Source organism: Medicago sativa, chromosome 7, assembly GCF_051527215.1.
Source record: "Medicago sativa cultivar Bolivia chromosome 7, Bolivia_mono, whole genome shotgun sequence".
Classification (NCBI taxonomy): Eukaryota; Viridiplantae; Streptophyta; class Magnoliopsida; order Fabales; family Fabaceae; genus Medicago; species Medicago sativa.
In genome coordinates this window covers 97855706-97919346 of record NC_140755.1, presented here as the reverse complement: position 1 = coordinate 97919346, position 63641 = coordinate 97855706, and the positions used below count along the sequence as shown (strand labels likewise).

Genomic DNA, 63641 nt, shown 5'->3' with positions numbered 1-63641 from the left:
TTATGGAAGTTGTAGTGTAAATTGAGTTGTTGTTAAAAGTTTTTGTGAAAAATGGGTTTGATTATGATTTTGGATGTGAACTTAATAGATTATGATTTTGAATGTGAACTTAATAATTTGAAGTGGTGTAACTGTTTATTACAAGTGTTATGACCATATACAATGTTTTTAATTAACTTGGGAGTGTTGTGTTTGAGTTTAGTGATGAACTCAATAATTTGAAGTGGTGTAATTGTTTATTACAAGTGTTATGACCATGGACAATGTTTTTAATTAATTTGGGAGTGTTGTGTTTGAGTTTAGTGATTTTGTGGATGTGAACTTAATAATTTGAAGTGGTGTAATTGTTTATTACAAGTGTTATGACCATAGACAATGTTTTTAATTAATTTGGGAGTGTTGTGTTTGAGTTTAGTGATTTTAGAGTGATTATCAAGTGAAAAACACATTGTTAAGCTGATTTTTGAACTGCTGTGAAGCTTAAAATCGGCCCCCGAACTGCCAAAATCGGCCACCGATTTCTGAGTTGTTTTTCCAGTTTTGGTTCGAAAAAAATCGGCCATCGATTGTTGCAATTCGGCCACCGATTTTCTGTCAGACAAATCTGGAAAACATTCGCATTTTTCGCCCTTTTCTGTTTTGAATTCGCTTTTGGTGTAACGTGAAAGTTTTAGATAATTGTGTTAGCTTTCCAGTGGTTTTGGTTTGACTTGAAAATGACTTTTAGATTTTGAGTTATGATGAAAACACTCCAAGGAGGTCTTGGTGAAATTTTATGAAAATTCCGCATAACTATTTCTAAGTCAACCCAAAACCCATGGTTTGTTTCCAAACCTCAAAACTAGAAGTACTAGGAGTTTAATTAAGAGGTTTAAAAGTATTTAACCTATGTCTTGTTGAATCTACTTGGTTTTGTTTCGAAAATAAATTGGTTTTGCAATATGGAAGAAATGATACGAACTTGTCGTAACTTTGTGATTTTGATGATTTTGTCGTAGTCGGCCGATGAAACGCACATGTATATTCAACTACACTCATATGTGATCTAAGTGTATACATAGTCGAGGCCCTAGAGTTTATTTACTTGGTTTTGGTTCAATTGTCTCGATTATTTTAAAGTTGTAAAATGAGAGACGAACATTGTCGAAAATAATCTTTAAGACCAAATACTTGGCAAATCTTTTGTGGATAGTTTGATATGATTATATGAAGATATGTGAATGATTGCCAGGTGTTGAACATGATGTTTATCACAGCGTGGTGTATTTTCTCCTCACTTGAATTGTGAGAAATAGTATGATGTTGTTGAATTATATGATAAAGTCGATGTTGGTGAATACTAATATGTTGATTGATTGTGATATTATTGGTGAATACATATATATTAATTGTTTGTGATATTGTCGGTGAATACATATGTGTTAATTGATTGTGATATTGTAGGTGAATGCACATATGTTAAGTGATGATGATTTTGTTGGTGATTGCATATATGCTAAATGAATGATGATGATGATGTGGTGATGACTCTTAATTGAATTATGACTTGATTGATTGTGTGGACGTAAATAATTGATAATGCAATTGTTGTTGAAGTTGATCAATATAAATAGAGGTTATCCTTTATATTGTTGTTGAATATATATGATTATATTGTTGTTGAATATATATGAGGTGATTTTGCATTGTCGAGTCTTTGCTTGTATATTAGTGGTGCGGGTAAGTTTTTTGTTGGAGTAACAAATTCCTGTCTTGCTTATGCCGTAGTCAATGGCCATCAATCGTCCACGATTAGACATTTTCTTCACAAAACCATAAAAATTGAAATGGTTCCTTATGAACTTCATGGTCCCTATTCAAAATAAAACAATAGATAAAAGAAGGAGAGAGCAATGAAAGAAGGAGAGAGGGTGAAAATAACAACCTGCGGCGAGGCGCGGCAAGGAGACAGGAAATGAGATGGAGTGAGGATGTGTAAAAAATTATCGCACTATATATATAGTATTACTTTTCCCACCCTATAGGTTTCTCGCGCGCCTTGTGTTTTTCCAAATGTGTTATGCATGAGATCCTTAAATGTTTATGATTGTTTATGTTTGATTATGATTGATGTGAAGCTAACCCCCAGTGATCTGTGGTGGACCGCCTACCTATTTGTATGAATGGGTAGACGACATACATGATTAGTTTGATTGCTTTTTTGGTGAGTTGTTTAAGGATGGCGGGAGCTTCCTCTGTTTATCCTTTAGAGTCTTAGATTAGGCTCTGATTAGGTGTCAGTCTTTATGATTCTCTGGATTTGTTTATGTTATGGAGATTTTGCCCATTTGTCGGGTTTTGGAGATTCTATGTATTGATATATATTTGGAGTTATGATATGCATACTTTGGTGATGTATGACTTATATCCGCTGCGTAGTTGTTTGAATATTTATGCATGTTATATTTGTGGAAGCCTTTTGGTGACGTGACGTCTATTTCTTGAATAAATGTTTTTATTCGCGTGTATCATCGCTTTAATAGAAATAGGGCGTTACAGTAACGATCCTCCCAGTTGTTACAAATTAGAGGGTACTATCAGGCCGTTACCAATATTGCAATCTCAGTTCAATAACGCCATGGTTAATTTGGGTAGAAGTGGTGTCTTCATATCTGAAGTGGAAGAATTAGGCCATGGTTTATTGAAGCCTGGTATACTTGGCGAGACTTTAACGAGGGAACTCGTTGTTACATTCACTTTTGAGAATGATCATATCAACAATTTTCTCACTCCAATGAAAATGGAATCTTTAGTTGAGAGAAGTCAGGTTGGCTTGGTATATGAGGTGATAAAGTCAATTGGTGCTGCAAATATACCGTGGGAGCCTATGTCAAATGCGTTGGTCATTCGCAGAGGCATCGAAGAAAATGGTATTTCGGATGTGCGAATCTATTCGGGAGGAAAGTTCGACTTGAAGTACGATATGCGCCTCCTCGATCGGACATTAACCTAGGAGATGACTGAGAATGAAGAGCCTTCTTTAACCATTACTTTTGACTGAAACATTATCTAGTCCTCTTGATCTATGGATAGGAACTTAAAACATTGGATTGAAATTTAGTATTTTTTGTCCCCTCTAAATTCTAAATAGACATGTTTACAGTGAGATTGCCTCATTTCAATCGTAAGTGGCGGTGTTTCTAGTGAATAGTGATGGAAAACTCTGGCATCTGTCGAAATTTACGTCACATATGACTTGTATATAACTTGCTTAGAAATCTACAGTATACTAAACTTAAAATGGAATTGATTTGTTCAAGGTATTATATTCGTTAAAAAAATGAGTTAAAATTTATAATGTAGCCGACCCCACTTAGTGGGATAAGGCGTTGTTGTTGTTGTTGTTGTATTTTTAACATATATAATATTCATTTTCACTTGACATGTATGACTCGAAGAGTCGTATTTAACACACAAAGAAGAAGAAACATATGTATTATTTGCAAGATGTATCAGTGGTTCGCACATGTTGTTTGATGTGTTGTTTTTGATTAAAATTCATGACTCCGAGAATGTTTAATTTATGAGAATGAGAGGAAATCAATTGTGTGTGATTCATTCGATATAGAAAATTATTTCAAATTTAAGATTAATGATATATTAATTATCTCTTCTTTAATTAATGAAACATGCATTCATTAATGTTTTGTTCATTTCTAAGTTAACTTTGTTAGTTAATTGATTCAAATAAACTGTGAATGAATTCACGACAGTGCAAACTACGGGCCTAAGCAAATAGACCCACAACTTGTCTATATTAATTGCATGTGAATGTTATATCAATCTGTCTATAGATCAATTCGTCTATTTTGTTTAAAAATTTAAAATGGTAAATTATTTTGAATTACTATTTATTTTTGTTCGAGCTTGACTATTTGTCTTCATGCTCCTCTTCAATGCAACTAAATCCCTAATGATTGGTATTCTAAAATAAGAAATGTGCAAAAAGAAAATGGTGAATAATGGTGAGTGTGGGTTACTCTGTTTGTGTAAAGTAGACAAACTAGTGTAAAAATAAGTAATTATTCAAGTTATGAAGTTAAACAAAGGTCATAATTTTATGATTTCAACACCATGTAGCTTGAAAAATAAAGGTTAACATCATAATTTGGAGTCTGATATTTAAACTCAAGCTGTAAGTCATCTATATCTTTATTTTTATCATACTGAATGTTAATTAGTGCTAATTTAACCTTAATAATGTCCTTTTAATCCTAGTTATGTCCTTTTCTGCTGCTTATTGAGAAACATATAAATGTGGAGCATGCACGACCTGAATTTAAAAAGCCCAACAATTTGCCATTATGTTGTCTGCTCCACTTGAGAGATTTTCGGCTTATAAGATACTCCCTCCACACCAAATTATGTGTTATTATGAGAATTTTACATATGTTAAGAAATGTAATTAATCTTGTATTAAAAATAGTAATTATAAGTTATTTTACAAAAATATCATTCTCACAATTCTCTTAATAAATTATTATAATTGTCATATGTTTATCATAATATATGTGAATGTAAACTCTTAAATATTTAAATAAGTTTACACTAACACAACATCATCACACATGTCAGTAAAAAATAAAGGAAATGTGCTTCTTTATTTGTAAATAAAAGACCTTAGCAAGATATCAAAGGCACCATTAAAACATAATCTTTGGATTGCTAAGAATTATGTTATCATCACACATGTCAGTAAAATATTAAGGAAATGTGCTTTTTTATTTGTAAATAAAAGACCTTAGCAAGATATCAAAAGCACATTAAAACACAACTCACATGGATAATTTCATATTACGTCTTTTGTAAGTTCAGTTGAATCAAATCTACGCAACAAAGGTAACTTTGGCAACATGTTGTTTCAACCAAAACAACCTTAATTACTAGACATTTCATAACAAATTAAATGGGAATGATCTTAAATTTACAAGGCACTACCGACATAATGTAGGCTGAATTAGTCTATTATGTTGCTAAGTAACCATAAGATCACTCGACAACCCTTAAGTGTGAAGACAAATTCACGAATTTGAAAGAATATGAAAGTCGCAAATCACACCAATGTGTATATGACAATACTTAAATGTGAAGACAAACTCACGAATTTAGAAGAAGATGCAAGTCACAAATCACACCAATGTGTGTATGACAATACATTTATATATATCGCATAAAAGCAACAACAAACATAGCATGAATTCAAAATGCATGATAAGACAAAATATTATTGTAGAAAACTTAATAACAATAAACTCTAACATCATAATCATACTATAAGAAAAATATTCAATTTCAAACCAAAAGAAAATTGAATCTTATATACACCAAAATATTAATGCCACAACTGATTCACATATACCAATTGATTCTTTAAATGAAATAATGAATAACTATAGACTCAATTATTTCCTAAATAAGGAAATATACTTTATGTTTATAAATAAACAAACAAAACTAGAATTATTATTTCTCAAACCTTAAAGAACAAAATTCTTACCTTATGTACCAAAAAATGTTCATAATATTTTGACATTCATTATTAAAAGGCAACAAATATATCACAAATATATTTTAATCTTTATGTGCCTACTTTTCAAAATAAACTTTATGTACAAAATATATGTGAATCAAAATTAATTTCAAATAGAAATTAAGCTGCAAGATATGATAACAATGTTTGAAAATTATTTTTTTACCAAAAGATTTGATTTAAAAATCAAATTACCAAAGTCAAAATAAAAATTGAAATCATTATCAAATCGAAATAGTATATGATAACCAAAATTGTTGCTTTCTAAACTAAATGAAAGATTGTGTCAAAAAAAAATGAAAGATTTTTACAGCTTTCATATTCCTAAGTGATCGAATATGTTGTTCCCACAATTCGATCTCAAATACAAAATATCAAGTATTTATTCATGTATATACAACATATTGGATCTCAAAAATACAAGTGACTTGAAAATGAATAATTTCCTTATAACACCTTCAAAGTCATGATAATGTCCAATATTAACAACAGCAAATAACTGAATCCAAACACTAAATATGAATCAAACTTTATTTTTTAATAGTTGTTATATGCTGGATCCAAATAAGCAATAGGAAAACTATGAAATTTCTCCTTAATTCACACAAATCGTATTCAAAGTAGTGTGACAGACCATAAAATCACATAGTTAATGAAAAATAAACTATTACCTGGATTCACAAGAAACTTTGAAAAACAAGTCTCCAAAATAAAAATAATAACAATTTAATATCACTTAATATCAATTAATCGATTTAACCTTCAAGTCAATTTAATAAGTAACAAATCTTGGCACATATATGATCAAGAAAACGCTTGGCACATATGATATACGTTGGCTGAATGAAGTAATAAAATTACCTTTACGTAGTTTCAGCATAAACAAATTTTCCAGCAATAAAAAAATTGCTTTAACCGAATACATAATATGACCATGAATGAATTGGAATAAACAAAATAAAATTACATGCTATGTACATCTTATATACGATTCTTAACGCATACAAACAAAAATTAGCATAGATCAATAGGCAAGTTCGTCCAATTAAAAATCAAGGACAAATTTAAAAAAAAAAAACTGATTTACGATTCACCTCATAAAAAAAAACTGATTTATGATCCATAAGAATCGAATAAAATCAAAAGCCCTAAATTTGATAACAGGGTTCGTTCAAAACAACAACTAATAAAGCCATAGATGATTCTTCATTGCAAATTTAAAATCAGTCTAATACACGTGAGTATAAAATCTCAATAGATCAAACATGAAGGTCACTCTAATACCACTTGTTGGAAATTTAGGTCTTAATAAAAACATATTTCATAAAACATGGTCAATAATTATGAATCAATAGCGGAAGCGAATAAAACATTGAACATGATTATGATCGGATCTACGACATGTTTGATTTATCAACGATATTAAAAATTAGGGTATTAGGAATACCTGAAAGAAGCTTTGATAACAATCTTCTCAACAACAACGATAAACAAAGAGAAGAGGTGATGATTTGAAACACACAAAATAGGGCTAGCGGCTGCTGATTTGGTTCTTCCTCAACCGGTATCATTATGCCTCAAGTTCTCTTCAGATGGGGAAAAGAGAGTTTGCCGTGCACGGTATATTGAGGACCATAACCTCTTATCCGAACATCCACTCATTGAGTCCATATCAATTAATTAAATATTATAAATCCAAAGCCTTATTACTTAATTTGATCACTAATCAATTAAGGCTCACAAATGATAAATAGCTAATATAATTATTATTACAATATTTGCCCGCATAATGATATTGGAATATAATTAAATAATAAAATATTCCAACATATTGCGGATAAGCTAACATAAATGTTTCGTAAAATTAGCGATTCAATTACCCGATAAACGTAAAATTACATACATTCTTAATTTGTAATGAAATTATACCACATTTTAAATTATATCACCCGATAAACGTAAAATTACATACATTCTTAATTTGTAATGAAATTATAGCACTTTTTAAATTATATCAATTAGTGTGTAATTATTTTTAAAAAATCAACTTAGTAAATAAATATTTAGAATTTAGCAATTTAAACGTATTTATTTAATATATCTTATATATTATTATTAAATTAGTTTTTAATTGCTAAAATTTATTTTATATCTAATTTTATTTTAGTGTTTATACTTTATAAAAAAGATTAATTTTTAAAAGTAAAATACAAAAGATAAAAAGAATTAAATGTAACAATTTTTCGAAACACTAGTAGCATATCATATATAATATACCTTGTCCTCGTAAACTTAACTCAGTTGGTAGGGACAATGCATAATATATGCAAGGTTCGGGGTTCAAACCCGGACTACCAAAAAAAATATATAATATACCTTAACACAAGTTATAAATAATTTTTGAATAATTAATTTTTTTACACAATTTTTCAATAATTAATTATTCCCTTCTAAAAACATGCACTTGAATTAATGTATTTGAATCATATCGATCTAGACATATTGAAATGGGCCAGTATCTTAGTATCACGTTATAATCTAACTATTTCGACTCCAATCACAAATGCAGAGTATGTACCTAAGCTAAGCTTAATATTTGAATCAGACACTAACATAAAAAGATGGAAGAGGACCTTAAGACACTGGATTGGAAGAACGATGATGAGGACGACAGTTGACAGCTTCTTGCATTAATCATCTTTCATCCTCAAATAGCTGTACAATTTGGAATGATGAAATTAATTAAACCAAACTCTAGTTAAGGTACATATATATACGACGGATATACTCAAGAAAAACGTACATTTTTGTTATATGCAAAATTCCAAAACCTCAACTTCTAATATTGCTTTAAGTCAATATAATTCAGCTTATGAATTCCCTATTGTGCAGGTAATATTGGATGAAAGCTGAACCACAAACTTGGACACATGCTGGCCCATCCTTACCCAACTCAACTATACTCTAGCTAAAAAACACCTCACTCTCAAATTACATGGCATTTGTCCCTATTAGGTGTACTCTTTGATTAGCACACACATCAACTATATGAATGAAACGAAGCGTGAATCAATTGATCCAAACCTTCATTAATACAAAAAGCTTTGCTACTTGACATGAGTCACGTCAAAACTCCAACCATTTGACAGACAACATACAAATATGGGACCGAGATTCCCTACCGTAAAAGAATCTTATAGATTGCACTCTTTGCCGTCAATGCAATGAAGGCCATTTGATTGAAATCGAATGGTCCAAATTTACAATTGATTAAACGAGTCAAAGACATTGTTATTAGAACAACAACTAGCAACATAAGAATAATAAAAACGATAAGTCACAAGACAATGAACACAATCGTTTATAATTAATTTGTGAATAATTGTAGTTCCATATTATTATTTGAGTGATTAGTTTACAGTGTTATAAGTCATATATATATATATATATATATATATATATATATATATAGTACAAAATTTCGGACTACAACAATAGTCTTGAACCGTACCGCATAGGACTAATGACAGAATAGGAGCAAATGTCACGACGCTCGCTCAACTCTCTCGCCTATGAGCCATACTCACCAATTGTGAACCCACCGATCAAAATCAGCTAATATAGTTTGATAGTGTGATTATTTGACCACAAAAATCTATTTCCCATACAATGTGTCCAAAGTCTTACAATTGCATGGAAAACGAAAAACACCATAAGTTCCTAACACGTGTACGGTAAATAATGGGCGGGTCAAGCATGCATTGATGAAAGGTCAATTATATCATACATGATATACATGTAATTACATCTTTCATGTCGCAAGTTCAGTACTTATCACAAAGACGTGCTCAATTATATGAGTAGACAAAACACAACATAACATAATTATATATAGGACCCAACTGAAAGGGTATTTTGGTAGTTGTAGTACCCATAAAGCTCTAATTTCTTAACTGGCCTTTATATAGAGTTTTGCTCCACATGATTGGTATAGATCCATTCCATTTTCATATAATCCCGCGATTTTCTTCTCAAGCAATCTTGTCTCCTGTTTCTGCTTTGGTCTTCATTTTCCTTTCTGAGGAAAACCGTAAGGTAAATCCAATCATTCACTTTTAGTTACACCAAGTTATAATCATTCTTTTTGCAACTATATTATAAGGAGAATATCAATCTAAGTTATCCTGTCATCTACTCCCTCCGTTTCAAAATGAGTGTCGTTTTAGGTGTTTACACACATATTAAGAAATGCAATGATTAAGAGAAAGAGAGTGGTTATTTTACCAAATTATCCTTACTAACTATTGGTTAGTTTTAAAAGTAATACTTTGGAAGTAGTGTACAAAGTATTAATTGGAGGGTACAATTGAAAAGAAAAAATTATTATTGCATTGGAAACTGAAAGCGACACTCATTTTGAAACAATTTTTTTTGGCTAAAGCGACACTCATTTTGAAACGGAGGGAGTATTATTTTTACAACATTCTTTTGCAGCCTAAAAATAATAATTAATTATACATCACATAAACATATATTTAATGATGTGAACGTAAAATAAAGATGGAAAAAAAATTGTTGCAAGTTAATTAGATATCAAATATGATTATTTTTATCATAATTTTTTTGGTTATAATTCAACTTTTACTTGTCATGATAATTTTTAAGTATCATGTTGATTTGTACATATTATTCAAGCATTATGGAATTCATTTTACAACTCTTCCTTATTTCTTTTATCAAGAAGTAACATAATATATACATGAAATGTTTATTTAATATTTTTGTTTTGTTTTTAGTGTGGTGGCATGGAGGATGGAAAAAGTGGGTTATGGAGAACGAAATCGGAACAACTGGAGTCAGTGGTAGAAGATTTGAAGTCACCACCGGGATCGAGTGAGTCAATCGGAGTGGTGGACGGTGGTAGTGGGAGTCTTACAAGAAAATCAAGGAGGGCATCCCCCGGTGGAAGAAATACACACATAAGGAAGGCAAGGAGTGCCCAAACTTCTTTGAAGGTTGATTTGGATGAGGTTAATAGTGGTGCTGCTCTTAGTAGAGCTTCAAGTTTGGGACTCTCATTTTCCTTTACTGGATTCTCTGTTCCTCTTGATGAAATCTCTAACTCCAAACCCTTCAGTGATGAAGATATCCGTAAGTTTTAATTAATTTTCTCTATATGCATATATTATCAACAATTAATCTTATGTTCCAATTATGTTATCACTTCAAATTTAAATTTTATTTTATTTCATTCCTTGTAATCTATTAACTATAGTAAATTAATAACTAAAGTGATGATTTCACACTCTTAAATGCACAGTTTTTTTTTTTTTTTTTTAAAAACTCGTAACTTAAATTTACACTTTGAAAGAGTAGAGAGCGCGAGAGAGAAAATAAAATATATGATAGGTGATGTATATCATAAAGAATTAAATCTATGTGTGATGGTTAATAATAATAGAAAATAAATGTAAAAGTTTGAGGCCAATATATGAAGGGAAATGATAGATACAGTGACAAAATTTATCAAGAAAATTTTAAGACAGTGTATTTGCTAACATCTTTCCTTAATTACACACCATTACATCCCTGGATTTCCGTCAAATAACAAATTTAATTAGTTGAAACATTTTCTTGATAAAAAATCTCTAGATAAATACACCCTCCGGTCACTATTATAAGCAAAACTTTGTATTTTAGATTCATTCATTAAATGATGTATGTGGTCCATAATAAAGACCACATACATTATTTAATGAATGAATCTAAAATACAAAGTTTTAAGATCATGTTCACGAGTTTGATACGTTTGAGATTTCAATCACTTTTAAGAACAAAATATTTCTCAACAAGAACACTCTTTTTGTGTGGCAATATGGCAACCACAACATATACTTTCGTATGCGGAACAAGATCAGCTACTATCTTGAGGTGATTGATTATGAGAAAGCAAATCATTTAGTATATGCTTTGACTAAGTCAATAAATATATTGGATAATATAATTATAAAGTACTAAATACAAAAATTAAACTTGTATTAATAATCATATAAAATGCTGTACTCCTTTGAAAAAAAAAATGTAACTAAATGTAAATATGTTTTTCTATGCTAAAAATATGTATAAATATAAAAGTTTAATATATAATTAAACAAAAATTTGATAACATGGTTCCCAAAAAGAAACACAAAAATTGGAACACTTAACTAGCATAATTTCTAATATTTTGGGTGTCCGTTAATAACACGTATGGAAGATGTGAAGCTAATTAATTAGTGAATTTGGTCTTTCTTGTTGATTCTCAAATGAACTTTTTCCGTTGGTAGGAAACCACTACACCCCCAACTCAAGAAACACATGATATTTGATTTATTAAACTTTAAAGCTCTTAATGAAAGATAAATTATAATTTTTTTTTGAGGGAAAAAGATAAATTATAATTAGAACGTTTAGAAATTCAACTAATTTTTAGCTCACATACATTCAACTATTTTTTTTTAATAAAAAAACTAGTTGCATGACATGGTAAATTGATTGTTTTTATTGGATAACAGTCTAAAACTATTTTACACGGTTGGTGAATGCTCAATAAACTCAATATTAAAATGTAATTGTTTCAAAAATTTGTATGTAACCCCTTTTTAGGGTAAAAATATGTAACTTTTTATCTTTTTTTTTTGGTTACATGTAACTTTTTATCTGATCATGATGCAAAAGTGTTAGAAAATGAAATATAAATAATTATTGATATTTTAAACATTAATTTCTTAGCTAGTGAGATAGAAGGTTTGATTTTTTTTCTTCTTCTAAAGATTATAACCACTAAATAGTGATTGTAAAAAAAACAAAAACTAGTAAATAGTGAAAAGTAGAAGACCACACTCAAAGATATCAAATCATTTGATTATCTAAATTTGTATTAACAAATACTTTTAGAATATCATTTAAGGAACTCAAAGATGCAACTTTTACATAAAAATTGATATAGTTACTTTCTCAAATATTTGACTTATATTTGTAACATAAAATTTTCTTTTAGTAATTCTTTAAGCAATGCCTTTAGCATATTTATTAGCATACTTTTATTTCTATAAGATTATACAGGAATTTAGCAAAAATTTAATTAATATACTTTTTCATTGTATAATTATTTTACACATACATTAAATGATGTGTTGCTACGTCACAACACACTAATTACTCCATTTTTCAACAAATACAGATAAAACATTCAACTTTGATTTCTCAATTTTTCGTTTCTTTCTAACATGTAGTAGTTGACAAGTTTCCATTTTAGTAGTTACATGGAGGTATCCTAGTCGGGTCCAATCCAACCAACCACCTCTAACTACAAACCCGTGATTAACGGTCCAGAATAAACTAGTGACTCACAGTGGTTCCTACAACCGAAAGGGCCAAAACAGTTGTAATGATATTGTGATACTGATACACTCTCTTAAGTGTGCTTTTCCTTACCAAACCACTTGTATGATATCTATTCTTATGGTCCCCACATCAACCCATACACATACACCACCGTAGAAACTCTTTGAATTAATACTCGCTAAATTAATAAACTCTCTAAAATAATAAATTTTTCCGGTACCGAATTGGGCCAATGTAAAAATTGAAAAACTCGATAAAATAATAAGATAATAGTTTTTCCGGAGATCCCTTTATAATTTTCGGTCCCAAAAAAATCATAAATTAATAATTCATAGAAACTGAAAAAAATATATTAAGAATACATTGAACACATTTGTTCCTCTTGTTTACATTTACTGTACTTCAAAAGTCATTATTGATTTTCAATGCATATGAACACAGTAGTTACTAATTTACGTTGAGTCTCAAGGTTCGCTGCAACGTAATTCTAAGAGGCCTAGACTAATTTGCCTTTTTGTTTGGTATGTACAATATATTTACTTAAAAACTCTTTAAATTAATAATTATTAATTTATCGATAAATTAATAACTCTCTAAATTAATAAATTTCTCCGGTCCTGACATTTTTTTTTGACAAAATAAAATATATTCATTCATTCAAATTGAAAGAGTACATCGATATAATGCAAATTCGCTAAAAACAAAAAGGATGAATCTGTGAACAGGCTCACAACATCCATGTTGATAGCATAAAACGGCAAAGTACAAATGCCTACACATATGACTATATTTAAATCTCCGGAATAATCATGTTTCCGGATCTGCAACGTGGATGACGCCAAAGTCATTGATTGGATCTGCACTGGATCGAAGTTGATCTAACAATCTGAATCGATCAAATACCTGAGAGAAACAAACAAACAAACAAACAAACAACGTCGCACAAAGACGACGAACAACAAACGTCGCACAAAGACGACGAAATCACAAAATAAAAAACGAAATAGATGTGAAAATCACTTATTTCAATAAAAGGGAAAGAGAAAAACGAGTTAGAGGGGTGATTTTGGGTCAAAAATTGACCCTAAATCACCCCTCTTTGGTGGATGAAGGGGAATAAACTAGGGTTTTGATGACGGTTCACAAGAGAGAAAGGAAAAATTCATTCTCCGATCCTGACATTATTAATTTATAGAGTTTTAACCGTATTTAGTAACGTCGGTCTAATTAATTAATTAATATTGCAATCATCACTTCATGCACGTTTCATGCATTTCCCCACTCACGTGCGAATCATGGGTAGATACTGTTTTATTTGCTTCGGGTGAAAATATGCTAAAACTTTGTTGTATTCTAGAGTTTATCACTCAACATTTGTTATGTATCAACCAGAAATGTACAAAATGCCTTCAAAACATAATACAAATGTATTTCTCTCATAGTTTCAAGTTTGATACCAATTTTGAAAGACTAACACAACTTCTTCAAAATAAAACAATTTATGTTTAGCAGAAGATATTAGTCTCTCGCATAATTAGAGACTAAAAGTTTGATTTGAGTTGAGAAAAGTGTTTATATATAATGCCAACTATGCTTCGGATATGCTTATTTCAATTGAGAAAACCTATATAAAGTAAAAAATAAAAGAAATAATTAATGCTTAATCGATGACAAAACTAATATATAAATTACGAATGGTCCAAAGATAAAGAAAAATAAAATATATTTTTAAAATTAATTAATATACTAAACTTAACAACTAAACCAAAACATTATGAGACTTTCTTATGAACAAACTAAACATTAGATTACATGATCCCTTTTCCGTTGGAACCGGAGGGTTTAAAAAAAAGGGTTAATTATGTTTCTAGTCCCTATAAAATAGCGACCTTGTAAGTTTAGTCCCTACTTAATTTTAATAGCATTTTTAGTCCCTAATTTTGTTTTTCTGCACTGAGTATTAGTCCCTACTCAATTCAAATTTGTTTAATTTATGCTTAAACTCTTAAATTTTTGAACAATTTTTTGCAGACATGTTTAGAACATTACTAAAAGTTCGTCCGCAAAAAATTATCGCAAAATTTGATTTCTACATCCAGATTTTATTACTTTTTATCTTTAACTTTTGTCGTTTTAAAAAATTCATATTTAATTCATTTCATGTCAGAAAATTCTAAATTTTAGTAAACGAACCTTTCATAGTGTTCTAATCTTGTCTCAAAAAAATCGTTCAAAAATTTAAGAGTTTAAGGATAATTAATCAAACTTTGTTTTAGCATGGACTAAAATTATAAGTAAATTTTTTTTTATAGGGACTAAAAATGCTATTAAAATTAAGTAGGGACTAAACTTACAAGGTCGCTATTTTATAGGGACTAGAAACATAATTAACCCTAAAAAAAAACACTAAACCTTTTCCTAAAAAATCTTTGAACCTTTGACTAGTTTTATATAAAAAGAATCTTCGAACCTTTTGGTTCTGTCCTGTTCCTATGTTTACAACTGATGCAGGGGACATGCATGGCTCATTTGTAGAAAACAATTTTTGGGGAATTAGCTTGATTTCCTATGCCCCATGAAATTATGAATTAAGGTCAATGCTTTATCACTTAGACTTATCACTGTGAAGCTTCTTCAAGCATCCATGTACTAGGTTCTCATGAGTTATCTTCTTTAGATCATGTATATATATTTGTCCTGCTATTTTGTTTGAGTACCATATACTCATCACGAACGTTGCATTTTCATTTTCAATAAAATTGCACTAATTGAAACTACTTATACTAATTGATGTTAGTTAAGTCTCTTCTACAAGTGATGACATATTTTACCATCTAGCGATTCACATAAAAATGGTTAATAATATGTATGTTGCAGCTGAGGATATTGAAGCTGGAATTCATAAGCCAAAGTTTCAAACTGAACCTACTCTGCCAATATATCTAAAGGTAACACATTTCATAGTGTAAAAAAAATGTGTCTTATATATAGTTCATTCCATGCTTACACAACCATATGCTAGCACTTCTGTTCAAACCTTAAATAGAGCTAGCATGAGTTTGATTTAGTGCTATTTATTTAACTTGGGCAGGCAATGTCGAAGCTTCATTTAACAATCATCGCTACAATATAATATAGCACGCGGTCAGGTTCAGTCTTGTACAACGTTTAATTTCACGCGGCCTCATTGTACAAGACTACCCCTTCTTTCCTGTTAACCGAAGAGAAATAAGTATAGCACAGTATAGTTTTAGGTATTAAAATATTTGTACTTGCTTTAATCCATGCTTTTTTATGCCTACTGCACAACAGGGATCATCACATTGAAACTACTATAATATGGTTTTGCTGAGAAAGAAGGGTATGGACTATGAACGTATTAATAGCTAATTAGATAGAATATTCAAATTAAAAAAATGGTTTAGTGCATTGAGCTTATATATATAACTTTTGTGCTTAATTTATTTTAACAATGTGACGGATGACACTAGATGAGTTAACATTGTTATTGTGGAATTGTGCAGTTCACGGATGTGACATACAAGATAGTGATTAAAGGCATGACAACAAATGTTGAAAAAGATATCTTGAAAGGGATCACTGGTTGTGTAAATCCAGGGGAAGTTTTAGCATTGATGGGTCCCTCAGGAAGTGGTAAAACTTCTTTGTTAAATCTACTTGGAGCTAGGTTAAGTCAACCAAATATTGGTGGCTCTATAACTTACAATGATAAACCATATTCCAAGTTCCTAAAAAGCAGGTAGGCACTGACTGTATATTTTTTCGATGATTTTCTCTACGTCTGTTGAACGGGTATACTTACAATTGAAGAATGAATTTGGCAGGATTGGATTTGTAACACAAGATGATGTTCTGTTTCCTCACCTTACTGTGAAAGAAACATTGACATATGCAGCTCGTTTAAGGTTGCCAAAAACATTAACAAGAGAGCAGAAGGAAAAAAGAGCTTTAGATGTTATCTGTGAGCTAGGATTGGAGAGGTAAATTAATGTTTCCACTACTAGAGTCTCAAATATTTTTATTATGAGCTTATAAAAGTTATAATCATGCATGGAAATAGCATAGTAGAGTTTGATATATAGACAGATATTATTTTTGTATGGGAAAACAGGTGCCAAGACACTATGATAGGAGGTTCCTTTGTCCGAGGAGTATCTGGTGGAGAGAGGAAAAGAGTTTGTATTGGAAATGAGATTATAATCAATCCTTCTCTTCTGTTTCTTGATGAACCAACATCTGGTTTGGATTCTACAACAGCCTTGAGAATAGTCCAGATGCTACATGATATAGCTGAGGTATTTGTTTTCACTCTTTCCATTGAGACATTTACATTCATTCAAGGTTTTAAATCGCAGTTGCAGTCCTTAGACCTCTTATAATGATAACTCCTTCGTCTAATATGAGCAGCTATATTATTTTCTCCATCGCTCACCTTTTAGTCTTATTATGTCAGGCAGGTAAAACTATAATAACAACAATCCATCAACCATCAAGCAGACTTTTTCACAAGTTTGATAAGTTGATCCTTTTGGGAAAAGGGAACTTACTTTACTTTGGAAAAGCATCAGAAGCAATGGACTACTTCAAACTTATAGGGTGCAGTCCTCTCATTACCATGAACCCAGCAGAGTTTTTATTAGACCTTGCAAATGGAAACATGATTGATATTTCTGTGCCATCAGAGTTAAATGATAAAGTGCATATGGGAAATGCTGAAACTGAAACTTCCAATGGGAAACCATCAGCTGCAGTTATACAAGAGGTAAATAAATTCTCAACTTCTCATTATCAGTTTTCTTATCATTTGATTAGAAAAGATACTCTGATATTATGTTTTTATATATTGAGCCTAACTCATCCTTACAAACCGGTTTGTAAGGGTCGAGTTAAGACCAATCCAAAATTCTAATATGGTATCAGAGCTTATCCATTTAGAGCCACCGACCATTTATATCCACGCATCAAGTCTAATAGTGGCAATTATAGATGAATTTTAACACTATCGAATTAGTTTGCGATGGTTATAGATAGTTACAAGTTGGTTTGTATTAATTGTAGGTTAGTTAAGGTTTGTTACTATCCTATATAAAGAGTTTCCTATACTCATTATAATAAACTTTTCTCATTCTATCAATTCCAACTGATCTTTCTTTCAATTTATTTGTTTCTTTGTTGGACTCTACCATATTTCTCAGTATCTAGTGGAGGCATATGAGACTCGAGTAGCAGAAACAGAGAAGAAAAAGCTAATGGTTCCAATTCCACTTGATGAAGAAGTGAAGTCTAAGGTTTGTTCACGTAAAAGACAGTGGGGAGCAAGTTGGGTTGAGCAATTTCTAATATTGTTTTCCAGAGGATTCAAAGAACGGAGACATGACTATTTTAGCTGGTTGAGAATCACACAAGTTCTTTCCACCGCTGTCATCCTTGGATTACTATGGTGGCAATCAGATGCTAGCAACCCAAAGGGTCTTCAAGATCAGGTAAGTGGCTAATGCATTTCAGCTAAGATCAAATTATTTCGATAATATCCAAATTTGATATTTAAATAAAATATTCATTGATCAGACTTTACTTGTCTCCTAAGTAAACTTACCTTGTATTAAATATGATCGTTTTCTCTAAAACTGAATGGCTTAAGACAAAAGAAAAAGACCTCGTTGGAAGTTACGACCTTGATTCTTGACCTTTTTTGATTGTAGGCAGGATTGCTTTTCTTTATTGCGGTGTTTTGGGGATTTTTTCCTGTGTTCACAGCAATATTCACATTTCCCCAAGAGAGAGCCATGTTGAATAAGTAAAGAGCATCAGATATGTACAGATTAAGTGCATACTTTGTGGCTAGAACTACAAGTGACCTTCCACTAGACCTTGTATTACCAGTGCTTTTCCTCCTAGTTGTTTATTTCATGGCTGGTCTGAGACTCAGTGCAGGGTCCTTTTTCCTTAGTATTCTTACAGTTTTTCTCTGCATTGTTGCAGCTCAGGTATGCTATGCACTCTAATGTAAATGTATAAATAACATAAACCAAATTAGTGCTTAATTAGGGCTAACTTGTAATTAATTACTTCTGACTATAGGGACTTGGACTTGCTATTGGAGCTACACTGATGGACTTGAAAAGGGCAACAACTTTGGCTTCAGTAACTGTCATGACTTTTATGTTGGCTGGGGGTTTCTTTGTAAAGGTAAATTTTATTAACTTAACCACTTTTTCTTGAAATGCAAAATCAAGTTTTCTAGAATTTTGACATTTTCCCATTCAATTTTTTTATTTTTTATAAGCAATACCGCTACTAGTACGGTACTTGGTTCTCGAAATTGTTAGTGTAGATCAAAATAGCTCAAAATTTTTACAAATTGATAAATATGTCATTGAAATTGTAAAATGTCTGTCAAAATCGGCCTTCCATTAGCTTATATCGTTAGAGACTACGAGATGACACAATTTTCCTATTCACTGCTTGATTTATTTAATGGACTAGTTAAAGGTTGAAAGTATCAAATCATACTACTTTGATATTAATCAAGTAATTGACACATTCTATTATACTAAATTTGACAGAAAGTCCCAATATTCATATCTTGGATTCGGTACCTATCTTTCAACTACCACACCTACAAACTTTTGCTCAAGGTACAATATGAACACATTACCCCAAGCATCAATGGGATGAGAATTGACAATGGTATGACTGAGGTTGTTGCTCTAATAGCCATGGTTTTTGGTTACCGTTTATTGGCATATTTTTCTCTGAGGTGGATGAAAATTCAACCTTAGCTGGGATACAAATTGAGAAGAAAGAAGGGTGATATTGAATGACGGCTCACATATATATAAGGAGGACTTCCAAATGAAGTGCCAAGCTTTGTTTGGCTACATCTAATTTTGTATATATTTGTGTATTTCATTTGGCACGTTCTAATAACAAAAGCACGTTCAATGTTATCAGTTATGAGAATCTAGAGAATAGATTCTTATTTTTCTTCTTTTGGAAAGCTAGTATGTTTGAATGGTTCAAAGGAGGAAGGTATGGAAAGGGAAAGAACGGATTTAGTTAGGTGACTTGTTTGGGAACGTATGCAAATCAAGAATAACTTTTATGCACGGTTGAGATCAATTTTTTTACCATGTAAACCAATTACAAATTATCCTTTGTATGACTTTTAAAATAAATTTGTTAAAAGTCAAACATTTTTAGTAATCCAACGGTCGTGACCATGCATATCAATTAAATTTAATATAATTTTGTCAATGTAATTAAAGTTTTATAAAATTATCTGCTATCCTCTACTCCAAATCCACCAATACCGAACAAAAACAAGGATTTATTTCACGTCCGTCTCTTTCAAAAATTAAATATGAAATATTTAAAAGGATTTAATTCTTTCATTTTCCTTCAACAAACACGGCGTTAAAAAAACTACGTCAAAGAAAAGGAATTACCTTTTTTGCTAGAAGTGCTTCATCTACTCAAGTAAAATTATTTACTTATTTAATTTTTTGGTTATTTATAATTTATAATATAAATTGAAGGTGTTTATGTCACATGGTTAAATAAATAATCTTTATACATATTAAAACAAAATTATGACAATTTAAAAAGATTACAAATAAATTTTGTTGTAGGTTATTTTCATGAAATTCTCTTTTCATAGAGTGAAAAATGAAAAATTGGGCCGAAGCCCACATATAGAAAACTTGCGTCCCAAGTCTAGATTAATCCCCATCCATCAGTAAAACTAAAAGAACGTTACAGCGTTAATAAGGGTTTCCGTTAAACAAAATCCCAACGGCTACTTCGATATAAACACTACACAACGACCATTACAATTTTACTTCTTACTTTTTACTCTCTCTCTCTCTCATAATCTTCTGATCAATCAAAATCTTCTTCTTCAAGTTTTCGATCACTCTGAACATTCTACTACGCAAATCAATCATCTCAATTCGCAACACGCTTCAATTCATTCCCTGATTATCATCTCCACCGTTTCTACATTTCTTTTTCGTTCTTTTACTGTTTAATTCTCTGAAATTTGTTTAATCTTTTGTAGGTGATTCCTTTGATCATCTTCAACAATGGATTCGGGTTCGTGGAGTTCTTCTTCAAAGACCAAAATCAGAACGCCTTTCCCAGAACGCTTTCTCCACCGAAAGAATTCTTCTCAGGATAACGTAAGCCCCTAATTTCTCATCTGTAGGGTTTTCTTTAATTTAGGCTTTCTCATTTTATTTTATCGATTCAGATATTCTCAATTTATGTTTTTTTTTGTCGAACAATTCAGGGTTTTCTTTAATTTCTCAATTTAGGTTTTTAGGGTTTCACAATTTCTTTTCCGTTCCATTTTTACTTTTTTATTCAGAATTTATTACTTTAGGGTTTTCTTGAAAACATTTCTCATTTTAGGTTTTCCATTTGATTTAATTTTACCGATTCAGAATTTCTCAATTCAGGATTTTTTTTAAACATCTCTGCCTCTTAGGTTTTTTTTTTTTTTTTTTTTTTTCGGGTACAAATTTTAGGGTGTTCTTTAATTGCTCAATTTTGGGTTTTCTCATAATTATTTTCCGTTTGATTTTATTGTATGGATTCAGAATTGCTCAATTCAGGGTTTTGTTTTTTTGAAACAGTTGGATAGGTTCATACCGAACCGATCAGCGATGGATTTTGATTACGCTCACTACATGATGATGGAGGGTTGTAGAAAGGGAAAAGAAAATCCAGCGTTGATGTCACCATCTCGTTCAACCTACCAGAAGCGACTCGCTGAAGCCTGCAACATGCATGACAGAACCAGAATCTTGGCCTTCAAGAACAAGCCTCCAACACCAGTCGAGCTCTTCCCTAAGGAACTTCTGTCCCCTCCACCTCTATCCAAATCCGCTAAGCCTAAACGATGCATTCCTCAGGTTATTTCTTTTCAAGTTCTTGTTTGTTCACGTAATCATCATGTAATCAATAATTTTACTTAGATGACTTTTTTTGTTTGTTCACGATGCTAAGCCTAAATGATTTTTTTGCAGACTTCTGAGAGGACCTTGGACGCACCTGACATCTTAGATGACTTTTACTTGAATTTGCTAGATTGGGGTAGCAGCAATGTTGTTAGTATTGCCCTTGAAAATACCGTTTATCTTTGGAATGCTTCAGATTCCTCCACTTCAGAGCTTGTCACTGTGGATGATGATGATGGTCCTGTCACAAGCGTTAGCTGGGCCCCCGATGGTCGCCATTTAGCCATTGGGTTGAACAACTCCCATGTCCAGCTCTGGGATACCACTGCTAGTAAACAGGTAAATATCATAATAATGTTCAGGCCTTGTTGTTTATGGTGCTGTATGTGTTGTTTATTTATCATACGAAAGATGCAAATTCACTCTGGATGCACATGGGGAATAATGTACTCGTCGTCTTTTATATTGCGTTTAATAGTATGTCCTACTATAGTAGAGCATAGGAGAACAGTACAAACAGTACCATAAGAAAAGTATACAAATATTGTCCTAATTTTTTAACCATTCTTTGTATTGTTTCATAATTCAAACTTGAAAATTTCCTCAATTCTCATGTTTTGTATGGTTTTATTTTGGTGACTGCAGCTAAGGGCAATGAAGGGTGGACACAGAGCAAGAGTGGGTTCACTGGCTTGGAACAATCATATTCTGACAACAGGAGGGATGGATGGTAAAGTTGTAAACAATGATGTTAGAGTGAGATCTCACATCGTTGAAACATACAGGGGACACAACCAGGAGGTTTGTGGGCTCAAGTGGTCACCCTCAGGACAACAATTGGCAAGTGGTGGAAATGATAATGTTGTTCACATATGGGATAGATCTGTGGTTTCTTCAAATTCACCTACCCGATGGCTTCACAGGTTTGAGGAACACATAGCTGCTGTGAAGGCACTGGCTTGGTGTCCCTTTCAGGGTAATCTACTGGCTTCTGGTGGAGGTGGAGGTGATCATTGCATTAAGCTGTGGAACACACATACTGGTGCGAGATTGAATTCTGTTGACACTGGATCGCAAGTATGTGCTCTGCTATGGAACCAGAATGAGCGTGAGCTACTTAGCTCACATGGTTTCACCGAGAACCAGCTTACCCTTTGGAAGTATCCTTCTATGGTGAAAATGGCAGATCTCAACGGTCACACTTCGAGGGTGCTGTATATGGCGCAGAGTCCAGATGGGTGTACAGTGGCATCTGCGGCTGCAGATGAAACTCTTAGATTTTGGAATGTCTTTGGGAGCCCAGCAGAAGCATGCAAAGCCACACCAAAGACATATAATGAGCCCTTTGCTAATTTCACCCGTATTCGTTGAAGATGATGACTTGTGTTACTCATGCAAACCTGAGCTGCAACATCTTAGTATTTTTTTTGAGGTTGCAATATCTTGAAGATAGTCCTATACTCTTAGTTCTGTACTAAAAAAGGATTGTTTGTTTAATTTTTTTATGGTATCCCCCGTTCTAGTTTTTGTAGGTGTATATAGATACAGTCCTATTGTTTTTTTACGGGAAGATACACATTTATACAGACCTATTTTTATAGAAAGCAAATGTATACCCACATAACTTCAAAATTAATGGACATGATAGGATTTTTTATTTTCACTTTGATTTTTATCTTTCTGTTTTTATTGTTTTGGGAAGAGCCCCAGGTTCGCAAGTCGGCTTGTTGTATGAGTCAAGTGCATGGATTTAGATTCTCTGCTTTTGAAGTCTACACATTTATCTGTCTTTAGGTTAGTTGTGATGCATTCATGATAATGTTCTCTTAGTGTCTTTTCACTGTAAAGGGAATCACAATTAGCAATGAATGGACGTTCAGGGACTTCTCACAAGTAGTAATGAGTTATGACAGATTTGTTTGGGTAAAAGTTGTGACTTTTTTATTCTTCTGTCATGTCAGGTGAGTAAAACTACGGGGACAACAAGTCAACAATCCATCAGCCATCTAGTGGACTCTTTCACAAATTTGATAAGTTGATCCTATTGAGAAAAGGGAACTTGCTTTACTTTGGGTGTAGTCCTCACATTACCATGAACCCACCAGAATTTTTATTAGACTTTGCAAATGGAAACATGATTGATATTTCTGTACCATCAGAGTTAGAGGATAAAGTGCTCATGGAAACCATCAGTACTTGTGCAAGAGGTAAAGAAACTCTCAAGTTCTTATTGTCAGTTTTATTATCATTTGCGTTAAAACAGAAAATAGTGGCTTTCTTAATTTCATTATGATACCAGTGTTTGGTTAAATTTTATGCAGAATAACAAAGCCAAAAGGATATGTGAGGGCATGATAGCTTCGGATGGTACTGATCTGAAGTTTGAAGAAGCTTTTTGCTTATTCCTTCTTGGACTGGTATGTGATTATGATTTGGACTCTAATTATTGGTGCTGCCACCATAAAGTATTTAGATATTTTGAATCTTGGTTTCCTGCGATTTTCCAATTTTCTACGAGAAAGTAGAAACAATTCAACAACACAGTTCTTCACTAATGTTGTCTTCAATCTAGGTCCACAGGGGTTGAGGCAATTGAAAAGCTGAAGCAGTTTGAGTTGAGCTCAAATCCGAAATATAATTCAGTCGTGGGGGAAGGCTATAATTGATGCTTCAGCTGCAATCCCCCCATCTCTTGTATTTCTCTTGTCATCATGTTCGTTCAGTTTCTCACTCTTGTTTTCCTTCACGATATGCATTGGAAATGCTTTCGGTGCCTTTGTATGTCGCACAAATTTCTTGACTGACATTTCATTCTAATTTAGTTGGGAGGACCCTAGCGGTTAAGCATGTTCTCACTACAGAAGTTAACTGGCATCTGATATGAGCTGTAGATTGTCAAAGAAAACATTTTTTAGAGCTGGAAGCATGGGAGCTAATGGGGCTAATAGCTGGTTTAGAAATCCGAGAAGTCAATGACATGATTCTCTTGAGCCACAAGTTATCCGTTTTGGAAGAGATCAAAGAGATTAGAATTGATCAGTTTTCAACAAATAGGTTTTCCTCACCTACATTTTTGTGGTTCTTAGTGCACGTGTTCTTGATTGTTTGTGGCTTTGTGTCTGATTTCATCTTGATTTTGGTGCTAGCTTAATGTCAAGGAGTCTTTACGACAAGTTTAATGTCAAACAAAGGATGGGGAGTATAGCAGTCAACCGGGTTCATTCGTTCACGTCGAGAAAGAGGCTGCTGGATCTCTCAATCAGGTGAATTAAGCGGCGCCAAGTCCGATAATGCACACAGGCTTTCCTTAACTTCACCATCGCCTTTGTCCGGTCTTCGTCGGTTCTCTTACCTTGGATGGGGACACTTGGTTTACATTGAGGGATCTAAAAATTGCAATAAACGAGTTTTCAAAAGACAGTATTATTGGTGAAGGAGAATATTTAGAAGCTACTAAATAATCATTGAGTATTGGAAATGTATTTAGGGTGCGTTTGTTTCAGCTTTAAAAAAAATAGATTTTGAGTTAAAAGAATCTAGAGATTTTTTTTTAGAGATTTTCAAAAAAAATCTAAAGCTATTTCTGTTTGTCTACTATCATAAAAATCATTTTTTTGAGATTTGAAACACTTACACTTGAGTTCCTTGCATTAAGAAAAAAATAGATTTTGGAAAAGCTACTTGAAATAGATTTTCATTTTGAGGCTAAAAATGATTTTTTTAGCAAAATGGATTTTTTAAAAATCTCAAACAAACACAACAAAAACTAAAAAAGTGATTTTTTACTCAAAAAAAATAGATTTTTTTCAAAAAAAATCCAAAACAAACAGGCCCTTAATTGCATTGCAGGATTTTTTTTTTTTTTTTATTCAGTTCTAAAGCTTTTCACTGTTCTAAACTGTGCATATCAGGACTCACCTTTGAAAATGGAAAAAAAATATATAGATTCTTAATGTAGAATTTATGAAATGTATAGAGGTACTTGCATGGAAATAAACTGACTAGCTTCATCCTTCTGGAGTTCGGGAATATGACAAAGCTCCACTATTTGTAAGATGCTTAAGCTATAGGTTACCCCTCAATTCTTAAATAGTTAATGACCATTTCAATTTGAATTTCATGAAAATTTGGCTAGATAGATAGAGATAGAGAGTCTTTTGAGTCACTCCAAATCACTACCCTCCATTCTATTTTAATCTAATGGTCCTTATTAATTCATCCAGCGTGTTTACTCTCATTCCCTTGTTGCAGCGCTTGGAAAAAAAAAATACAGTGTTAGCTCTTCTTTAATTATCGGTAAACATGAACAAATTGCACTACCACAGCCTTCAATTCTTCGTTTCACATGGTGCTATTTTATGTCATTGAATTCTACATTCTAAATGGTTTTGCCAAAAGCTTTAACTTCTTTTGACTTTTGACTTCTTTTCTCTGCAATTGTTTAGCATTTCTTTTAGAATTCAGTAATTTCATTCTGTAATTGAGTAGTATAGAATTCTCAGGTTTTATTTATTGTACCAAAATGTTGGTTGAAGAGGTGAGGTGATTGTGGAAGATCTGAAAATAACTGTTGGATACAACTGAAATTACTACTGAATTGAATTGCTTCACGCATTTTATTTTTGTAAGAAAAAAACCTTGTTCTTTAAATATGGTGTGGGAGGAAGAAGACCTATCACCAAGAACAAGGAAATGATAGAGCAGAAGAGCGCTCATGTGACATGAATTAGCAATTAATCAGGACATCAAATTAAAATAAAATGGAGGGTAGTTATTTGGAGTAACTCAAAAAGTTATTCTTGTTTAGAGGGACCAAAAGTTGAAGGAAAATTTTAGAGGGACTAAAACGAAAAGTTGACATATTTATAGGGACCAAAAACATATTTATATTAAATTCATATTAATTTAATATGAATTTTTAACCTTAAAAAATATATAAATTCATATTAAATTCATGTTTTGTTAAAAAATTCTAAATTTTTTTTGGAGTGATTCTTATAATATTTTGAATTTTCTGGAAAATTTTATTAAAAAATATGAATTTTATATATGAGTTTACTTTAAAAGAGGGACCAAAAGTGAAAATTGAAAATTTTATAGGGATTAAAAGTTGAAGGAAAATTTTAGAGGGACTAAAACGAAAAGTTGATATATTTATAGGGACCAAAAACATATTTAACCCTTTTCTTTTTACTAAACAATGTTCTACTTATGTAAAAAAACTAAACAATGTTCTACTCATGTAAAAAAAAAAAGACAATGTTCTTGTACTCCTCTCTATTACAAAGAAGTAGACAATCAAAACATGTAGCGAAATCAAAGGGCATTAGAAAGTTCCTGTTAACAGTGAAAAAGAACTCATCAAAGTTGTTGCAAATAAATATGCGTCAGTTTATGTCCCATTTCACCTATAAAATACCTAGTGTTGGGGAAGACAAACTCACATCACCTTTGAGTTCTTTCTTTCAAAAGAAGTCATCAATTAGGAGTTGACAAAATGGGTTCTCATGTTTCATATTTGTCATCACCTTTGATTGCTTTGAAAGAAGAAATCAATTAGGAGTTGACAAAATGGGTTCTCATGTTTCCAGCACAAGCTCACATAAACCCAATGCTGAAACTAGCAAAGCTTCTTCATTTCAAAGGTGGTTTTCATGTCACCTTTGTTAACACAAAATACAATCACAAACGTGAAACATAACCAACACTTGCTATTATTGTGGTTGGTTATGGTGTTGCACATGATAGTACCAAGTATTGTTGAGTAAAGAAGTCATGGGGTACCGAATGGGGTGAGACCCTTAAAGAAGCACAAGTGTCCCGAGCACACACACTTGTTAGCAAGATCTTTGTTATTTTAACTATCTTCGGTGGTGGTATCTTAAAAAGTTACACCAATTGATCGATTATGAGTCGATTTGATCGATAATTCCCAAGGAAGGTATAAAATTTATACTTGGTAGAATCAATTTGATTGATAATTATTGCTTTGAGGGTAGAGGGCCAAAGTTTTCAATGTCACCCACCGCAAGATGATCCATAAACTCCATAAGCATGTCTCCTAATCTCTTCACATGATGACAATAGCAATATCATGCCCATCCACTCCAATTCAATCAAAATAAAAAGGGGTTAATTATTTAAAAGGATAAAAGAATAACAAAAGATAACAAAATGAATATTGCGTAAAAGACAAATGGCGAAAAAAATATATTTTAGCCATTGATCTATGGTCTTAATTTACCCATTTTAGGCAGCTATGGGTAGATTCAAAATAGCAAAAACTATATAAGGTCTGTGTCACTATAAAAGGTTTGTTTTTTCCTTCTGATTTGGCATCAATTAGATTTTTCATGATTAAAATAGATAACAAACAATCAAAGAGATTCTTGTGTTGTGAATATCGTCCATTCCTCTTCCCATATAAATCACCAATTACCAACAATCACTAGATACTCGGTCATTCTTTTCCGTCTTATTCTCCTTTCATCATATCATTTTCTTGCATATGCAAAATGATTCTTCCTCTCTGAGTCTTCCAAACCTCACCTACCTATTCCTATGTTTTTTTCTTGGATGACACAATCCAAATTTTGATTGCCCATTTAACAAATTGAAAAAAATATGGAGAATTCAATAAGATTTGGGGTGATGGCTGTTTTTGCTGTATCCGGAAGCATGGTTTTATTGGCACATCAAGTTCATAAACGTATACTATCTAATTTCATGAAGAAATTTGAGTTTGAAATATATCCACACGGCCAAAAAAAATTACACGGTATTATTTTCATTCTATTATTTGTTCACTTGAATTATGAATTTCTTACATGATTGGTAAACATTATATGACATAGTGTTTTAATTTGTTTTTGCAAGGGAATGATAAACATCAAGCAAAGAAAAAGGTGCGGTTTTCAAAACAAGTGACGGAACCTCTAATGGAGAAGAACAAGAGTAACAATAATAATCATAGAAATAATGCGACAAAGGCACAAAGGGTGAAGGCTGAACAAGTTTTGGTTAAGAAGAATGCTGAGAAATGTGGGTGTGGGCCCAAATTAGAGGAAACTATGCCTCCTAATAGAGCAGTTTTATATAGGGGTATTATGAAATATCATAATAAGACTCCTCGTGGAAAATTTCGTTTTTGATTTCTTTTTTTAAGAAATAGAGACTATGGTTTATGTGAATATGTTTTCAAGATTTGTTGTATATTGTAAATAATGTAGTCAAAATTACTTTTGTACTTCCCATAAGGAGTTGTAAAGAGAATTAAGAAATCGCTTATCCTTCTTACCTCTAATGCACTTGTTTAGTATGTTGTGAGTTTGTTTGTTGTAATGTGTGTATTTTATTTTTGGGTATGTTATGTGTAATATGTTTGTGTTTATTGTGAAAATAATAAGTTGTGGCTATCTTCACAAATAAAGAAATTCAACTGTTATTAATAATTTAATATTACAATCACAAAGTTGAGCAATTTTTTTCTCCCTTTTTTGTTTGTTACAATGGAGAAGCAAAGGAAAAGGAGTTACCAACATCAAGTGTAAATTTAATAAATAATAGTGTGCAAGGAAATCAAAGAAAGAAGGGTCCTGCTACAAACTGAAAAGTTACATTTTATATGTACAAGATTGAAATAAAAGTAGAATCCAGTGAAGGACAATTAATTTTTTATTTTTTTTTAAAGGAGAAGGGCAATGTATTTTTCTTTGAAAGAAAGGAGAAGGACAATGTTGTTGTTGTTGTTTTATTACTCTTAAACAAACACACAATTAACTAAATTATTAACACTATTAAATCTCCCGGCTTTAGAAACACACATCTTAACCAAAAACAAATTAAAGCGGGGGAAATTATTGGAAATTAAATGGTTTCCAGAAGAATTTGATCCATATGGAGTGTGTATATTTTCATTTTATATATGATTATACTTTACTATCTATACAAAATGAATTATTCCTTCAAAAACAAAAACAAATAAAAATTATTCAAATTCAATGAGTTTTGTAGGAGGCAAGCTAATGCACAAATCCATGAGTCAGCTAGGTGGGTATATCGATGACTAATCCTTATGAGTTGGAGTTGATGCTAAATTGTATCTTTCATACAATTTTTTAGATAAGTATAAGTATGCTTTAGTAAAAAAATATATATCATACCTTAAAAAATAAAAGTAACAACACATTAAAATCATAGTTTTAAACTTTCCAATTTTTTAACCCAAATTTCCCATTTTTCAATCAACAACCGGGATTCAATTTCGACGTAATACAATTTTTAGTCAAACTTTATTTACCTTGAGTTTAAACTTCAAATTATTAAAAGAAATTCTTTTAAGAAGATCGAGGGTTAACACAAAAATCAACAAAATAGCTGCAACATAGTTTTATTTATTTAAAAAAAGTTGAATTGAATTAATCTAAAGCAGCCAAAATTTAGATTTCACCAACTTTCCCACCCACTTCTCCATCCCCCCCCCCCCCCCCCCCCCCCCTCTTCTTCTCATACAAATTCCCAATAACTCTTTGCATTGGGCTTTTTTCTCCCTTCATATATGCAATACGGTAAAAGTTAAAAAAAAAAAGAAGACAAATAATGTATTTATAATTTTGATAAATACTTGACTTGTACTTGTTTCATAAACACTAATTTAACTATTATGATTAAAGTTAAACATATTTTCGATCCTTACAAAATTGAGATCTTACAAGAAGATGAAATCATTGAGCAACATCTATAAGCAATGAAGTGTTTCTTGCTTCAAGGTTCGTTTCCTCTCACGCCGTTGCTACCGTGCAAAGCAACTAAGTATTAACTAGGGATTCAATTTCTCGTGATTTACGTTGGATCATCCAACGATATATATTAAGTGAGTACTGCCGTTTATTACAATTGAATAGACTAATCCATAGAACCGTTAGAATTGCAATGAATGATAAAACTCTCCCACAAAATATTTGATTGGTGTTAGATTTGAACCATGACTTCGGATTAAGTTGGAGGAGTTTTTGAGTCAATAAAAGGGTGCATGCAAGGTTTAAGATTTTCCACAACTCACTCTCTCGGTCTCTCCCACCCACTTCCCCACCAAACCCTCTTCCTCTTCTTCTTCTCATACAACTTAACTTACCATTAATTACCAACTCCATTGCATTGAGTTTTTTTTTCCTTCTTCTTGTCTTCATAGTCACAAGTCTCTGCAGTCCATATTCAAATTACCTTCAAACTCTTTCTAATATGGCCACCAACATGTTATATAACAACACCACATGTGGAATCTCTTTCCCTCACCAATCTCTCCCCGCAAAGTCTGCCTCTCTCCACGTCTCTTTCGGCTCAAACCTTTCCACGTTCCCCCACAGTACTGTAAAATATGTTGTTGGAGTGGAGCAGAACAGAAGAGGAAGAATAATTGTGAAGTCAAAAACCGTTTCTGATAATGATGATTTAGAAGTTGATATTTCATTGAGTCCACGAGTCAATGCTGTGAAACCTTCAAGGACTGTGTCTATAACTGATCAAGCCACCGCTCTTGTTCAAGCAGGCGTTCCTGTTATTCTCTTGGCGGCTGGTGAGCCTGATTTTGATACACCTGCTGTCATAGCTCAGGTCTGTTCTATTTACGTTCTCATTTTCAATTGTTCACGTTTTGTGTTTTTTTTCCTACCAAGCCCAAATACTCTAAAATGGAGACGTATTTGTATCGAATACATATTGGATATCCATACTTTGTGGATACTTACGGATATGCACCTTGGAAGTATCTTCAAAAAGTGTATTTTACTGGATACATATCAAATACTTCAAGATACTTATTACGTATCTATGATACATATGTGAGAAATTAGTGGCGATGCACACGGATGATGTTAATGAGAAAAGAGACTTAATTAGTTAACATTAGACAAGACTGGTTTTGAGTTCTTTTAATGATATTTGTGTTGATTCTAACATGTTATACCCTAATTTTGGACCTAAAAATACCAACTCAATTCTTCTTTTCTTGCATTTCAAGTCATTTGATATGTCTCTGATCAATTGCATCCTTCTCTGCATTTTATTTCAATATTATTTGCAAAATTCATGTAAAAGGGTATTTTAGTCATTTCCTGCATTTAACTCATTTTTATCCTTGAAAATTGTTTGAGTCTTTTAAATTGGTTTGTATAAGTCCTTGTTTCAACCTCATGTCAAAATTCATTTCAGAAAACATCAGTTGAGTCATTTTTTTAGTCAGTTTAGCCCCTAGGGGCATTTTAGTCATTTCATGTGATAAAATTTCTTTTCAGTCTTTTAAAAATTTGTTCGAGTCTTTTCATTTGGTGTGAATAAGTCTTCATTTCAATTCTATGTCAGAATCCATTTCAAAAATTGCATTTAAAGTCATTTCGAGTCAATTTTGCCCCTAGGGGCATTTTAGTCTTTTCACGTGTTAAAACCCTGTTTAAATTCTAAAAATTGTCTCTGAGTCTTTTAATTCAAATTGTCTCTGAGTCTTTTAATTCGCTTGTATAAACTCTTGCTTTAATCCCTTGTTAAAAATCATTTTTAAAATTTGCATTTGAGTCGTTTCGAGTCATTTTAGCCCCTAGGGGCGTTTTGGTCATTTCACATAATATTGCTGATTCGTTTTAATCTGCTTTGTTGTTTTTAGTCGTCTCGTTTTACGTTAATTTTCAATTTACTTTTTCAATTCAATTTTAGTTTTAATTTTCATTTTAGTCCGCGCACTTTTGTTATTTACGTTTTAATCCCTTTTAAGTTTGTTAGAATCCAAGTGCCATGTGTCCAAGTGTTATTGGTCCTTAAGAGTTTGTTACAAGTCTAGTGCCACATGTCTCTATCCTATTGGTCCAAGGTCAAAGACTTAGCCTATAAATTGGTCAAAGGGTCAATTCATTGATTCACCAATCATTTTTCCAAAATTCACAAAAAAGTCATAAAATTTTTTCTCTCTTTTCCCTCTTTTCTTTTCCCTCACGTGTTCATTTTCTTTCTCCACCCTAACCAACTTTTCCAACCACCACTCCACCACCATAACAACCTCTTTCTCCACCACTCCTCCTCCCTAACTAACTCTTCTCACCTTCAACCACCACCCTAACCAATCCAAACCACCACAAAACCACCACAACTCCACCAATATTCATCACTAACCACCTCCAACAACATCAAAATCTGCATTCAATCATCACCTTCATCCTCACGTATTCATCATCATCATCATCCATCAAACAACGCTGTTTCGGTTCTCACAAATTCATCAAATCCAAGCTTCAATCTCGCTACGAACAGCCATAGCAAGACATCAATCAGCTACGAACAACAACAACTTCCGGTAACGGCGAAACGGCGAAGAGCACAAACGGAGGAGGAAGAACGAACCTGAATCATAGAAGGAAAGACGAACCAGATTGGATTCAAAGGAAGAAGAACAAAACCGAAATCACATGAAGATGATGCAGGTTCGTTTTTGCGCGCAAGATCGAACTCCGTTGTGAAGCTTTCCGGTGCAAATCCCTTTCTTCTCCAATCTGATTCTAAGGTTCGCTTCCTTCAATCTTTTGATTTGAATTGCTTTGAATTTACCTATTACATGTTCATGCTGCTTCCATACATGAGCTATGCGATTGAATTTGCCTCCCATGTCTAGATCGATGCCATGTTTCTTTCCAATTGAGGTGTTTTCATTCTGAACTTTGAAGCTTCACCTGTATATTTTCATGTGGTTGTGAATCATTTTCATCCATGCTTTGTGTATCAAGATTCGTTTGTTTGGAGAGATAGATAGATATGCGAGAAAGAGAGAAGAGGGCACTGTGTGTTGTTGTTTGTTGGAAACGAGAAAGAAGAGAAGGAGAATGTTAGGTAGTTCTTTGACCCGTAGCCATAAGCCTTTGACCCGATCCAGACCCATGGATCCAGCCCGTTTTCAGTTTGGGCTTGGGCCTTAGTTGGCTGATTTCATTTTCTGCACTTTTTATTGCTATTTTAACACCGTTAAGTGCAGTTTACACCCCCTGTATATATGATCTTATGTTAAAAAACCTCCAAAACTCTATTCTATACTTTCTTGGTTTTTTTATGAGAATCTTGATGTTTTTTACATATTTTTCTTGATTGGGAGAATATGTAAAAAATATTTTGTTCTCAAAAAAAAATTCAATACTTGTTCTTTCAATTTTGTTTAAAATCTTGTTAAAAGTTTTCTAAAATTTTCGTGAATATCGTTGTGTTAAATCTTGACATTTGAGGCCTATTTTTGGGATGTAATCACATGTGCAAACCTACTTCAAAAATAATGGGTGCTTGTTTTGTCATTTTTGCCACTTTTTGTTAACATTTTTGTGAAGTTTTGATGTGATTTTGAACTTGAAGTTTTGTTACATAATTGTGGCTTTGAACATGTGATTTCTAAGGGTTGAATTTGCCTCTTAATGTGGTGTTTGCTTGCTGTTTTGGTTTAGTTCTTGAGGACCTTGTGTTTGGTAAATATTGTGAAACTCTTTTGTGAAATAAAAGTGCATAAAGAGCTTGAAAGTCCTATAATTTTTGACATGATAATTTCCCTTGGTTCTCATATTTGTTCTCTTGGAATGAATCACTTGAAATGTCTTAATATTGTGAGAATCTAGGGCTTGAGTTTGCTTTAGGATTATATTGAATTTCAAGTCCTTTTATCACTTTTTTTGCTAAGATTGCTAGTTTACTTTTCTTGCAAATTACAAATAGCTTTACCATGCTTTTTTATACTAGTTTCTATATCATTTGTGCTATTAACTCTTTCATTTCATGTTTCATTCATCCATGAGCATTTCATCTCCCTCTTATATTCTTAGTCCTTACTTTCTTGCAATTTAATTTGTACAAAGAGTTAGAATGTAAAACCTAGGAATTCTTGTAATATTTTACCTTCATGCTTTCAATTTTCTTGGCAAAGAGGCCATAGAATGTATCTAGGGTATGATGTAAAGGACAATGGATTCTAATGATGTACACCGACACAAGCACCGACACATGCACACACCTCACATTTAGATATAGCTAGAATATGCATGTTTAGATGTATGTTTAGGATTGTATGTTTAGATGAATGCTTAGGATTCATACTTAGAAAAAAATCAATTTTCCAAACAAATGTGAATAACATCACTCAAACATTTTTCATAATAAACCTTGGGATCAAAATCCCATTGAATTTTCCTTTTCTTTTTCTTAATCAAAATCTTAATGAAATTTAATCATACTTAGACCACACTTTGCAAATGACTAATTCAACCTCACAATTTTACAACCTTATGCCTTTGAGGCCTCTCAATCTCCATTCTTCAAAATTTCATTTTTGAACTTAAAATCAACCAACAAAAACAAAAACATTTTTGGAAGAGAACTACGGTGGATTTGATCCCTTAAACGGGTACGTAGGCAAGGAACAAAATTCCTTCAATTCAACTAAAATAAAAATCCAAAAACATTCTTCTCCCTCCAATTCTTCACTTAGAAACTTTTAGGTCTAACAACATCTTTCAAAATAGCATTTAAAAATAAAGCGCGCGCGTAGAAATTAAAGATGGTTCCTATAGGATACTATAGTCGTTATGGGTGCCTAACACCTTCCCGTAGCGAAAACAACTCCCGGACCTCGATTCTCAAGGGTTTTGCTTACTTTTTCCCTTCCCAAGAAAAAATAAGATATCACCGGTTTAAAAGGTTCAAACGTAATCAATGTTTGACACCCGAAAACCAAGATAAAACAGCTGGCGACTTCACTGGGGAGATTCGAGAGTTACGCCTAGTCTTTATTTCCACGCTTGCGCTTGTATTTTTACTTGCTTCTTTTACTTGCTTTCCTATGTGAATAAATGTTTAATTTCTTGCAAACGTGTGGGGTGAGAATATCAAAAGTCCTGCACCCGGGCTGAGTGAACTTAGGATTTAGGAGGGATATAATCGACAATTCATTCCGGGGGTTGCCTCGTGTTTTGGATTATGCGATCAATCCCACATAGCTGAGGCATTTTAGGGGTGATGTTGTCGGCGCGTGTTCTCGCGTTTAGGCACTTTACTTCTAATTGTTCTATGACGCTATGAACCGTAGATAACCAAACCCATCCATGGCCATTTTCTAGGACGTAGTGCGGAGGCTAAACCGAGTGTTGTCTCGAGTTTTAGTCGTTACGCGATACTACACTCAAGTTAGACCTTCCACGTATAATCATGGAGCAAGTGTTGTCTCGTGACACCGTGAGATACGTCGGAGAGGTTGCAACTTAGGAACCTTTTTAGAACCCGGTTACTATTATCCTAAAGCCCTAGATTCACCGGACACCGTGTCCACCCATGACTCCTCGACTTTGAACTTCAAACCCACCATGTTTTCTCCGAACTTGAACATAATCATGCATTCATGCATACATGCATACATGCATAAACTTTTTCCACGCATTGTTATCGAAGGGCTTAGACAAGTTGAATTTGTAAACATTGTAGGGATGAAGATGACTAAGTCCTACAAGTTCAAGGAAGTGGATTTGGCTAATTTGAGAGATTTGGCACTCAAGATTGAGGATCCGACTGGTTTCCGACGTCGTTACGGGGCTTTACTTCCTATTCTTCATACTAATGTGGATGAGAAGCTTGTGCACACTCTAGTGCAATTCTATGACCCGAAGTATCGGTGCTTTACTTTTCCAGACTTTCAGTTGGTGCCTACTCTAGAGGCTTACTCTCACTTGATGGGTCTATCTATTGCTAAGGGGGTACCCTTTGCGGGACTTGAGAATCCTCTTACTCCATTGGTCATTGCTAAGGATCTCTATCTCAAGACCACCGATGTCTCCAAGAATCTTGGCACTAAGGCACTTATCCGAGGGTTCACTTCAGAGTATCTTCTTGGGAAAGCCAACCTCAATACCACTTGTCAGGACACTCTCGAGGCTATTCTTGCACTTCTCATCTATGGGCTTATTCTCTTTCCGAATCTTGATGACTTCGTGGACATGAATGCTATTATGATCTTCCACTCCAAGAATCCGGTTCCTACTTTGCTAGCTGACACATACCATGCTATTCATGATCGTTCCGGCAAGGGTCGTGGTTATATTCTTTGTTGTGTGCCTCTCCTCTATAGGTGGTTTATTTCGCACCTTCCGGAGTCTTTCCATGACAATCCGGAGAATTGGTCTATTTCACAGAGGATTATGGCTCTCACTCCTAATGAAGTGGTTTGGCTCACTCCCGCTTCTAGGGTTAAGGAAATTATCTTTGGTGGTGGTAAGTTTCTTAATGTACCTCTTCTTGGTACCCGGGGTGGAATCAACTATAACCCGGAGCTTGCTTTGCGACAATTTGGTTTCCCAATGAAAGATAAGCCCATCAATCTTGCTACGGCCCCTTACTTCTTTCACTACTCCAATGCTCCCACCGGAATTAGAGAGGATTTCATAGGAGCTTGGTCCAAGCTTCGGAAGAAGGAGGTGAAGCACATGGGTGTAAGGTCCGGTGTTGCTCATGAAGCCTATACACAGTGGGTGATAAACCAAGCTGTGGAGATTGGTATGCCTTACCCCCCCTATGAGATATGTGTCTGCATCAGTTCCTACCATACCTTTGCCTCTACTCCCACCTACCCAGGAGATGTATCAGGAGCATCTAGCTATGGAGAGTCGGGAGAAACATCAGTGGAGGGCTAGATACTATGAGGCTGAGAACTTGATCATGACTTTGGATGGAAAGGATGAGCAGAAGACCCATGAGGTCTTGACACTGAAGAAAGAGTTAGCTAAGGCTAAGAGAGAGATTGAAGAGAAAGATAGGATGCTTATGAGGGACTCCAAGAGGGCTAGGGGTGCCCGTGACTTCTATGCACAATACTGCAGCTATGAGTCTGAGTCTGAGGATGATGCTTCCACTTCCTATGCTTGAGGATCTCCATTTCCTGTTGTTATGTCCTTTTTGTGTTGATTTACATTTTAAAGTCTATCCCTTGGCTTAGCATTTCAAAGGGAATCATCTTGTAAAAACTATATGTTGGTTATTTGTTTCCCGTTCATGTTAATCGTTGTTTAGTAATGTTTACAAGTTTCTAATTTGTCTAAAAACCCTTCGATAACACATAAAAAGAATCTTTTTGCATATGCATTTACACATTTCATGCATCATATGCATTCATTGGTCACAAAAAGCTTCTCTCGTGCTTATTGCCTCCTGGTTTTGTCCGCCGCAGTCTGAAAAGTGGCTCGTGCTCGCAAAGTGTATCAACCAGATAGAATTCACCAAACAAGATTTCACAAGAGAAGGATCATGGCTAACTTTGAAGAAGAAAATGCTCGGCTCCGTGCCGAATTGGCTGCTATGAAAGAAGACTTGGCTAAGGCTCATGACACTATGTCTGCTTTGCTGGCTGCACAAGAACAACCAGCCACATCTGTCCCAGTTTCTACTGAAGCAATTCCGTCTATCCCACTATCTACTGTGGCTACTGATGCTCGTTTTGTTATGCCCAATGGGCGTCCTTATGGTCTCTCAGCTTACTATTCTCCTAATACTGCTGCTGGTATCTCTGGTTTTGCTGGACAAGGACAGATTCCTGTGTCCACTGCTATGCCTCAGGTGACTACCGTTGTTACCGATCCTATTGTACACACTGTGCAACAGGTAATTGATGTCGATACTCCGCGTGGACAAGATCCCGCAATGGAAACTATGAGAAGACAGTTGATGGAGTTGGCTGGGGAACTCCGTGAGGTCAAGGCTAGCCGAGGAAACAATGGTGCTCCTGCTAAAGCTCGTGATCTATGCTTGGTGTCCCGATTTGAGGTTCCTAAGAAATTCAAAGAGCCAGAATTTGACAAATACAATGGGACTTCTTGTCCACACAACCATGTTATCCGGTATGTCCGAAAGATGGCTAACTACGCCGACAATGATGCACTAATGATCCATTGCTTCCAGAGTAGCTTGACAGATGATGCAGCAGATTGGTACACTAGTTTGAGCAAAGACAACATCCATACTTTTGAGGATCTGGCTGCCGCTTTTGAGAGTCAATATGAATTCAATACCCGTCTGAGGCCAAATAGAGACTCTCTTAAAGCCTTGTCTCAGAAATCAGATGAAACCTTCCGAGAATATGCTCAGAGGTGGAGAGGGGCAGCTGCCCGTGTTTCTCCTCGACTTGATGAGGAAGAGTTAACACAGACATTCCTGAAGACTCTGAAGAAGGAATATAAGGAGAGAATGATAGTCTCTGCCCCAAACAACTTCTCTGATATGGTTACAATGGGAACTCGTCTAGAGGAGGCCGTCCGAGATGGTATTATTGTTCTTGAGAAAGGTGAGTCTTCAACCAGTGCGCCAAAGAAGTATGGTAATGATCATCATAAGAAGAAAGAATCTGATGTAGGGATGGTGTCTGGTAACCCATCTGCAGCGGCTACACAATTACCTCTGCCCTACCACTACATGCAGTACTCTCAGCATCCTTTCTTCCCACCATTCTACCAGCAATATCCTTTGCCACCGGGTCAACCACCAGTGCCCGTCAATGCCATCGCCCAGCAGGTGCAACAACAGCCTCCTGCTCAACAGCAGCAGCAGCAGCAACAGGGTCCTCGGCCCAGGATTTATTTTCCACCGATACCTATGCGGTATGCTGATCTGCTCCCAACTCTACTGGCCAAGGGACACTGTGTCACTAGACCGGGCAAGCCTCCGCCTAATCCATTGCCTCCCAGGTTCCGACAGGATCTAACATGTGAATTCCATCAGGGTGCTCAAGGCCATGATGTTGAGGGTTGCCTTGCTCTGAAGTATATTGTGAAAGATCTGATAGAAAAGGGAAGGTTAACTTTCGAGAATAGTGCTCCTCATGTTCTTGACAATCCGCTTCCAAACCATGCTGCAGTTAACATGATCGAGGCTTTTAAAAGGATCCCTGTTCCTCAAGAGGATCCCACGCTGGATGTCCGCAATGTCGTTACTCCCTTGGTACCACTACATACCAAGCTTTGTCAAGCTTCTTTGTTTAATCACGATCATGCTTCCTGTTTAGAATGTCTCCAAAATCCTATGGGCTGTCGTGTGGTGCAGGATGATATCCAGAGTCTGATGGATGACAAACACTTGACCGTCAGTGATGTATGTGTGATTGTGCCAGTGCTTCAGGATTCTCCAGGTCAAGAAGGGCAGGCTGCTGGCTGGGGCAAAGTGATTCAGATTCTGGAAAACAAGCGTAAAGAGGGCCTTGGATTCTCCTCGACATCTGCTGTTTCAAAGGGAACTTTCTACAGTGCTGGGTTCATCAACGCTATTACTGAAGATGCTGCTGAAAGAGGTCACGTGCCTGCATTTGTTATACCAGGAGGCACTGTGAGAAATTGGGAAGCCATTGATGTTCCTTTAGTCATGCATGCTTCCATGTAATGTGTCTTGTTGCTCATGTTTTCTTCGTTTTCAAAATAACAATCCTTTCGCTCTGCCCAAGGCGAAAGTGATATCATTGTAAGGGCGTGTTTGTTTCGGCATTGCCGTTATCAATAAAAGTTGTCGTCTTTCTCACGACTCTTTGTTTTTTACTTTTTAGTGCCTTTTTCTTGGAAATAATGGTAATGCCAGAAAAAACCAAAACATCTGTATTTTCTTATTAATTTCAAAAATCTGCATGAAAAAACTTTTTTTCTAAAAATCATCCCCAATCATATTATGCAGATTGAACCATAATAAACTCGTTGAACACAGTGACCCTATGGTTCCTCCAAATTTTGAATTCCCTGTATATGAAGCTGAAGATGAGGATGATGATGATGAAGGGATACCGTATGAGATCACTCGACTGCTTGAGCAAGAAAGAAGAGCCATTCAGCCTCATCAGGAAGAGATTGAACTCGTTAACCTGGGTACTGAAGAGAACAAGCGAGAGATCAAGATTGGTGCTGCACTTGAGCCAGAAGTGAAAAGGAAGATTATTCAGCTTCTCCATGATTATCCAGATGTCTTTGCATGGTCTTATGAAGATATGCCGGGTCTAGATCCCAATATTGTGGAGCATCGGATACCGACAAGGCCTGAATGTCCTCCTGTCAAACAGAAATTGAGAAGGTCTCGTCCAGACATGGCTCTTAAGATCAAGGCTGAAGTACAAAAACAAATTGATGCGGGTTTCCTCATGACAGCTGAATACCCTGAGTGGATTGCCAACATTGTGCCAGTACCGAAGAAAGATGGGAAAGTTCGAATGTGTGTTGATTACAGAGATCTGAATAAAGCCAGTCCAAAGGATAACTTCCCATTGCCTCATATTGATGTGCTTGTTGACAGTACTGCTCAATCCAAAGTCTTCTCCTTCATGGATGGTTTCTCTGGCTATAATCAGATACGAATGTCCCCTGAAGATAGAGAAAAGACGTCCTTCATCACTCCGTGGGGAACGTTCTGTTATAAAGTGATGCCGTTTGGCTTGATAAATGCTGGTGCTACCTATCAAAGGGGTATGACCACTCTGTTTCATGATATGATTCACAAAGAGATTGAAGTATATGTTGATGATATGATTGTGAAGTCAAGTGATGAAGAGCAGCATGTTGTGTATTTGAAAAAGATGTTTGAAAGATTGAGAAAGTACAAGCTGCGGTTGAATCCTAACAAGTGCACATTCGGTGTACGATCTGGAAAATTGCTAGGCTTCATTGTCAGCCAAAGAGGCATTGAAGTTGATCCAGACAAAGTCCGAGCCATCAGAGAGATGCCAGCCCCTCAAACTGAAAAGCAAGTCAGAGGTTTCCTCGGACGTCTGAACTATATTTCAAGATTCATATCTCACATGACTACTACTTGTGGTCCCATTTTCAAATTGCTCAGAAAGAATCAGCCTGTTGTATGGAATGATGAATGTCAGGAAGCTTTTGATAGCATTAAAGAATACCTGTTAGAGCCACCTATCCTTGTCCCACCAGTGGAAGGAAGGCCTTTGATTATGTATCTGTCAGTGTTAGATGATTCAGTGGGTTGTGTTCTCGGTCAACAAGACGAGACTGGTAAGAAAAAGCATGCTATCTACTATCTGAGCAAGAAGTTCACCGACTGTGAGACTCGGTATACAATGCTTGAAAAGACTTGTTGTGCTTTAGCCTGGGCTGCCAAACGCCTGCGTCATTATATGGTGAATCATACAACTTGGTTGATATCCCGAATGGATCCAATCAAGTACATCTTTGAAAAGCCTGCTGTTACTGGAAAGATTGCGCGTTGGCAAATGTTGTTGTCTGAATATGATATTGTGTACAAAGCTCAGAAAGCAATCAAAGGAAGTGTCCTTGCTGAGCATCTTGCTTGTCAACCTCTTGATGATTACCAGCCAATTAAGTTTGATTTCCCTGATGAAGAGATCATGTATCTGAAAGCAAAAGATTGTGAAGAACCCCTGATCAATGAAGGGCCAGATCCCAATAGCCAATGGGGATTGGTGTTTGATGGTGCTGTTAATGTTTATGGTAAAGGAATTGGGGCCATCATCGTAACTCCGCAGGGGCACCACATTCCTTTCACCGCTCGAATAACTTTTGAATGCACGAACAACATAGCTGAGTATGAAGCATGCATCTTGGGCATTGAAGAAGCCCTTGATCTGAGAATTAAGCACCTTGACATCTATGGAGATTCTGCACTTGTTATTAACCAGATAAAAGGTGAATGGGAGACTCATCATGAGAAGCTGATCCCATACCGTGACTATGCAAGACGTCTGTTGACATACTTTACCAAGGTTGAGCTGCACCATATCCCTCGGGATGAGAATCAGATGGCTGATGCTCTCGCTACTTTGTCTTCCATGTTTCGTGTCAATCACTGGAATGACGTGCCCGTAATCAAAGTACAACGTCTTGATAGACCCGCTCATGTGTTCACTATTGAAAATATGCCAGATCAAGCTGATAGAGATGTGAATGATAAAAAGCCTTGGTATTACAACATCAAACAATTCTTGCAGAATCGTGAATATCCACCTGGTGCTTCCAATAGGGATAAAAAGACTTTGAGACGATGGGCTAGTAGATTCTTTCTGGACGGAGAAATCCTATACAAGAGGAACTATGACATGGTCTTGCTGAGATGTGTTGACAAACAAGAAGCTGAGAAGTTGATGCATGATGTACATGATGGTACCTTTGGGACCCATGCTTCGGGTCACACCATGTCAAGGAAACTGTTAAGAGCCGGCTATTACTGGATAACTATGGAGCGTGACTGCCACAAACATGCTAAGAGATGCCACAAATGTCAAATTTATGCTGACAAGATTCATGTGCCTCCACATGCCCTCAATGTTATCTCTTCCCCATGGCCTTTCTCTATGTGGGGCATTGACATGATCGGAAGAATTGAACCAAAGGCTTCCAATGGACACCGTTTCATTCTAGTGGCAATTGACTACTTCACCAAGTGGGTTGAGGCTGCCTCCTATGCAAATGTGACCAAGCAAGTGGTTGTCAAGTTTATCAAGAATAACATCATCTGTCGTTATGGTGTTCCCAACAAGATCATCACTGACAATGGTTCCAATCTGAACAATAGTATGATGCAAGCTTTATGTGAAGAATTCAAAATTGAACATCACAACTCTTCTCCTTATAGACCTCAGATGAATGGTGCAGTTGAAGCCGCTAACAAGAACATCAAGAAGATTGTTCAGAAGATGGTCACTACTTACAAAGACTGGCACGAAATGTTACCCTTTGCCTTGCATGGTTACCGTACTACGGTGCGCAGTTCAACCGGGGCAACTCCCTTCTCTCTTGTGTATGGCATGGAAGCAGTTCTCCCCCTGGAAGTGGAGATTCCATCTCTTCGAGTGATCATGGAAGCAAAGTTAACTGAGGCTGAATGGTGTCAAAGTCGGTATGATCAATTGAATTTGATTGAAGAGAAACGTATGGATGCTATGGCTCATGGACAGTTGTATCAAGTGCGAATGAAGAATGCTTTTGACAAGAAAGTCCGACCTCGAGAATTCAAGGAAGGCGAACTTGTATTGAAAAGAAGGATAAGTCAGCAACCCGACCCAAGGGGCAAGTGGACACCTAACTATGAAGGTCCTTATGTTGTCAAGAAGGCTTTCTCTGGTGGTGCTTTGATTCTTACACACATGGATGGTGTTGAACTCCCAAATCCTGTTAATGCCGATATAGTCAAGAAATACTTTGTCTAGAAAGAAAAGAACGGCGTGGTAGGTCGAAAACCCGAAAGGGCGGCCTAGGCAAAAATGCGCTTCCCGGTGGATCGAAAACCCGAAAGGGCGATCCAGGCAAAAGTTAGGGACAAAAAAATGAATATGAAAAAGCTCGCTGAGATTGTACGCAACTCAGGCAAGAATGAGCGCCTCGATGAGCCGAAAACCCGAAAGGGCGGTTCATGCAAAAATGAGGTTGATAAAAGACAAGTAACTATATCTGGCAAATCACCATCACCCCTTGGGGCATCTGCAACTGTCAATGATCTTCTTCATCAGAGGCTTCTGTACTTGTGAATTCAAAATTTCTATGAAATGTAGCGGTCATCGTGTTCAATGTATCACCAACCAATAAAATTACCATTTTCCAAGCTTTGTAAATCCGTGAAGCCATGCCTTTGGCTGACTTTCACTCTTCTACATCAATTTGAGCCTTTCTATTGTTTGAAACTCTATTTTTCTTTCCACTTTCAATGCTATATACAAAACATTTTCTTTCTATTTTGATAATGTTAATGTCTGAAACAAACATTTTTGAAAATTGAAAAATCTTTTTCTGTCTATTTTGAAAGCAAACCTGAGCAATAAAGTACATTTCAATGAAACATGCATGAATGAATGAATGTCAATGTCTATTTCAATACATGTTACAAGCAGGTTACTCCCCAGGATGATCTGTGGTCAATAGCAAGAATGAAAAAAAATAGAATGAAAATGAAAAATGAAAAGCTCGCTAAGTTGAAAACCCGAAAGGGCGGCTTAGGCAAAAATGAGCACCCCGCTGATTGACAACCTGTGAAGGCAAATCAGGCAAAAATGGGGCAATGAAAAGAATCTTATTCCCCGGTGAATCGAAAACCCGAAAGGGCGGTTCAGGCAAAAGTGGGGTTTGGAAATGAAAAATGAAAAGAATATTGAAAAGCATTGACCACAGATGCGAACATCCAATGATTACCCAGCGCTGACACGCCTAGGAACGGCGACCTGTATCCAAGAACCTTCCAAGGGTCCTCCTTTACAAGTTTTATTGCCCTCAGCCATGGTTTTAATACGTCTCGCAACGACGGTCTCCCCAAAGAGGTTTTTCCCCTGTGAATATGTCGCAGCACGAGCCACTACGTGCCCAATCTTCCAATGTCTTGTCTGCCTTTGTGAAATTTTCTTGTCAAGTTACAAACCAATCATGCATTTCAAGCATTCATACATGCATAATCATGCATTTTATGTGCTCATACATCCAATAATCTTGCTATACCATACATACATGTTGCATATCCAACTGTCAGCTGTCAAAATTCAATGTCAATATCCAATGCCAATGTCAATGTCAATGTTAATGTCAAATGCCAATGTCAATGTCAATGTTAATGTCGAATGTCAATGTTAATGTCAAATGCCAATGTCAGCTGTCAAAATTCAATGTCAATACCCAATGTCAATATCAATGTTAATGTCAATGTCAAATGTCAAATGTTAATATCAATGTCAAATGTCAAATGTTAATGTTAATGTCAAATGTCAAATGCCAATGTCAATGTCAATGTTAATGTCAAATGCCAATGTCAATGTCAATGTCAATGTTAATGTCAAATGCCAATGTCAATGTCAATGTCAATGTCAATGTTAATGTCAAATGCCAATGTCAATGTCAATGTCAATGTTAATGTCAAATGCCAATGCCAATGTCAATGTCAATGTTAATGTCAAATGCCAATGTCAATGTCAATGTCAATGTTAATGTCAAATGCCAATGCCAATGTCAATGTCAATGTCAATGTTAATGTCAAATGCCAATGTCAATGTCAATGTCAATGTCAATGTTAATGTCAAATGCCAATGTCAATGTCAATGTCAATGTCAATATCCAATGTCAATGTCAATGCTGATGTCAATTTCAACTGTCAATTCAGTTCAAATCAATGTCAATTTACTTTTGGGCCAACAAAAATGGTCATGTCTATTTTCAAATCAAGTCAATGACAATTTACCCTCAATTGGTATCTTGTTAAACCAGACTTTCAATTTGTATCTTGTTACTGGTCAAGTGGCAAGTTCGATCCAAAGAACAGCTTGTACCTGCATATATGTCTATGTTTTCGGTCAAGTGGCAAGTTCGATCCAAAGAACAGCTTGTACCTATCTTTTGTTTGTATTTCCGGTCAAGTGGCAAGTTCGATCCAAAGAACAGCTTGTACCCGTTTCTTGTTTGTATTTCCTCGGTCAAGTGGCAAGTTCGATCCAAAGAACAGCTTGTACCCGTGTCTTGTTTGTATTTCCGGTCAAGTGGCAAGTTCGATCCAAAGAACAGCTTGTACCCGTTTCTTGTCTGTATTTCCTCGGTCAAGTGGCAAGTTCGATCCAAAGAACAGCTTGTACCCGTCTCTTGTTTGTATCTCTCGGTCAAGTGGCAAGTTCGATCCAAAGAACAGCTTGTACCTGTCTATTTGTTGCCCGTTCTTTCTACCTTGATGTCTATAAATCCCTTGGTGGTGTGACACAGCCCGTAGATTCCGGTTCGATTGTCTTGCATTCATAAATGAAATGTTGCATGGCATTCATGTTTTTTGAAAATCTGAAAACGTATTTTTATGTCCAAAAGCAGTGCAAATGTTAATATTTAAGTATCCTCGTCCCGTCAACACAAAGACTTCGTCTCTTGACTCTCCGGACAAAGAAACTTAAATAGGGGCAGCTGTTATACCCTAATTTTGGACCTAAAAATACCAACTCAATTCTTCTTTTCTTGCATTTCAAGTCATTTGATATGTCTCTGATCAATTGCATCCTTCTCTGCATTTTATTTCAATATTATTTGCAAAATTCATGTAAAAGGGTATTTTAGTCATTTCCTGCATTTAACTCATTTTTATCCTTGAAAATTGTTTGAGTCTTTTAAATTGGTTTGTATAAGTCCTTGTTTCAACCTCATGTCAAAATTCATTTCAGAAAACATCAGTTGAGTCATTTTTTTAGTCAGTTTAGCCCCTAGGGGCATTTTAGTCATTTCATGTGATAAAATTTCTTTTCAGTCTTTTAAAAATTTGTTCGAGTCTTTTCATTTGGTGTGAATAAGTCTTCATTTCAATTCTATGTCAGAATCCATTTCAAAAATTGCATTTAAAGTCATTTCGAGTCAATTTTGCCCCTAGGGGCATTTTAGTCTTTTCACGTGTTAAAACCCTGTTTAAATTCTAAAAATTGTCTCTGAGTCTTTTAATTCGCTTGTATAAACTCTTGCTTTAATCCCTTGTTAAAAATCATTTTTAAAATTTGCATTTGAGTCGTTTCGAGTCATTTTAGCCCCTAGGGGCGTTTTGGTCATTTCACATAATATTGCTGATTCGTTTTAATCTGCTTTGTTGTTTTTAGTCGTCTCGTTTTACGTTAATTTTCAATTTACTTTTTCAATTCAATTTTAGTTTTAATTTTCATTTTAGTCCGCGCACTTTTGTTATTTACGTTTTAATCCCTTTTAAGTTTGTTAGAATCCAAGTGCCATGTGTCCAAGTGTTATTGGTCCTTAAGAGTTTGTTACAAGTCTAGTGCCACATGTCTCTATCCTATTGGTCCAAGGTCAAAGACTTAGCCTATAAATTGGTCAAAGGGTCAATTCATTGATTCACCAATCATTTTTCCAAAATTCACAAAAAAGTCATAAATTTTTTTCTCTCTTTTCCCTCTTTTCTTTTCCCTCACGTGTTCATTTTCTTTCTCCACCCTAACCAACTTTTCCAACCACCACTCCACCACCATAACAACCTCTTTCTCCACCACTCCTCCTCCCTAACTAACTCTTCTCACCTTCAACCACCACCCTAACCAATCCAAACCACCACAAAACCACCACAACTCCACCAATATTCATCACTAACCACCTCCAACAACATCAAAATCTGCATTCAATCATCACCTTCATCCTCACGTATTCATCATCATCATCATCCATCAAACAACGCTGTTTCGGTTCTCACAAATTCATCAAATCCAAGCTTCAATCTCGCTACGAACAGCCATAGCAAGACATCAATCAGCTACGAACAACAACAACTTCCGGTAACGGCGAAACGGCGAAGAGCACAAACGGAGGAGGAAGAACGAACCTGAATCATAGAAGGAAAGACGAACCAGATTGGATTCAAAGGAAGAAGAACAAAACCGAAATCACATGAAGATGATGCAGGTTCGTTTTTGCGCGCAAGATCGAACTCCGTTGTGAAGCTTTCCGGTGCAAATCCCTTTCTTCTCCAATCTGATTCTAAGGTTCGCTTCCTTCAATCTTTTGATTTGAATTGCTTTGAATTTACCTATTACATGTTCATGCTGCTTCCATACATGAGCTATGCGATTGAATTTGCCTCCCATGTCTAGATCGATGCCATGTTTCTTTCCAATTGAGGTGTTTTCATTCTGAACTTTGAAGCTTCACCTGTATATTTTCATGTGGTTGTGAATCATTTTCATCCATGCTTTGTGTATCAAGATTCGTTTGTTTGGAGAGATAGATAGATATGCGAGAAAGAGAGAAGAGGGCACTGTGTGTTGTTGTTTGTTGGAAACGGGAAAGAAGAGAAGGAGAATGTTAGGTAGTTCTTTGACCCGTAGCCATAAGCCTTTGACCCGATCCAGACCCATGGATCCAGCCCGTTTTCAGTTTGGGCTTGGGCCTTAGTTGGCTGATTTCATTTTCTGCACTTTTTATTGCTATTTTAACACCGTTAAGTGCAGTTTACACCCCCTGTATATATGATCTTATGTTAAAAAACCTCCAAAACTCTATTCTATATTTTCTTGGTTTTTTTATGAGAATCTTGATGTTTTTTACATATTTTTCTTGATTGGGAGAATATGTAAAAAATATTTTGTTCTCAAAAAAAAATTCAATACTTGTTCTTTCAATTTTGTTTAAAATCTTGTTAAAAGTTTTCTAAAATTTTCGTGAATATCGTTGTGTTAAATCTTGACATTTGAGGCCTATTTTTGGGATGTAATCACATGTGCAAACCTACTTCAAAAATAATGGGTGCTTGTTTTGTCATTTTTGCCACTTTTTGTTAACATTTTTGTGAAGTTTTGATGTGATTTTGAACTTGAAGTTTTGTTACATAATTGTGGCTTTGAACATGTGATTTCTAAGGGTTGAATTTGCCTCTTAATGTGGTGTTTGCTTGCTGTTTTGGTTTAGTTCTTGAGGACCTTGTGTTTGGTAAATATTGTGAAACTCTTTTGTGAAATAAAAGTGCATAAAGAGCTTGAAAGTCCTATAATTTTTGACATGATAATTTCCCTTGGTTCTCATATTTGTTCTCTTGGAATGAATCACTTGAAATGTCTTAATATTGTGAGAATCTAGGGCTTGAGTTTGCTTTAGGATTATATTGAATTTCAAGTCCTTTTATCACTTTTTTTGCTAAGATTGCTAGTTTACTTTTCTTGCAAATTACAAATAGCTTTACCATGCTTTTTTATACTAGTTTCTATATCATTTGTGCTATTAACTCTTTCATTTCATGTTTCATTCATCCATGAGCATTTCATCTCCCTCTTATATTCTTAGTCCTTACTTTCTTGCAATTTAATTTGTACAAAGAGTTAGAATGTAAAACCTAGGAATTCTTGTAATATTTTACCTTCATGCTTTCAATTTTCTTGGCAAAGAGGCCATAGAATGTATCTAGGGTATGATGTAAAGGACAATGGACTCTAATGATGTACACCGACACAAGCACCGACACATGCACACACCTCACATTTAGATATAGCTAGAATATGCATGTTTAGATGTATGTTTAGGATTGTATGTTTAGATGAATGCTTAGGATTCATACTTAGAAAAAAATCAATTTTCCAAACAAATGTGAATAACATCACTCAAACATTTTTCATAATAAACCTTGGGATCAAAATCCCATTGAATTTTCCTTTTCTTTTTCTTAATCAAAATCTTAATGAAATTTAATCATACTTAGACCACACTTTGCAAATGACTAATTCAACCTCACAATTTTACAACCTTATGCCTTTGAGGCCTCTCAATCTCCATTCTTCAAAATTTCATTTTTGAACTTAAAATCAACCAACAAAAACAAAAACATTTTTGGAAGAGAACTACGGTGGATTTGATCCCTTAAACGGGTACGTAGGCAAGGAACAAAATTCCTTCAATTCAACTAAAATAAAAATCCAAAAACATTCTTCTCCCTCCAATTCTTCACTTAGAAACTTTTAGGTCTAACAACATCTTTCAAAATAGCATTTAAAAATAAAGCGCGCGCGTAGAAATTAAAGATGGTTCCTATAGGATACTATAGTCGTTATGGGTGCCTAACACCTTCCCGTAGCGAAAACAACTCCCGGACCTCGATTCTCAAGGGTTTTGCTTACTTTTTCCCTTCCCAAGAAAAAATAAGATATCACCGGTTTAAAAGGTTCAAACGTAATCAATGTTTGACACCCGAAAACCAAGATAAAACATAACATAGAGATTGAAATATATTATAGTTTAGACAAAAATTCTATAACGAGTTGTAATCACCATTATTTTCTTTTGTAAATTGTGATTATTATAATTATATATCAATGAACAATCATCAATGAATAAATTTTACAAGTATTGTACATGTATATAATTTTTATATTAATTTGTTCTTAACGTATTTAGACTGCATCGTATCTTGAATTTCAAAACTTTCTTGTATCCATGTATATGTAACGTATTGCACCCGTACTATGTATCCTACTTCGTAGGTTTTTTCAATGATGATATAAGTTATGTTTGGATTGCCTTATTTGAACTTATTTACTGGCATAACATTTTTTATGTCTGTTTAGCTTATGGAAACAAGACATGTCCTTGATTTGTTTTCAGCTTATGTCCATAAGCTCTAGCGCATAGCTTATTATGAAAACGTCTTATAGCTTGTATGAAAACGGTTTGACTTTATTTTATCTTTTGTTGTCAAAATAGTTTAACACGAGCACTTGTACGATATGCGCTTTTGTTAATACGTGTTTAGTTAAGTTGTTTATTGGAACATGGCCAAAGGGTTATACTTTCTATGGTAGTGTAGGCTGGGATTAATGCAATTCATGAAGGACACACAAGGTACACCCGTAATGCGGGAACTTTAGAATTGCGCCAAGCAATTTGTCATAAACTAAAAGGTTAGTTTGATTGTATTGTATGGTTTCATTTTGACCGATAATATTAGATGTTGATTTTGACAATATGCCAAAATTGATTGATTTTGCAGAGGAGAATGGAATTGCTTATAATACTGATCAGATTATTGTTAGTAATGGAGCCAAGCAGAGTATTGCTCAGGCAATGCTTGCAGTTTGCTCTCCAGGGGATGAGGTGAGTAAAGGGGTTAAGTTCATTATACTTATATTGTCATTTTCTCTTTTGCTAATTATGACATCTTTGATCTATGATACCAATATTTCAGGTCATTATTCCAGCTCCATTCTATGTTAGTTACCCAGAAATGGCAAGGATGGCTAATGCAACACCCGTTATCCTTCCAACATCGATATCTGATAATTTCCTTTTAGATCCCAAACTTCTTGAATCCATAATAAGTGAAAGGTCAAGACTGCTTATTCTTTGTTCGCCGTCTAACCCGACAGGATCTGTCTATCCTAAGAAATTACTTGAAGAGATAGCCCATATTGTAGCAAAGCACCCAAGGCTTTTGGTAAAGTTATACTTCTCTGATGGGATCACAAGGGCTTCAATGTGTCCATCTTTGAATGTAGTTCCACTTAAAATCTTAAAAGCTGTTTTGTGCAGGTTATCTCTGATGAAATTTATGAACACATAATTTATGCACCAGCAACACACACTAGCTTTGCATCTTTACCTGGAATGTGGGATAAAACGCTAACCGTGAATGGATTTTCTAAGGTTAGTCCATATGTCATGTTCTCTTTCTGGTATAGATGTATATCAAGTGATTCTTATCTGCTAATCAATGTTATGTTGCATATCCTAGTATGGTTATAAATTATGAAATAAACTTGGATGATCCTAAGGCTTCTAATTTTTTTTACTGCAGCCCTTTGCAATGACTGGTTGGCGGCTTGGTTATATTGCAGGCCCGAAACATTTTATTTCAGCATGTGGAAAGATTCAAAGTCAGGTATGCTGACTTGCAACATCTGTTAAGCCGTATTCTAAGCTTCATCTTATCTTGATTTCCTCTTGCTACAAGGCATGCAAAAGGTTCTTAACCCTTTAATTTTAACCATATTCGTTATTTAAGAGTGAACTTTAAGAAACTTCTGTGCATACATTTGGTTATTAGTAGCTGACATATCTTATTGAATTTAGTTTACTTCGGGGGCCAGTAGTATATCTCAGAAAGCTGCAGTTGCTGCATTAGGACTAGGCTATGCTGGTGGAGAGGTTGTTTCTACCATGGTGAAAGCATTTAGAGAACGAAGGAATTACTTGGTTAAAAGTTTTAGCGAAATCGATGGTGTTGAAATATCCGAACCACAGGTGTGAATCCTTCTAGTTTATTTGCATACTCCTTTTGCTCTTTTATGTTCGCTTTTCTGTTCATAAATATATACTTTATTTCCGCTTGCAGGGAGCATTTTATTTATTCATTGATTTCAGCTCCTATTATGGAAGAGAAGCTGAAGGTTTTGGCAAAATTGAGGATTCTGAGTCTCTTTGTCAATATCTGTTGCATAAAGGCCAGGTATGCTCATATAATGACATTCAAGATTATTGCGATATTTTATAAGCAGAATGATCTTCAATTTGAATTGTCGATGCTACGTAGTCATAACATTGTGTTTCGTCTACAGGTCGCACTTGTGCCAGGGAGTGCATCTGGAGACGATTCTTGCATTCGCATCTCGTATGCAGCATCTCTTCCTACCCTACAGGCAGCTGTAGAGAGAATTAAGAAAGCACTTATCCCTCTTACCTCAGCTGCACTTGTCTAGTGTTGTTGGTTTGCTTGTTGCTGTCATGTGTGTATTTTATTTTTGGGGTTGTTATGTGTAATGTTTTTTGTAAAAATAATAGGTTCTGGCATAGAGAAACCACTGAAGAACAGTTTTGTTGAGTTACACTTTATCAGATCTAAATGAAAATACTCAATCAAACACACTCGATTAACAGTATTAAATCTAGCTGCTATGCAGACCAAGTAAACCAAAAAAAAAAATAAGGGGGAGGAATATAGTTGAAAAGAAATGTTTCCAATGGAATTGATTCTATGGTTTATGATTGACGCCATTTTTCTCTTTACCAAAGCTATCTTTCCTATAATTCAATCATATTTCTATTTTATATAGAGTAAATATATCATGTTTTATATATTTCTCTTTTATTAATGACTTTTCAACCTTGGTTTTATTTTCATCTTGGCTCACTCTCTGTATGCCAAATTTACTCTCAAGAACTTCCAATCATTAACCTCTGAATTTTTATGATTAACCAAATAATATTCATAATAGAACCAGCACAAGCACAATATGTGCAAACTTGAACAAAAGAAAGCAAGAGCGAAACATATAGAAAGGACTAGGACACCAAAAATCTAACAAACATCAAAGGGCCTTAAAAATGGTTCCGACTAAAACACCATGCAAAAGCAAATCAATAGCAGTAGAATGCTGCAAAGTATCATAAAAAGATCAGCAATAGATTATCCGAATAATTGCACCTCTGCCTTTGAACATAGGAGATATTAATATTAATGTCTAGTTATGAGTGTTAACATATCATCAATGGTGTTCTCCTTTAAGGGGATTGAGTGTCCGTGGAAGAAATAAATAAAGGAGGTTAATGCGAAGTCAAAAGCTAAAGAGAGTTTTCGTGTTATTTGAAAAACCTCAACCGACCTTTTGAATATGAATGTTTTTCAAAAGGGTAGGGTTGAATTAGCAAATGAAATTTTAGTTACTCGAAATGATCTTCCAATTTCGGGAAGAATTCACAAAACTCCGTTTCCATCGAGAATTGAATGGAGTTTTCCAGTATTTTGACTGTCTCTTATACTTAATACTAGTATAGTGACCCGTGCCAAGCACGGGAAATAAAAAACTTTTAGGATCAAATGTATAGATTTTATATTATGTTATAGTATTAAAGTTATAAGTGTGGTTATAATTTAAATTTGACATGGGAAAAAAATATCATCTTAGCATATGTAATATTTTTGCAAAAATACGTCAACGTACTGTATATTATTATTTGTTGACATAATGTATTTTATTAATCATAAAAACTAAAAAATTTATATTTTTTTATATAATAGTCAGTGTCAGATGTATACACCTAGTCTGTGAATGCAAACGTTAAATTTTTTACGGGTGTGTATAAGTATAGTTTGGGCTACAGAAACGCCGATTGTTATTTTTTTTATTTTTTACAAAATCAATGGTCTAAAGTAAATATTGTATTTTAGGGTAACAACGATGTAAAAAAAAAAAAACGTTCCGCGTATTGTTATACCTGAAAAGTGCATCAATTAAAAGTCAATGGCAGGAGGATCTGCTTATATAGAAATTGCATGTCTTGTAATGACCAGTACGCCTTACAAAGAAATAAAAAAAAATGACTTCCAAACAATACGCAACTTTTGTTTTCTAAATTATAGCAACAACAATTGTAAAACATAACCAATGATCATACTTTTTGAAAAACTTCACGATACACAACATTTGTGGTCTCCTTGCAAACATTATTATCTTCATCCAAGATGAGCAGCTTCAAACCTTTTCTAGAAGTAACTCGAGAGACAGCGACATAGAGTTGTCCATGCGTGAACACAGACTTAAGAAGATTAACTCCCACTCGAGATAAAGATTGACCCTGACTTTTATTTATTGTCATTGCAAAACAAAGCGTCAATGGAAATTGTCTGCGCCTGAATTTGAAGGGTAGTCCTGGATCACTCGAAATAAGATTCATCCTCAGAATGAATACCCTGGTAGCTACCCTTTTTCCTGTAATTACGGTAGCAACTATCATGCTCTTCCCTAGATGTGTAACTGTCAGCCTCGTACCATTACACAATCCATTGGCATGATCGATGTTTCTCATCAGCATAACTGGACATCCCACCCTTAGTTTCAACCGGTGATTTGGAATTCTAGAGCTCTTAGTACCATTAAGAAATTCTGTTGTGAACCACTCGCTTTGGACATCAGAATTTTCACCCGATCAACAAACAGAATCAGAGCTTAAATACTTTTTCTCTTCATCTGGAATCAGTGACATCATATATTCGTTAACATGCGAATCAAGTGTTGGTGCGAGTATTCCCTTTCTTGGAAAAATAGCGGGTCACCAAGGTAATCATTCAAATCGAGATACATAAAGTCTATAAGTGACATCAACGGATTTGTTGTGTCTGATATGAGCAAATCTTCAGGAATTTCTACCTGCATTTCACCATTCTCATCCGAAGTGTTGTTGACGTCTCTAATTACCAAAATTAACAATTTCTTCCTGCTCTGTAGGTACCGAAGATGCACCTAATCTCATATTAACAGTAAGCCTCAACAAATTACAATAAGCCCATATCTTTGATGAATTGATTGAGGCATCAACAATATCCTGCCTCGTTCCTTTTCGAACAACAGGCAATATCTGCCTGAAATCACCACCTAAAACTACTGTCATTCCACCAAAATGTATAAACTCGTTTAAGGGATCATTCTTGGACATGGGATCATTCTTGGACATGATATCATGCATTGATCGGTCAACTGCCTCAAAGCACCATCGGTGCATCATTGGAGCCTCATCCTAAATTATCAACTTTGCAGCATGCACCAGGTCTGCCCTAGGACTATCCTTTTCCATCGTAAGCGATGATGCCTCATTAATCTCAATAGGGACTGTTAGTGTCGAGTGCACGGTTCTTCCACCTGGTAATAGAAGAGTCGCTATAGTGCTGGATGCAACATTCAATACAATTAACCCCTTCGATCTAACAGCAGCCGATAATGTTTTCCATATAAAGGTTCTTCTAGTACCACCGTAACCATATAAGAAAAAGAAACCACCGTCGTCAGAATCAACGGACTCCATGATTTTGTCATGCACACATCTTTGTTCATCAGTTAGCATCAGTAACATATCAGCGTGTGTCTTTTCCAGTTCATCTTTGTTGTAATTTAGCTCATCAACGATAAGCTTGTTTGTGAAAGTTGGCATGTCTGTTGCGTTTGGCCTGGGCATAGATTTGAAATCAGTAAGCGACTGTCTGTGCACGTTGAAGAGAAAGAAAAAATATTAGCTTTATATGAGAATCCTTTATATTTAAACATATCAGCCTAAAAAATGTGGAAAATGTTGAATGGTATCGTAGAGTTAGTAACTCTTAGTTTGTTCTTTACTATATCCTAAAAAAGTACCTCTTAACTACTTAAACTACTCTAATCAGCCTTTACTATATCCTTGAAGACACACCCCTCGAAAACAACATTGTCATCAAGGTTGGAATGTGCTAAATTTCTTAATGTATAATAGTCTTCAAATGTATCACCCTTATCCCTATTTTTTGTTAGTGAAGTACTGTTTTTCTTCACATCTTCAACAATAACATGAGTAGTTTCTCTCCACTTCCTTTGCATAAGCTTTTCATTTTGAGAAAAAGAGAGATAGAACCATTTGAAATAAATTATTTGTCTAAGAAACTTTTATAAAAATAATTGCCTCGTCCATGTCATTTGCACCCTGATGCTAAACTCGTCATCACATAATTCCAAGCAATTTTGGCTTGTGTTGCTTCAAAAACAACAACAAAGGAGTACGCAAAGAAAAGTGCGGTGGAGACAACACTAACAAAGCGTATCTCAGTGGAGACATGTTTTTACTTTGAATTTTAATGTTACCTCTTAATGCATTTTAAGTGCAGCTTTTCCTTTTAAAGTTGCATAGTGACACGCCATTTGTTCTAATTCTCATCAATGACAATTACAACATGTTCTAGCGTTAAAAAGAAAAACATATCATTATGTCTTGAAACATGCCTATTTTCATTTCTGTCTTTGTCATAAAAACTAAAAATGATAGTAAGAGAATATAAGCAATGCAACGGAAATTAACGTACTTATTTTATTTACTTTTACTCGAACAATTTACATATTTATTTAAGTTTAACTATATATATATATATTTTAAATTGAATATTAATCTATACAAAGTTAGTGAATATTTAAGTTATTTGATATATAAATCAGTATAAATTTAAAGTAACTTTAGTATAAATTGTAAAGTTTTTTTTACAAAAAATATAACTCGTAATTTTGTGTAATTTTTGTAAAAATATTATATAGTTTTATTAAGATATTTGCTTTTACAAATATAAAGTATATGTAGTTTACAACTATATTTTATTTTAAATTAGTATCTTTATCCTAACTAATAAATTGTTTCAAGGGGTTGAATAGTTCAAATGGTTTGAGTTAAGGAATAAGAAGTTTGAGATACTGTGGTCAAACTGAAACGAAAGAGTAAAGATTAATCTAACAACTACAAATTTGTGGGCTACAATCCAATCTCATATCCTCTTTACATTCACAATATCTTTTTTTCATTCTTATCCTCAATAATGCCTACACCATTTCTCGATCTAACTATTCCAGTTTAACAATGCTTAAATACTGAACTATCTAATTCTTTCACCTTTTCACCCACCCACTTAGTTTCTTATTGGCACTTAAAATTAATCTTCTTCCTAGTCATAACGTCAATGATTTCCATATATGTTCAAGTAAGGGTGCCTTTATTCCATGTTCAAAAACAGATCATACTCTCATGAACTAACTTCTTTACCCACACTTGTTCACAAAGGTGGGGGACCCTTCATTATTTTTTACTTCATTCAGGCATCGATGTATCCACCTTTGCTCATTTAACATTGTACTTGAGCTATACAACATGTTTCTTCTAGGCACTGACCTAATGTTCACACTATTATATACTTGGTCCATGCCATAGAGATTCAAAGTGTTTCAATTAAATTCAAGTGTTCAAGTTTTAAACAGTAGATTCTAGTCCAAGTCTTGAAATTTTTACAACATTTAATTAAAGAGTTTTTCTATCATGTGCAAATTTACACATGTTAAGAAGTTTAAAGTAGTATCGTTGATTTGGAACTTGTGTATTTTCTATTAATATGTAATTTTTTAATAAATAATTATTGTTTTTCAATAAATAGTTGCTGCTTTTAGATACTTTAACATGTGCAATAATGCACCCTTTAACTATATATATATAAGATATTTGTTAAAAAGTTTTGTGCAATTATTTGTTAATCCATCCTAATGAAACTTGATTACAATGAAAACCGACCCATCATGTGAACACATGTAGGCGCGGATACAAAAGCATGTTTGCTTATTTTGAAATAGGTCTCCTCATCGATAATTAATTTTTTTCATACCCATAACGATCATAAAATTATATTTGCTTAAATTTAAATTTTTTTTTGAATATTTTTTTTAATTAGACGACGAATGAATTGAATGATTCTATTTCCCTCATCAATGGAACTCTATTCAGTTCATTAAAAAACAATGACATATTGAAAGTGCCCATCCCACTTTTACTAAAAAAAAATAAAAAATTCAGGAGAAAAACAGGTATATTTTTATTTTATTTTTTAGGAAAAAGAATGGTTTGCATGGTATAATATGAGTTAGAGTGTCCGTTGTACTCTCTTTTATTATGTATTATTTTTCATATTAAAACTCAAAACCTTTTTGTACCAAAAAAAAACTCAAAACCTTTAAATATCCAATTTTATTCATTTTACTTCTGATAAAATATATTTTTTAAATTTTGATTTAATGCACATTAGGATTATAGAAATAATTTTTTTTAATGATTTCTATAATAAAAAAATTCATAATAAAAACACTAAAAATTTCAATTCTTGTAAATAAAAAACTATAATAATCATTTATAAGTATAATAGAAATTTCTACAACTAATTAATTAGCTTATCTTTAACTTTCATTTAAAATTTAAGGGTGACCATTGTTTTTCTGTTCAATTTTAAATTAGCAACCACATAATATCAAATAAGTTATTTTTTCCAATTTTTTTATCAGTATGAAGTTCATATTTTGATTGATTCTCATGATTACCAAGAACTTGCTTGGTTTTATTTATTTTTTATTTGAAAGATGGTTTAATGATCTATTGTTTACCAAGAATAGTAGAAACATGTATTGAAGATTCGGATGAGGGTCAAGAGTAAACACAACTAAGAGAATGAGACATACCTATTTATTATTGCTTGATTTAAAATATTCCTTGAATTTGTTTTTTGTGATTGACTTGATTGAAGCATTTCAAATTTCTACAATTTGTTTACCTTTAATACAATTAATTCATGGGTTTTATTTTTTAAAAAATAAAAGAGGATTTTTTTTTATGATGGTTTAAAAGTCATTTAAAGTTGATTGACTATGGAAAACGGAAAACTTGTTTTATATTCTCAAATGATTTAAAGAACTCAGTGAATTTCTTTTTTAAGATAGCCCTGATTGTAGCATTTCAAAGTTTCAACAAATCATTTATAATTAATACAATTAAAGTATGTGTTTAATTTTTGAAAGAACAAAATAGGATTTTTTTATGCTTATTTAAAGGTTATTTAGAGGTACTTTCTAACAATTTTTTATGTCGTATTCACGCGGAAGTCACGATCCCTTGCTATAAGCATACACAACAACTAATAACAATCACTTGAACTATTTTATTTCTCCCAAGTCTTTGGAATCAAATGTCGTGAAACAAAGAAAAAAAAGATAGCCTATTTAGAAAGTTTGTACGAAATTAATTTCATTCAAAATATTACAATGTTTATTTCAAATATTACAATGCGATCACTTATTTAGAAAGTTTATACCAAATTAATTACATTCAAAATATTGTTGATCCTTAGAGATATTTGTCTTAATTAAAAAAATAATAATGTCTCGAATTTTCATAATTTATAAACATAAAATATAAACTCCTTAATTATTTGGTCAAAGGTTTATTTCATGGCACTACAAAAAAAAAAGTTTTATTTCATGGCATTCTTAAATTTTTCTCGAAAAAAGAGTTTTCTCTTTACTCTTTTGTGAAAATGACTAAATGAGCTGTAACTATATAAATCAATTAATATTTTTTTATTATTTTTATTAATTACCATTTACATTACAACATATATGGTGTTGTGATGGATAAATTAAATATGTCAATTAAGATTATTACTTTCCTCAACAAAAAAAAAAAAAAATCATAACAAATTAAATACTAAAATTTGTAAGCAATAAACGAATATACAATTTACCGAAGAAAAGAGGACATGAGATTGTTGGTTTGGAATTGAAACTTGGGTGTTGCCATTTGATAGTGTGTGTGCATGATGTTTATTTTTTATTTTGACTAAACCGACTTTAAAAAATGGAGAAAATGATAAACTCCACTATAAACTAATTGTAGTAAAAAGCATTAAAATGATGATTAATTTATTAACTAATTTCATCAAAATAATACTCATTTGTTCCATTTTTCAGTCTGATTACATATAAATTATAACAAAAAATTATACAATTCTTCTTTGTATAAGAGACATAAAAAGTGACTCATCATAGTAGAAAATTTATCTAGATTCTTTTCTAATAAGAACGACTATTTTTTTTTAATCTCAAAGTTTGTCATAATGTCATCTAATTTTTTCATCTAGGCCCTCGTGTGAAGAATATGTTGTCTTGAACTCAACCACCAAATAATCGGTTTCATCTATAAAATAATATCTCAATATTCTTATTTTTTGTACTTGTTCGTGATTTCTTGATTCAAATCACCTGTATGCATCAGAACCATAAAATAAAAAATATAGTATTCATTTATGAACCATCCATAAATTTAAACAGAATAATAAAGAAAACAAAAAAGCATAAACAATGTCATAAAAACATAAGGAAGAATAAAATAAGTCACCGGAAAAAAAATTATAGGAGAAATGAAGATTTTTTATATAGGAGAGACGAAGAAACTATTTTTATGTTGTGAACGTTTGATTCATCAAAATCGCAGCATGAAAGAAATATTACTCTTGAAACATTGACATCAATGAAAAAAATATGAAGAAAAAAGAATAAAAAAACTAAACAATCTTTGTGTGAACATTTGAATCATCAAAATCACAACATAAAGGAAATATAAATCTTGTAGCATTGATATCACAACATAAAAGAAATATAAATCTTGTAGCATTGATATCAAAGTAAAAAAAAAAAATGAAGAACAAAGAATAAAAAACTAAACAAAATAGAAAGAAAAAGAAAGAGTGACATAGAAAAAAAAAACGGGGGATAAGAGTTGTGAATTGTGATGTGAAATTATGTCAATCCAAATTTCTAATTTATACACTTGTTTCACACCGTATTTTGGTATAATAACCATTATTTTTTTAACATTCTTAAAAAACAATTGTTCTATATAGGGTATTCATTTACAAAATTATTTGGTCATGAATCAATTTTAATGTCCTTAAATTATTTTAATAGCCATTAAAAGCGTATCATAAAAAAGTGTCCTATTCTAAGTTTTTTTTTTTTTTTGAAATCTCCTATGCTAAGTTTGAGGTGATTTTGACATATATTTAACATAATCATTTAAAAATATCGTAAAAATAGAGGTCATTTTTTTTTCTTCCGATTATGTGTTTTTTTTTATTATTATTATAATATATGTAATGATCCAAGCTTAAACAATTAAAATTTTGATCAGTGATAATAGCGAACATTTTCTCACTAAATGTTTCATTTAAAATAATAATTCTTATTAATAGTTTGTTTTCATTATTGTTTTCACATTATAGTGACATTTAAGTTTGACCCTTTTTTATAATAATATTACAATATATAAACTTCTTTATTTTCTTAACGAAAATACGACATATGCTATTTTTTAAGAACGAAAATACAAAACATAATGAAGTGTATCATTTGGTTTTGTTACTTTTAATTTCAAACACAAAATAATTTAGATATAAATAGATTCGTGTGTATATGTGTGTGAAAAGAAAAAATTCAATTAAAATAATAGTTCATATATATTATATATTTAATATTCCATGAATAGCAACACATGAAATTAGAATAATTTTATAAAACTCAAATAAAAATAAAATTAACAGCATTAAATGTCAAATTCATTGTGAGCAAAAGAAAACATATATATATATATATATATATATATATATATATATATATATATATTTTAATAATATGGCTCGTTTGATATAAGTTATAAAACATTTAAAAAAAAACATAAAAAAAAATAATGCATGTTTTTTTGTTAATAACATGGCTACTTGATATAAGTTATAAAATATACAACGACAGTCTTAAATTTAATCGGTTTCTCTCAAAAAAAAAAGATTAGTTTAAATAGGGTATCAATCGGTCAATGTTACAACAATATTTTTCATTAAAAAAATTATTATTAATTTCTTTTTTAGAGAATTTATATATTGCATTACATTATAATACAAATAATATAACACAATGATATATTATAATTGATACATATGATACCAAAAATGAATTACAAAAATTAATAGTGAAAGTTATAATAATGCAAAGTTATAATAATTCCAAAAATAATGCATAAGAATAAAACAACATTAGAGTGCCACGTGTCGTGACTTGAAAGAAATTCTAAAACATTAAAATGTGGTGACACATGTCAAGAAGAGAAGAGAAGAAAAATGAAATAGGTCCTAAATTTATATAATATAGATGACGTATAGGCATGAGTTTTTTTTTTTTTGACAAGACATTGAAGTAACGTTTTTTTTTTTAAGAATAGACATTGAAGTAACTTGAAATTCTGTGTTTGAATATACACGAATGGAATTTGAAATTCATTTCAAAACAAAAAAAAAGTTAAACTAATATAATTTTGACTTGGTTAAAACTTCAATTTAGTGATCATCTCAGCCTAAAACAAAACATGTAAGTGGCAGTATGATGATAAATATAAATTCATGCGCAGAAATGGACCCTTCGTTTCATTTTTTTCTCAAAAAATTAAAGGAGGGGAATGCACCTTAATATAAGTAAATTCTTATTTACTCATCAGGATAGCAAAAGATAGATAAATTATTTTGATTGGTGTTAGCCAACATATATTGCTCTATCCAACTTTTGTTAATGAGTAATGTAGTTGTCATTAGAAATATATCGTTATCAGTTTTAGTCAGTAAAATTCTTTTCAAGTGTTATGCACTTTGACAATCTTTTCAATATTTCAGTAGTTCAATCTTATCAATCCTTCTACCACTCGCATGCTATTATGCTAAGCGAGTACTCCACAATCTTAGCTACATACCCATGTTAGAATTTCTCCATACCCATGATACTTGTCTGTCTGTTTAATATATCAAAGATTTGATATTTTGTTTTCTCATCCATTTTTTTTTTTTACTAAACACGGTTATTG

General features: G+C 33.6%; 4 protein-coding genes across 22 annotated transcripts; all 4 read left to right on the top strand.

The window, feature by feature from the left end:
* Positions 1-9559: 9559 nt before the first annotated feature.
* Positions 9560-20214, top strand: ABCG22 (ABC-2 type transporter family protein). Of its 8 annotated transcripts, none has more exons than XM_085727644.1 (12): positions 9560-9664; positions 10366-10720; positions 15833-15903; positions 16047-16209; positions 16480-16715; positions 16801-16956; positions 17088-17271; positions 17430-17738; positions 18172-18459; positions 18679-18963; positions 19058-19165; positions 19543-20214. In XM_085727644.1, the coding sequence occupies exons 10-12, from the start codon at positions 18790-18792 to the stop codon at positions 19756-19758; spliced, it is 498 nt and encodes a 165-aa protein (XP_085583770.1). In that variant the 5' UTR covers positions 9560-9664; positions 10366-10720; positions 15833-15903; positions 16047-16209; positions 16480-16715; positions 16801-16956; positions 17088-17271; positions 17430-17738; positions 18172-18459; positions 18679-18789; the 3' UTR covers positions 19759-20214. The 8 variants fall into 8 exon arrangements, with proteins under 8 accessions (XP_085583770.1, XP_085583769.1, XP_085583774.1 ...); XM_085727643.1 differs by having other exon boundaries at positions 16047-16316; XM_085727645.1 differs by lacking the exon at positions 9560-9664 and adding an exon at positions 16268-16316 and having other exon boundaries at positions 10354-10720; positions 16047-16099.
* Positions 20215-20815: 601 nt separating this feature from the next.
* LOC146910908 (cell division cycle 20.2, cofactor of APC complex-like) lies at positions 20816-25422 on the top strand. 12 transcript variants are annotated; one of them, XR_015019774.1, is made up of 9 exons: positions 20816-21156; positions 21613-21891; positions 22006-22275; positions 22582-23368; positions 23898-24143; positions 24258-24353; positions 24517-24630; positions 24759-24990; positions 25083-25422. XR_015019774.1 is itself a non-coding variant. In XM_085727650.1 (4 exons), exons 1-4 carry the CDS (start codon positions 21061-21063, stop codon positions 23305-23307), a joined length of 1371 nt encoding a protein of 456 aa, XP_085583776.1. In that variant the 5' UTR covers positions 20816-21060; the 3' UTR covers positions 23308-23599. The 12 variants fall into 12 exon arrangements, 1 of the variants encoding a protein (XP_085583776.1); XR_015019773.1 differs by having other exon boundaries at positions 24517-24649; XR_015019775.1 differs by having other exon boundaries at positions 24517-24714; positions 24828-24990.
* Positions 25423-28293: 2871 nt separating this feature from the next.
* LOC146910907 (uncharacterized) lies at positions 28294-29239 on the top strand. Its single transcript, XM_085727640.1, has 2 exons — positions 28294-28714; positions 28813-29239. The coding sequence occupies exons 1-2, from the start codon at positions 28561-28563 to the stop codon at positions 29085-29087; spliced, it is 429 nt and encodes a 142-aa protein (XP_085583766.1). The 5' UTR covers positions 28294-28560; the 3' UTR covers positions 29088-29239.
* A 1753-nt stretch (positions 29240-30992) lies between these two features.
* LOC146910906 (bifunctional aspartate aminotransferase and glutamate/aspartate-prephenate aminotransferase-like) lies at positions 30993-53281 on the top strand. The gene is made up of 9 exons (XM_085727639.1): positions 30993-31548; positions 51232-51325; positions 51415-51518; positions 51610-51858; positions 51954-52067; positions 52219-52302; positions 52494-52664; positions 52756-52869; positions 52979-53281. Exons 1-9 carry the CDS (start codon positions 31177-31179, stop codon positions 53117-53119), a joined length of 1443 nt encoding a protein of 480 aa, XP_085583765.1. The 5' UTR covers positions 30993-31176; the 3' UTR covers positions 53120-53281.
* The last annotated feature ends 10360 nt before the right edge of the window (positions 53282-63641 follow it).

What these genes read in the sequence shown, in the direction of transcription:
- ABCG22 (XM_085727642.1), top strand. Translation starts at nt 10,375, where the DNA reads ATGGAGGATGGAAAAAGTGGGTTATGGAGAACGAAATCGGAACAACTG. An exon ending in CTCTGCCAATATATCTAAAG is followed by an intron (nt 15,904 to 16,479) that starts GTAACACATTTC and finishes GGAATTGTGCAG; the next exon opens with TTCACGGATGTGACATACAA. An exon ending in CAAAGGGTCTTCAAGATCAG is followed by an intron (nt 18,460 to 18,678) that starts GTAAGTGGCTAA and finishes TTTTGATTGTAG; the next exon opens with GCAGGATTGCTTTTCTTTAT.
- LOC146910908 (XM_085727650.1), top strand. Translation starts at nt 21,061, where the DNA reads ATGGATTCGGGTTCGTGGAGTTCTTCTTCAAAGACCAAAATCAGAACG. An exon ending in AGAATTCTTCTCAGGATAAC is followed by an intron (nt 21,157 to 21,612) that starts GTAAGCCCCTAA and finishes TTTTTGAAACAG; the next exon opens with TTGGATAGGTTCATACCGAA. An exon ending in CTAAACGATGCATTCCTCAG is followed by an intron (nt 21,892 to 22,005) that starts GTTATTTCTTTT and finishes ATTTTTTTGCAG; the next exon opens with ACTTCTGAGAGGACCTTGGA.
- LOC146910907 (XM_085727640.1), top strand. Translation starts at nt 28,561, where the DNA reads ATGGAGAATTCAATAAGATTTGGGGTGATGGCTGTTTTTGCTGTATCC. An exon ending in CGGCCAAAAAAAATTACACG is followed by an intron (nt 28,715 to 28,812) that starts GTATTATTTTCA and finishes TGTTTTTGCAAG; the next exon opens with GGAATGATAAACATCAAGCA.
- LOC146910906 (XM_085727639.1), top strand. Translation starts at nt 31,177, where the DNA reads ATGGCCACCAACATGTTATATAACAACACCACATGTGGAATCTCTTTC. An exon ending in GTGGAAAGATTCAAAGTCAG is followed by an intron (nt 52,303 to 52,493) that starts GTATGCTGACTT and finishes TATTGAATTTAG; the next exon opens with TTTACTTCGGGGGCCAGTAG. An exon ending in TTGAAATATCCGAACCACAG is followed by an intron (nt 52,665 to 52,755) that starts GTGTGAATCCTT and finishes TTCCGCTTGCAG; the next exon opens with GGAGCATTTTATTTATTCAT.